The 72,089-nt window shown below is 40.1% G+C and overlaps 2 protein-coding genes across 4 annotated transcripts; both read left to right on the top strand.

Moving 5' to 3' along the window:
- Positions 1 to 9,276: 9,276 nt before the first annotated feature.
- On the top strand, positions 9,277 to 24,274 carry LOC137277152 (uncharacterized). 3 transcript variants are annotated; one of them, XM_067808824.1, is made up of 5 exons: positions 12,829 to 13,554; positions 18,473 to 18,593; positions 20,226 to 20,377; positions 20,726 to 21,053; positions 22,137 to 24,274. In XM_067808824.1, exons 3-5 carry the CDS (start codon positions 20,233 to 20,235, stop codon positions 22,375 to 22,377), a joined length of 714 nt encoding a protein of 237 aa, XP_067664925.1. In that variant the 5' UTR covers positions 12,829 to 13,554; positions 18,473 to 18,593; positions 20,226 to 20,232; the 3' UTR covers positions 22,378 to 24,274. The 3 variants fall into 3 exon arrangements, with proteins under 3 accessions (XP_067664926.1, XP_067664925.1, XP_067664927.1); XM_067808825.1 differs by lacking the exons at positions 12,829 to 13,554; positions 18,473 to 18,593 and adding an exon at positions 9,277 to 9,400; XM_067808826.1 differs by lacking the exon at positions 18,473 to 18,593 and having other exon boundaries at positions 12,845 to 13,554.
- Positions 24,275 to 26,158: 1,884 nt separating this feature from the next.
- LOC137277153 (uncharacterized) lies at positions 26,159 to 35,297 on the top strand. The gene is made up of 10 exons (XM_067808827.1): positions 26,159 to 26,316; positions 26,963 to 27,193; positions 27,664 to 27,826; positions 29,814 to 29,932; positions 30,337 to 30,487; positions 30,890 to 30,993; positions 31,263 to 31,400; positions 33,968 to 34,084; positions 34,359 to 34,449; positions 35,016 to 35,297. Exons 1-10 carry the CDS (start codon positions 26,241 to 26,243, stop codon positions 35,149 to 35,151), a joined length of 1,326 nt encoding a protein of 441 aa, XP_067664928.1. The 5' UTR covers positions 26,159 to 26,240; the 3' UTR covers positions 35,152 to 35,297.
- The last annotated feature ends 36,792 nt before the right edge of the window (positions 35,298 to 72,089 follow it).

Raw genomic sequence — 72,089 nt, forward strand, 5'->3', positions numbered from 1 at the left:
CAATGTAGTGTTATGACTGATTGAACACTGCGCGCCTCACTCAGAAGCTCTGACAAATTACATAGATTAGCATGAACGGTCTTTAATTTGGGCACATACAAATACAAATATTTACACATTTTCACGTCTGTTCTTCATAAGACATTTGACTGAAATCGATATTAAATTGTCACTTTAAATAGTAATGCATATTTTTGTCAGTCTTCTTCTACAATTTGAGCTGTTCAAACATATGGTCTGTGTAAGCAATGTCCCCGATGATGATGTGTAAAGACAAACTGTGGTAGTTGTAGTAACACATCTATAAAACTAGTATGCGAAACAGCAATTTGTTTACAAACAAAAGCCAAGTCGGAACTTTGCTAGATGTGAAAATTAGAAGTGAAGACATGTTCATCACTGTGCCAGGGTGTAGATGGTATAGCACATCTGATGACGTGCCTATGTTGAGGGCTTCAGATGCCCGGTAGATCAGGGTGTTCGGACGTTTCAGGGTACGCGCTCACAAGCTAGAGAAGCGCCCGATAAATATTACAGCGGCGCCCATATACCTGGTGTTCGAACATCGTAGGGTTTTTATAACTTGCACTCACCATCTGACATATATATGCTCTGTGCACACAAATGAAGGTATTCATTCCACACCCAAGTCATGAGTACTTTAGCTACAATGTCAACACTGACTGAGAGTAGTCGTTATCACTGAAACCATCTTGACGCCACCAATGTATGACAAATCTCTTGAAAGTCACCGATATGGGAAAGGATAATATATGGAAAGTGCCATGGCACGTTTAGCATAACCATCTATAAAAGCTGTGCAATATCTATCTATCTATCTATCTATCTATCTATCTATCTATCTATCTATCTATCTATCTATCTATCTATCTATCTAGCTAGCTAGCTATCTCTCTCTCTCTCTCTCTCTCTCTCTCTCTCTATATATATATATATATATATATGATCCCAGTATATACAATCATCAAGTGAATAATAGCACTCTACCTTTGTGACTTATACATAAATCAATGGCAATGATCAGCTCATCGATTTTCCCTCGACTTCCCTATCATCACTGAGATTATGACCCCCAAGGAGATTCAATCCGCATATTTATCAATTTCTATCGTATCGTCCATTATTTATGGCTGGGTGTGGGTGAGGGGTGAAAGAACAGTCATTTGTTGAATCTTATGCTGCAGATGTTCATTCATATCCCATTCTTATACCAACCACGCATTTTCCCAACGTAAATAAAAATAATGTGCATTGTATCTGTGAAGGAAATCAAAAAGGGTCTTCGGCGTGACGAGCGAACTCTTTAGATCACGTGGTTACCCCGCCTCCCCACTTGGTACAGGCCATGGCAAATGATCGATTTTCAGTTAATTTTCCAAGTTATCCAGTCGTAAGAACATTTTCAAGTTAGATATCTGCGTAATGACAGGAAGGTATATGGCATGTGATTCTCGCCTTTGATCGTAGCATGTCCATATCTACAATCGATTTATGCTCCAACTGATCAGACAAGCAAACAGTATTAGGATATAAATATACATAGAGTTATAAGTCAAAGGTGTTGCTACGTATATATTCTTCATGTGTATAGTTTCACTATGTTGTGTTTTGGAAGTTTAGTTTGCAGTGTTTCGGCGTTTGCGCTGCAGCCTATTCAAGACGTATGGGAAGAGTTTACGTTTTCACATTTGTATACATGTTGGTAGTCTACCATCACATGCAAATATGTGCATGCAGACTGTAACCAGAAACCTACAACTAAAGCATCATAAACGCTCATCTTTAGGCACACTATCGCGATGACTGATATAGGATCTGCTATGTGAGTTATGACGTTGCAGACCACGCGCCATGGTTAATGCATGCAGCTGCCGTGGACTGCTCCAGTATTCAGCCTGTGTAGGATATTGTTGTGTTCCTCTACGTCAATAATACTGTACGGAATTGAATCATAACGCATCTGTGAACTGTAAAATGTATCAATACTTTTCTTTTATGTTAAATCGAAGGTGGTAGATGTGTGATGAGACACACCTGTTGCCATCCCTGTGGGTATATGTATATCTGCCTTGACACACGGTCACTGCCACTATAAAGAAGCCATCACGTACACCACTTCATGCCTTCACAACGGTGAATTGCGTAGAATTTACCGGGTAACAGACATTAATTGTGACAATTCTGGTTCCCACTGGATGTTTGAATGGACGGGTTTGTTCCGATTTTGTTTGTGGATAAAAGCCCCTTAAGAAGCAATTCGGCGGGATGTCACTTTTATGCGTATGAGTCCAACCAGCAGTCAGCCAAGAGCATGTCCACTGACTCGACCGGATCAGGAGAAAGATACTACAGGATAAGTGGAACGTTGAATGAATACACAAGAGGACGCATATCATCTCGATATCGTAATTGTGTACTGTTTTTGTCGGTAGTTCCGCCAGCATTCGGAGACTACATTGTAAAAGGAGACGAGTCAACCTTTAAAGGTGATTCAAGGATGAATAAACTGGAGACTTGAATATTCCTGCTACTGCAGTCATGAAGTGCTCATCGCATTACATGGAGAAACATCAACAAAGTAGGTACTGATGTATAAACAAGCTGTCGTGAGAAGCAAGCTGTCAAACGATGAACTACCCTCTCATCTGACATTGCACGTAAACGTGTCTCCGGACATCGCTTGCATCACAAGCACGAGGTTTTTGGCAACCTGGCAGGTGCTTAGGTGTATGCTGACCATAGACCATAGGAAGCCGGAAGTAGAGTCAACAGGTTCTCTGTAGAAGGTTAATGACTACTGATGATGACACTCCTGGTGAGACGTGTGCAGCTGGTGTTGGTGATAGTGGTGGGTCTGTGGGCGCTCCACCTGGCTGTCCTGGGACTTGTGTGTGAGTCCATGCTGCAGGCTCAGTTGAAGACTCGAGGAAACCTAAGTCACATCACTAGCATGGTTGGAGGACATCACGTACACTCACAGAAACACACCTTGTTGGTTAAACAGAATCTCACAATGGTAGTGACACAGAATCGCACAATGTTAGTGTCACAGAATCTCACAATGGTAGTGGCACAGAATCGCACACTGCTGAAAACACAGGGCCAGAAAATGTTGGTGACTGGTTCTGGCTCTACTTAACTGATACCCATCGCCATCAAATATTGAGAAGTGGTTTGAATCATAAAAGCTGAACGACTGGCTTTTATTTTTTGACAAAAATATATGTTTCTTGGAGATTACTGTGTACTTCATAGCGCCAGGAAAGACGCAGCGCATGAAGTAGTGAGTACCTTTTCATGCATATCTTTATAAATATACATTCTTCATTACACCCGTTAGTTGTCAACTTTCAGATAAATTAAAACAATTCTAATCTAAACTTTACTCAATCTACAAATCATTACAAGTATCTAATGGTTGTACACAATAGCTTTGCAGTACACATTTCAGAGTCATTATACCGCTGCAGTACAAAGATACAACGTCAGTGGTAAAAGTCAAGTAATAAAATTCCCCTAGAAGCAACTATGGAAGCAAAACCTGCTCGCTAGATTAGTCCATATTTGTTCTAGAACGGTTCGACTCTAAAAGTAATGACTGCAGTTGCTTCCACATAACTATTTACATTAGCTAGAACTACATTCCTTACAACTGTTGATTAGTTTCCTCGTATTTACTGCTTGATGTGTACATTATACAAAGCTGTAGGTGTAGATTAGGTAAGGTGTCTATGTAGATTTATTTGAGCTGACAACCGACTGAATAGTATCCTACTTATCTTTTATGGAATACTATGGAACCGATTGGAAAAGATCTAGTCACCCCACACACCGAAATCCATAGCAGCTGTCCATTAAGTGTCACAAATATAGTGTTGTGCACACTTGGACAAGGTAGATACATACTTTACCAAACAATGAGTAATGCATGGTTAAAAAACAATCTAATTTTAAGCTCAGACTTGTGAAACTATAGCCTGCAGTCGATCAACAGTATCCACAACCGATGTATGACGCGTGTCCTCATTTACTTAATGAGAGGAGTTGCTTTAGAAGTTATGACTGAATCTTTTGTAGCCAACAATTATTACCAAAGTATCATAATTCACACGCATAAAGAAGAACATGGGCAACCAAGCAAATGAATAATCGTAAGTGGCAATCACAAGACAAATTGAGTACTCTAAGTTCTGTACCTTTGCTTAAAACAAACTGTATAGGTAGATGCCTTATAACACATATAACCCCCCCCCCCCCCCCCCCCACCCGCCACACACACACACACACATACACACATACAAAAGTACGTTATCTATTTCCAATTTTGAAACAATATTATCTTTTTTGGACCATCTAATATAGGTATTTGTTTTGGATACATATATATCAAGTTTCCATTGTTTACAGTATTTATCAGAGCGAACTACCATGTGTTGTAAATCATTCGGATCTGATGCTAACAGAACGGAGTCGTCGGCGTACAACAAAGCAAACAGATTTATCATAGTCTATAATCGATTGTTAAAAACATCACGATGTAATTCGACTCCTTTACAGTTGTCATTTTGTAGAATATATTCAAGATCATTCAGAAATATTCCAAATAGTATGGATGATAAATGGTCACCTTGACGACCGGCAGATGTGCCACCAAAGGATACACAAGATCTGATACTTTGATACGTGTTATGAAAATTTTTAAAGGTTGTTCCGGTTATGTTGTTTGATATCAGTTCTTGCCATGGACCCAGCCTCCAGACACCATCAGAGGCTTTTTGGAAATCAATGAAAACATCTACTGAAAGGTCGCCCTTCGGCAATTTGTATGAATCAAAAGGACATATTGACTGGAACTCGACGTATTGTCGAAATCTGTTGTAAAGTAATGCATATCAGGCAGCAGGTGGATGTTAGCGTTCAATGGGTACCTTGCAACACAATGGTCACATAACTCTGAATCAGTATCTGGCGTAACAGTCGTCACTTCACGTTCCCTGTGTGGATCGTCCTCATGTATGGTATCATAGTTGGGGCCTGCATTCTGTGTCTGTAGTGTTGTCAGATCTCAAACAGCATTGTGGAATTGTTTCCTCGTAGTCGATATGACGTCATCTCTAGTGTTACATCTGGTGTGTGAAATGAACATATTTTGCAAAAAATATGTAAGCATGTATATGATATTGTTCATTTAACTCAATCATATGGGCGTCCTTTGATATATTGGTTTCAGGGTCTGGTTTTCCACGATAGGTAATAGTTCCAATTGACATTAAAATTGACAATTTGATCTTGACATTTTCCTTCACTTTGAGGTATAATTACATAACTGATCCAATATAGAAAGAGGACGGTGGGGTAGCCTAGTGATTAAAGCGTTCGTTCGTAGAAGACCCGGGTTCTATTTCCTACATGTGTACAATGTGTGAAGCACATTTCTGCTGTCCACGCCGTGACATTGCTAGAATATTGCTAAATGCGGGAGCAAAACCACACTCACTAACTCACTATATATTCAGAAGACTTTGATGAGAGAGGTAGTATATTTGTACGCACACGCACACGCATACACTCACACACATTCGCACGCATACACACGCACATGTATGTCACAAGATCACAAGAAGTGAGACAGAGACATTTACAGACGCACAAAAAGACGTAAACTCTGAAACTCAGAAATACAAACAGCGTAGATGTCGGTGCGTATCTACTTTGTGGGTCAAGTTAGAACCTAGTTTTCATAACCCGGAGTCTTGGAGTAATCCCGATAAGGGATACTAACACAGATACATGGATAATTACTGTTTAACTTAACTCAATCATGAGTTGTAGAATTCCATGAATTAATCAGCTACCTCTTGGGCTGGAATGTGTAACACATACGATCATCACCTATATGCTAGATCTATTGATCTACTGTCGGAAGGTGAGCAGGTGTACCTGGTAAAATGTATAAGACCTTCAGTGGTTAACTTTCAGTGGATGAACACGTGAACTGAGTAGGAACGTATAAAACATCTACTGGGCACTTACATGACAAGTGTGTGTGTGTGGTAAACAGGTGATGGCCGAGTGTAAGTAAGGCACTACGCACAGGCTGGATAAGTATTTGGGTAAGCAGGTGAAATGAGTGGGGACGTACACAAAATATAGGGGATACATACATGGCATAGGTAAGTAGCAAGCAGATACACTGAGCAGTGTTGCGCAACATATGAACTTGATAGGTACATGATATGGGTAGGTAATGGGTTAGGTCGGAATGGATAAAACAATTCGATACCTACATGACATGGCCATGAAGCAGGTGTACTGAGTAGTAGAGACAGACAATACACAGGTTGGATACCTACAGTGCATAGATGGGTTAGCATATACACTGAGTAGTAGAGACAGACAATACACAGGTTGGATACCTGCAGGGCATGGATGGGTTAGCATATACACTGAGTAGTAGAGACAGACAATACACAGACTGGATACCTACAGGGCATGGGTGGGTTAGCATATACACTGAGTAGTAGAGACAGACAATACACAGGTTGGATACCTGCAGGGCATGGATGGGTTAGCATATACACTGAGTAGTAGAGACAGACAATACACAGACTGGATACCTACAGGGCATGGATGGGTTAGCATATACACTGAGTAGTAGAGACAGACAATACACAGGTTGGATACCTGCAGGGCATGGATGGGTTAGCATATACACTGAGTAGTAGAGACAGACAATACACAGACTGGATACCTACAGGGCATGGGTGGGTTAGCATATACACTGAGTAGTAGAGACAGACAATACACAGGTTGGATACCTGCAGGGCATGGATGGGTTAGCATATACACTGAGTAGTAGAGACAGACAATACACAGACTGGATACCTGCAGGGCATGGATGGGTTAGCATATACACATGAGTAGTAGAGACAGACAATACACAGACTGGATACCTACAGGGCATGGATGGGTTAGCATATACACTGAGTAGTAGAGACAGACAATACACAGACTGGATACCTGCAGGGCATGGATGGGTTAGCATATACACATGAGTAGTAGAGACAGACAATACACAGACTGGATACCTACAGGGCATGGATGGGTTAGCATATACACTGAGTAGTAGAGACAGACAATACACAGGTTGGATACCTGCAGGGCATGGATGGGTTAGCATATACACTGAGTAGGAGTGTATCATATGAACTGGATACCAACATGGCATTGGTGAGTTGGGAGCTGAGGAATACTGAGCACAACAAACTTTGAAAGTACATGATATGGGTAGGTATATAGCTTGTTGATTTTCTTGTTCATGTTCATGTCCAATCTTGACCGTTATTATTGGTGGCACTTGGTCACATTGAGACCAGGAAAAGGGTTAACAGACATCACTACAGGGCATGGGTCCACAGATAACAGCGGGCGACAAGGGCTCACCAACACCACCAACGGACAAGGAACCACAGACACCACCACAGGACAAGGAACCACAGACACCACCACAGGACAAGGGCTCACAGTCACAACACCACAGGACAAGGGCTCACAGACAACACCAACGGACAAGATCTCACAGACACCACCACAGGACAAGGGCTCACAGACACCACTACAGGGCAAGGGTTCACTGACACCACCACAGGACAAGGAACCACAGACACCACTACAGGACAAGGGCTCACAGACACCATGGATTGCTGAAGGCCTATTCTACCCCGGGGGATTCACGGGTCGCCACACACACGAGACAAAGGTACAGAGAATGACATATATATGGTTACATGATTAACAGACATCACACAAGAAATCTTCACACACGGGCTTGTTAAACTTAATCTCCACTTTATCAACGATACGTGAGATTTTATCTGACACAATGTAATTTTCTGCCAGACTAAGAACATAATCGACTGGAACTCTCAGTAAATTATTTCACAAAATTGAATTCCAAAATGTGTCATTCGAACTCGACTGCGTACGCAAGTAGCACATTTAAATTGATTTTGTGTAAGGCAAACCTACTTGATGCGACACTACTCAGAGAAATATAGGGCAGGTGCAAGCAGGGCTTGATCCGATCTCGCAAGGTGTCCGTGTTGCGTGAGACGGACCGATCTCAACTGATTGTAACGATCTGATTCGGTCGTATTTCATTAGGCTCTGTTGTACCACAAAGCAGCGTTGTGTGTAGTGAGTGAGTAAGGGGAGAGATTATGTATTGTGTAGACAAATACGGCCATTGGATCCCCAGGACTATTTTCGCTAAGTTTAATAACGCACACAACGTGAATACTATTTTGATTTAGACATGATGTTCAAACTCCTGAATCTTGGCTTGTCTTTAGAGTACGTACAAACCACACCGTCAGCGTTCATGTATGATGCACTGGGGAGTGTGGATCTGGATCATTGAGGACAATCGTACTATACAATATAACTGGTTGATAATGCTATCACCACTTCGTTTCGATAAATACTTTCTCACACTTAGTACATCTGTAATACCTCTAGGGAGCGGCTGAGTTTAGTTACATGGCACACTCGTCAATATTCCTGTATGGTGGCGGTCTGTAAATAGACGAGTGTGGCTCCAACAATCCAGTGATTAACAAAATCAGCATCGATACACTCATGTGGGATACGATAACATGTGACATCAGGGCAGCGAGTCTGACCACGCGAACAGTTAGTCGCCTCTTACTACAAGTAATGGCTATTGAAGATCACCTCTAACCCGTATCATCACGAGTCGTAATAGCTCTAATGTTCCGAGTGTATCACTGTACAACGTGCACTCACTCACCCATTCACATAGATGGGAAAAATCCCAATTTTGTCTGTGAGGTTCGTACCCTGATTTGCTCATAGTGAGCCCATTCCCCACAGTCTGTTACTATTTATGAGGCAAATATGAGAAATATTTTTATATATTCACCTTTTTAAATAAGCACAAATAGCTGTACAAATTTTGACCTTATTTTTGTGTTTTGTAAATAACTGAAGCAATGCAAGACACCAGACATTCGTCGTCCGACAGACTAATGAAATAGAGAATATCTCCAAGATTTGTCGAAGACCCCGCTAAAACTATTCAAGCATTTTGTTTGAGCCCGCCATTAAGGAGTGGGTATACAACTCTCATACCAGAACTAAATCAGTGGTCATTAATTCTAAATCCCTCCTTAGGTTGTATTCAACAGCAAACTGGGCGGTTGTCAGCGGTCCTGTCTCAGTCCAACCTGACACGGCAGTCTAAGCGAATTAACCAGTGTACCAGGACTTATCTGTCTGTTTACACAACAGCCGATTACACCATGAACGGAATGGTTTCCGAGTGCTGTCTTCCATAGCGTTCACATGTCCCACCAGTCTTGTAAGTATGAATGCTGCTGATGTAAATCAGGGTGACTGCTTTTATCAACTGCATTGATGTTCAGTGTCATTTCGCTGCAACGGGTCATTTTAAATGCGTGTAAAATATTTGTGCATGAAAACGGGGCGTGACTGGTATCGAACTGTGACTTGTGTCCACCATGTAATAGAATTATGAACCTGTGAACTTACAAACATAGCGCAGTCGCTCTAGTCTAGTGTCGAATATCAATACAATGTATGAATATAAGAAATGCTGTAAATGGTTTTGTATGATATTTAGAAATGAGTTCTCTATATAATTACCACTCAATGTGCTTGTAGTATTATTCGTCAGAAAACTCCAGACGTATATTTATCTTCTGGCATATCGTATTTATAACTCAAATTACAAATAAAGCGCGTAAACCCAAGTCATTCCCTTCATTAGGCGTGTACGTTTGATTTTGTCCACATCTTTTTTGTTCCTGTCTCTTTCTACTGAGACGTGGAATTGCTCAATAGCGTGTACATTGTAACGTAAACACATAACAGCACCATGGCTAAGTAACGCTGTCAGTAATGAGAAGGAGATTGTGTTCCGTCCTTGCAGGTCGGGTACAGAAAGCAGTCCGGTGCACCGAGCCACCTGAGCGATATGTATTTTCAGATTCGGCGATTTCCGCCATGTAGTCGACAAATAGACCCGGTGAACGGCAACAATGAAGTCTTTTATTATTCCACATGCCTCACGGGTGGTACCTTGAATGTGCATTGTTGGCTCAGTCATGTATATCATGAAGGCGCCACTGTATAAACGTTTTGCTGAAATACATTTTATCAAGATGTGAAGACGGCGGTAAGAAGTCAGAAGTCATACTGAACACTTCACTTCCTCATTCACTTCCTCCTTGACTTCCTCTTCTTTGTATATATACTACTTACACATAAGCAGTCATTAGCATACAACTACAGACATTATCTGTCAAAGTTTAGCATTTAATAATGAATTTCAATGAACATTGATGGAACTCGCTCTGTGTGTTTTATGGAACTTGGTCAAGAACTGTACTGAACGAAACTGCTTGGTGTGCACCGGAAAGTGCACACCTGTTGTGTTTTGTTGTTGTTTCCTTCTTTGTAGCTGTTGCTTCATTTTCTTTTAAACTCACTATCCTCCAATTCATTATATATTTTTTAACATAGACATTTGTAAATGTGTTCAAATTACGGGTTAGATGCTGTCAAGTAACAGCCAATGAACATTGGGCACCAACATTATATTTCACAGTCGACGGAGATTGTTAATGACATACCAGCTAAAGTGCTAAAGGTACTTCGTAGTGCCAAAATTATCAGTTGCGGGCCGCGAATGAACCATTGGAATGTCGCAGATGGGGGCCATATTGCCGAAACCTTCGGCATCACTTTGTATACACTTTGTGTACTTTCTTTTGTACGTCAGTATACAAGCGCGATGGGATATTGTAATGCCTATCTCGCATCAGTTTGTTTACGTCAGATTAGAAGTGATACGGTATGTTATAATGTCCTTCTAGCATCTGATTTGTACACCAGTTTACAGGTTTGACGATATATTATAATGTCATTCTAGCATCTGATTTGTACACCAGTTCACAGGTGGGACGATATATTATAATGTCCTTCTAGCATCTGATTTGTACACCAGTTCACAGGTGGGGCGGTATGTTATAATGTATAATGCACCTGAATTTCAAGCCGAAAATGATTTGCAACGGAGTTAAAATGAAGACAACAGTTACTATCTGAAAATGTAGTTTTGAAAAAATATAGTGCTTTAAATAGTAGTCATGCATTATTCTTGAAGTCAGTGGTATGGACGTTGCTCTTTGACCCCACACGGGGTGTCCCAAATACAATGAAGCATTTACCTGAGTGGGTAAGATGATAACAGGTCAGAGATTGTCGTCGACATATATTCACTGGTGTCGGGAGGGGTTAACCATGACTGTCAAGGTGCTCGAGCACCCATACACAGCAGCAGGTATATCGATACACATAGACAGCTCTGATTACAGGGTGTACAAGCAGGTGGTCAAATGAATATGTCTGTCATTAGGAGAGGCATGGCTTATCGTTGAGGTATTTGGAAGATATTGAGATTTGCAATATCATATGAGTATTTCATGTCATAAATAATGTTGTCTTTGTTTGGCTTGGAATATGGTGGCAATTTGCCATACTCGTGTACGTGGTTTGATAGAATATGAGATAATATTGATTCCTAATTATAATCGGACACATTCGTGATTTATATATTATGTATATATCATGCAGTGTTTCAAACAAACACATGTGCAGTGAAACGTTTATATTGTTCAGTTTGAAGAACTTGAGAGTAATGAAGTGAACACATCACAGGATCGTACACTGGGGCTGATGCATTGTTTGTGAAACAGGACATGGATATTTACAGAGATGAGCACATACTGTGAAGAGCCAAGGATTCCGTTAGACCTAAACGGCAAAACAATGATGTAAATTACAAGGGTGTCAGTGTGGATTCTTTGGCCCCCAGCAACTTATGCTGGTTGTGAATAAATAAATAAATAGATGAAGGAAGGAAGGAACGAATGAATGAATTAATAAATAATTAGTTTCTGTGGTAACTACCGACCATTTAAAGAAACAAGCCGTATTAAAATGATGAAAATAATTACACAGTCTGAACACTTTCAGGAAATTAACTGTCACAAACTCCAACATCGTGACATATTCTTATCATTGTACTCGTTCATACGAAAACAAACTGTAGCAGACAGACCAGTGAACGCTGGGCATTGAGTGGCGGGCCATATGGTAACTCTCTCCATTAATCAGGCGGGCGATACTTAAAGATTCTTAACAGATGAATTATTCAAGTTAACTGTCCAGCTAGTATTGTACAGTTAATATAACGCGCCTTAGTCGGATATGACGAACTGTTGAAGACTTGGGCTTGGCTTCGGTAACCATTCTCCTATGTCTACGATCGATGCTTTAAATAATTCCTTTGGTCAGAAATTGATTTCTCCAAATTCCCTGCATTATCACGCCATGCTTGGTGGCCTGTCTGCGTGTCTACTATCCACGTGCTGCTTTCATGAAAGTTTGAGTATATCGTCCCTAAGCACGAACTGCTCTATTAAGCATGTGCGTGATGTAATGGAGGACACCCTTGTTAAAGCCGGTTGACGACAGTGGAAGTTTATACCAGTTAAACAGTGACACCAGCAAGAGGTGTTAGAACTGTATCAGACATATTCTTATGTCGATATATGCGCACCCAATCGGGTGGACTAACAGCGAACCGATAAAGGAGTAGAGCCGGGGCTATAAGCTGTCACTGACGGATCGTTGTAATGATAGATTTATACTGTGGCGCTGAACGAGGTCTTCTGAACTCAGTGAATAGCAGTTACCGGTCTTAGTGATTAAAACAGCGCCGCTGTTCGATCACGTTGCCTAAATGGAGCGTCTTTCAACAGTTACACTATTGAAGCGTCGAGGCGTTTTGATGACTGACTGTGACATGGAGCAGTTGAAAACATCTAAACATCATAACCGGTAGACACTTAAGTGGATATAAACTTCTCACAGGAGCGAGCTGATCATTCAATTCTGCGGGTGAAGGACTGTGTAAAGTTAATTGAAAGATACAAACGTGTGGGACTATACACTGAAGTGTCTGCCAGTTCACCGTCTCAGGTGACAATCTACACATACACATCGGTAATGAAGAAATACCACTTGAAGATTCTCATACAGGAGTAAACAAAGTAGTATCATTCACTGACTAGCTACCGACTCTGTGTGGAGCTAGCCCAATGTTGTGATCGCTTCTCTATGGGAGCAGCCGTGTTGATTTTCTGTCAGTGATACAACCAAACCGAGTAGGCTAATTGACATGTATATTAACGTTCAGACTTCTCGGGATTGGATCCGTCAGACAGAAATAACATATTGCCACAGTGGCCATCTAAAAAAACACTAGGTAATCAGGTAGATTTCTGCATAGTGACAACCTGACTTCTAACAAGACGTGCAAGTGACTGTGTGGGTCGGGACGTGAAACAGATGTTCTGTGAAGACAAGTGGTAAAGTGGTAACAAGCAAATATTGGCGAAGTAACATATCGGGATACACAAGACAAAGGTATGTACAGTACAATGTCATATGTTGTATGTTTTATTTTATAGTGCATGCTTGTCGCCAGACACAACACTATTTCTCTTATATGAAATATCGAGTCTGGAAAAGACCAGCCCAGACAGCGAGACTGACCACCCGACAGTCATCCCTTATCACAGACATAGGTTACTGAAGACATATTTACGCCCGTGTTGTCAGTGTCCTGCTAAAACGCACCTGACAGTTCTATGCTAAACCACACCTGCCAATGACAGTGTAATGCTTGCTAAAACACACCTGACAATGGCAGTTTTATGTTAAAACGGAACTGACAATGACAGTTTGATGTTAAAAGAGAACTGAAAATGACGATATGCTAAAACACAACTGAAATGACAGTGTCATACTAAAACATGCTTGTCAATAATAGTTGTATGCTAAGGCAGAAATGACAATGACACTCCTGCAACGCACTTGAAAATAACAGTATTATGTTTAAACACATTTAACAATGGCAGTGTTATGCATGCATGCATACATACATATATGCGTACGTACGTACGTACGTACACACACACACACATACATACACACACACAGACAGACAAACACACACACATGCGCTGAAATCAGACAAGCACTGCTCTAAAGCGCTTTGAGTTCCACGTCTGTACAGTGAGATTCAGTAGGCTTGGCTAAACAGATGACTTTTGGTTTGGTTTTGAAGAGTGAACGTTCTTGTGAGGCCCGTATGTTGATTGGAGATGGCTCTCGGCTGACCGCAGACTGACATGGCTGGATAAGACTTGTGGAACAAGATTGTGGAGAGATTTGAAAGTTGGGAGCAGAACCTTGTAGATGGTTTGGTACCGAACAAGCAGCCAATGAAGTCTCTTCAATACAGGGGTGATGTGCTCGAATTTGCGAGGAAGAGTGACTACATGAGCCACTGCATTCTTGAATTGCTGCAGTTTCATGACAAGAGCTGGGAGACCATAGAAGCGTAAACTGCAGTAATCAAGGCGAGATGTGATGCAGGCCTGAACTAATGCTGCTGTTATCTCATCTAGACATCTTCGGATCTTTCCAGTATTCCTGATATGGCAGCAGGATCGCCTGCAGATTTGCTTTGACATGGGGCTATAAGGTCAGGTTGGAATCAAATGCCACACCAAGATCACGTGCTTCCATGGCCGGACTGACAACACAATCGCCTATGGAGACCTGAGGCAGACTCAAAGTTGGTGCAATCCGCTTGGGAGCCATGATCAACACCCAGTCTTGTCCTCATTCAACTTGAGGAAGTGATTAATACTGATCCAGTTTTTTAAATATGTTCAATGCATCCATGAGCTGAATAGAAGGTGTTTTCTACAGATAGTAGATCGAAAGGTTTAAAGGACAGGTACAGCTGTGAGCCTTCCGCAGAGAAATCGAAGGAGAAGCTGTGAGCTCTGGTTACGTCACCAAGCGGAGAAGTGTAGATAGTGAACAGAATTGGGCTAAGTACCGATCCCTGCGGAACTCCAAAACAAAGGACGTTGTTCTTGGATGTGGAGCTATCTATGCTGACTTGCTGATGTCTGTCAGTCATGTGGGAGTGGATCCACTGAAGAGCCTGACCTCTGATAACAACCCGCTGTTCCAGAGTGTTAAGCAGGATGTCATGGTCGATGGTGTCAACGCTGCAAATAGGTCTAGCAACACCAGGAAAGCTGCACCGTCTCTGTCTACTGCCTGCAGGATGTCACTCTGCACCTTGGTGAGTGTTGTCTGATGACAGAGTCATACTAAACAGAACAGACAATACCGGGTTTAGAATCGGCAACGCATTCTCCTTGTAATGGTTGACTAACCGATCAGGTGGTTCAACTCAATGACTCAATGCTGTTTTTTAGAAATATGCTCGGGTTGTCCATCATTGGAACGTCTGGACAAAATTTTATGCTATGCATAAAGGGAATTGCCATGCTAAAAGGTAACTGACATTTACAGACGGCACTGGCATTGACGGTGTACTATAGTAGACCGATGCTTCCAAGATTTGTTTCATTCATGGAATAATCGCCGGTGTGCATTGATTAAATTGTTGATGAAACAAATTCTGCGTGATTAAACAAATACCGAAGGTTCCTGAATCTGAAATATGCAGATAGGGAGACCGGTGCTTTAAACAAATACCGAATGTTCCTGAATCTGAAATATTCAGACAGGGAGACAGGTGTTTTAAACAAACAGTTTCGCAAAATGTGTCAAAATATTTCAGATGTTAGGAAATACCAATACTCTGCTTTTCCGATGCCCACACAAATTCAGCCAGATTGCCCCAGACAGGAACGTCTTGCGGAATGTCGAAATGGCAGATCACGATGTAAATTCCACCTGATGTGGCTGCTTAGACTCAATGTTTTGGTAATAAGCAGCAGGACATATGGCCAGCCAGACATACATAAAGACATTATATTCAGTAAAAGGCCACTGGCCCAAAATGTGGTCATAAATTCATACCGTGCATGTATATTTTTTACAGAAAGAAATATCAGAATCCAAACAATACCAAACTCAAATCTAAATAAATTATTCTTGATTTGAGATGTTCATGTCGTGCGTCCAGGTTCATTTAAAGACTTGACCATTAACTGTAACTGATGAGGTAATCTTAACAGAATTACACCAGCATTAATTTCCCTTGACATATAAGTAAGTTGAAGAGGGAATCTGCTATATTTGGCTAGTAAATTGGCTACTTTCAAGGAATACTTGCATCTTTTAACTGGAATTGTTCAAAGATGTGCGTGACACACCGATTTTTAAAACCGTAATAATGAATAGAATTAACCATAGCATCAAATATTTTGAAACGATGATCTACTCCTTTTGTAGAGTAACTACTGAAGAACTTAAGAAGCAAGAGTAGTTCCAGCTTCAGTTCATACAGGCCTAGGAGTGAACATGCTAAATACCCAAATACGTCTAGTATATAACAACCGCCAGCCTTTTTCATACTGCATTTTATCATATGTAACTTCTCCATTGTTGACAGCAACCTTCGTCAGATATTCAAACATGGGCCTAAGTATAATGTGCAGCCTGCAACTTTATAATCATTTGCTGTCGAAGCATACGCCAAAAATGGTCAAAAGAGACGAGAAGAGGAATCCATAGAAAGCCTCGAGTGGGTTAAGTCAGTGCGTGATGTTGTCATAGATTGAACACACACACTGAAAAACGGGAAACAGAATTGGAATAAAACCATTCTGCCCAAGCCAGCTGTCATCCAATATCTGACGTTGTTCCCACTGACAAGGTATCAAAGAGCATAACCATTATATTCCATTAAAAACATTATGTTTTTTGTGAAAAAACCCTGATCTAACAGCTAATCCTACCATGTGGATTCTAAATAGAAAATGTTTTCCCAAAGCAATAGCTTGAATAAGAGTAATCTCAGAAACGGACTGAGTTTAGTTTTGTCAAAACATTTGATCTTTCAACGTCCTGCACCACTATCCCACATGACAAACATAAGGAATACTAAATTCCTTCCTGGATCCATAGGACATTTGTAAATATACGTGGCAAACAAAAATATGCCTACATATCTACCTTCAAAGATTCAGGGCCAGCATTGTCAAACATGAATGAAAATGAATAAAGTTTAATGTGAAATTCTGGACCTTCATACTGAAAACAAAATTTGGGGTAAAGCATTTAGGCAAGACGTAGACATCCTCATGGACACAATTGTGTTCCCTATCCGTGCGGATCTGTTTCTGTAAGCATACGTTTGTGCCCGGATAGGCAATCAAAACAAGTAAATTTGGGCAAGAAGTGTAACTTACATATTCCGAGCCTTTACACAACGTTTTTGAGACTGTTATGCTACTCTTGCTCAGGCATTGTTGCTCCACGGTTACAACATTCCAATCCTCGGTGAAGCTTTTAAAACGTTTTATGGTGCACATGTTCAGGACCTTTCAAAAATTTATTTATCAATGACAAGTCTGCAAATCTCTATTCTATGTACACAGTTGACAATCATTTGGACATGTTTATGGCGAGTACGAACACCTGGTATCATCACTATTTGACAATGGTTAGTGTCATCGTATCTCATCGTCAATCACTGGATTGTCTCGTCCAGACTCAGTTGTTTACAGACTGCGTCGTACATCCCTAATACTGCTGAATGCGGAGTCAAACAAACGCACACACATAATCTAGACAGTATTGTAGCTCGACTATATACTCAACCAAAACTGAGGAACTTGACCACTACATTATTGAAACTTGTAAGGATGCTAATTCGTTTTAGTTTCTTGTATGACACAATTGTGTGGCGTATATTGTGTTTGAACATGATCTTAGCGACCCACTTGAAAAAAATATGAATGTTCGTGGACATAAAGCCTGTAACAGAACAATCGTGTGCAGCAAGTCACGTGATTACTTCAGGAAACCGCATCAAAAGTTCATAAAAAGCGAGTATGCCGTCATCTGCAAACCAGCAATGTAAGTCTGTCATGGGTAGGCGTAATCCAGGACAGTCCATTGCGTTTTTAAAATTCGGAACTTTCACATTCTGAGGACTCATATCCCCCACACGTGCTTCGTATGACTGAAATGGCGTACACAATTGTGGCATGTCAGATTCAACCAGTGGAACATGTTTGTCTCCAATGACGAGTCACGATTCACGGTGCACTTTGGTAATGTCAGACCTCGTGTTTGACGCAGGATGGGGAACGTCACGCACAATTTCGTTTTTGATTTGGAAGGGGAATCGTGATGGTTTGGCGGCCATTTTGTGTCGATGGTCGATCTCAGTTAATTGCCGTCCAATGAAATCTGACTGCCATATCATGTTGTGACCAAAGTTTGACCCCAGTCATTCCCATAAGTACATGTTCCTATGATAACGATTCAACTTCTTCTGTTCCAGCAGCTTTGTGAAGTAGGCTTTGAACAGTCAATACAGTGATGCGGCAATCTACATTTCATCGTCTGCATTGAAACACTGTGATACACATCCACTACTATTGTTAGATTCAATTTGATAAGTGGCAAGTATATTTTATTTGGAGCAATGTTTCAGTACTTACAACTACATGAAAGTGTCCAATCCTTTTCAAAGCATAAGGATGAAGATTTTATGGATATCAACTTCTTTATATGAGAACACAAGGAGTAAGCATTAACTCCGAAACGTTGTGTTCTCATATAAAGAAGTTGATATCCATAAAATCTTCATCCTTATGCATTTCACTTCTAAATGCCCTTCAAAGACTTTTCAAAGCATATGAGTATTTCTACGATTTGGGCTATTTCCTACACGTGTGTTTATGACTCACTGTCATGTGGCGAGGACACCGGGTGTTCGCGAAAATCTCATCGTATCCGTTGATAGCGTGGAATTCAAATACTTGATGAACATTTTTACTCTTTAAGTATGTTATACAAGTTAAGGCACTTTTATAGCCTCCCTAGGGCGGTGGGGCAGCCAAGTAGTTACAGCCTTCAGGTACAAGTGTGAAACCCAATTCTGATTTTCAGTGATATTGTTGGAAAATTGCTAAAAGCGGCGCAAAATCATACTCACTCACTCATAGTGTCTCTTCTCTACGAATGGCGCTTAATAAAACGAGAACCGAGTTTGTGGATGGTGCTAATTTCAACTGCCTATCCCGCAGTGCATATTTTACCTGTAGCGATTGTGTTATGTCTCCCAGCCGAGACCGTATGACGTGCCGGTGTAGGTAGTGTTGTGGCAAGCGGGGCCTAGTTACTGCCAAGTGTTGCTTGTCTATACATTATTTACAGTGTCTTACTGGTGTATGAGCCATACTCTGGAGCGGAAGTCAGCAGGGTACATTCTCAATACATTCCTTTGTTGCTGACGTAATGGTCCTCACATGTGAAGTGTGTGTAAGTGTCTGGGTGTTGTCTGTATGTCCTCCTGCTTGTTTATGTCCATTTGGACACGAATGGAAAGTGGTTGTATTGATTTGCGTTGTTCCTTTACACTGTTGAATTTTATCATGGTTTTGTATTTCATTTGAAATGGAAAGCTCTAAATACATGCAAGGAAGTCTGATTCGTCTGTACTGTTTCCATTTTCCACACGCCAGTATGATAAACTACAGTGCCCTATGAGTGTGAACAACACACACTCTTTCACTCACTTAATACTAGCTAGGAAATGATAGACTAGGCGCAGGTAGACGATATATCGTATATGCAAAATATGAAACAAACTGAGACAAAACATAGACTGTCAACCATCTATAACAAGGAATTAATAATTACACAAAAAAAGAAAACATATGTGCCAAGTTTAATCCCATTCTGAAGCGTCCGAAGAAAACGGTATTCCTGACGCGTGTTAAACGATGAAAATGAATGTTTTACAACATGAAATAGAACTGCGTGTGTTTAAGTTAAGATTCCATGCAAATATATAACCAATTGCATACACTCAGATGGACACATGCAAATAAGACTTGATTCATGATAACACACTAATACAAAATACACGATACCCACAGACATCCACCACATCTTAACATAATATACAAAATGTAGGAAGAGACCAGCAACTACATGCTGTTTCCAGCTGTCAGACCTCTGCTTAAACACGGGTGTACAACAAACATTAACTCTTCATAGTCGGTTCTGTAATATGATACGTTTTGCAGATTAGCCATGAGTGGAATAAGCGTCGTGACACAGACAATGATTACTCCCCGACGTTTCACGTGCTGGACCGGAAGAGAGCAATTGAGGCCTGCTGTACAAGACCTCAGTGGTCAGCTGAGACCTCCTACAAGGAGTCTGTCCAGTTCTTCCGGTGAGTGACGTTGGTAATAGAACAATGTTGGTAAATGTATGTACAACGGGTTGAATGGCTTATAGGTTCCCTGCAGTAGATACAGATGGAGGAAGCTGGGCACCACAGTCTAGTGGGCAGCTTGGAGGTAGGTTTAAACAATGTAACTTGTGACTGATGCAAAACTTAGAAAACCTGTATATTTTATGGCGAAGTTTATTCGTGGCTCTTCTCATTTTTGCTAAACCGTATTCTATATTTCACACTAGGCAGAACACACAGTCTCTTCATGAGCGTTGTTTTGCAGGAAGTCATGTAGAGTGTTATTTATTTTCACATTAACATGCGTGTACAACATTGTTTCCACAGATGAAGATGGGAACGGTAATTACCTCTCCTTTGGTCCTCACGGTTTTTTAAGTGAGCGACACAATGCCCTCACGTGTCGGCCTTTCCTCACACAACGTCAGACATCGGGAAGTACCGGGATGAACACTCAAAGAGGAGACAACTGTATACATCGCCAAACTGTGCAAAGAAGTGCACGTTTCAGGTCTCGTTTAAGCTATACGAGATCTCGCAGCGCAGACCAGATGCTGAACACTGTAGCCAATAAAAACTACGACAGCGAGGAATTGTTGTCACTTCAAGTGGCAAAATCAGTGGATAGGTCACGTGACTCCATGCAAGGAAATATGTATGTAGAGACTACTATGATTATATATATAACCAGTAGGCAGAGAGACGAATCTTTACCTGATACACTTCAATATATATATAACTTAGTAAAATACATTTTGAAGTGTATCCGGTAAACATTCGTCTCGCTGTATACTGATCATGGTTCTATGTTTAAGACACATGTTCACGATACCAGAATCGTTCACAAAACACAAACATGTGCTGATGAAACATTTCATAATATGTCTTACATTATTTTCACTAACCTGTTCAATAGCAGGGAATCACAACACATTGCTTACAATAGTGATAATGAAAGACAATTCTCCTTATCAAACATGGCTGTAATAAAGCTGTCGTGGATGTAGATTTATTGTTTGGGCATAGTTTTATTGTTTATTTGTTAAGATTGTCTCTTTAAAATAATACCAAGGCCCAAGACACCTTGTAAATACGCTGGAGAAAGTGTGAGTGTGGGAGTGAGTTTAGTTTCAAGCTGCTTTTGGAAATATTCTTGCAATAGTGGTTACAACGCTCGGTCTTCATGTCCACATGGGTACTATGACCCCCCAAGGATGACAAAGCCGCAGTAACTCGATGCGTCTAGTCCCTGCAATAGTTGTATGATTCCCACGGAGTTGACATTAATAATATGACGTGCCGATGAGATAGACATCCAGCGATTCTGGGAATTAAATACCAGTGCCTTGAACACGTACTTATTGTCCGGAAATGTGCGTTATATAAATATCCTATAACACAATGTGAGAAGCCCATTTCTGGTGTCCCCCGCTATGATATTGCTTGACTATTGCAATAATCGGCGTGAACCTAAACTCACTCACTCATGTCGTTCAGTGATGCCCTCACCAAGCCAGAGCTTTGGGTGTGCATGTAATAATTATAACACCTTTGCCATGGAGCTGGGTCTCCCTGTTTAACCCTACAGTTCCAGTAGCGAGATTAGATATATTTTGTGATTTATACACACCCTTAAGGTTTGTACTGCACGAAGATGGGCCTCACTATCCCAGATATTTTGTGTTAATGTTAAGAGTACGTATTTGTGCCATTCACCTGCATCATAATTTACCCCCAGGTACACCTTACCTTCCTCAAGGTTGTCCCAGCGTGATGTCGTGGTCCAGACACGACCAGCCACAACCACCGGCCGATACTTCGATTCTGCCAACGGGCTCCGCTGTCGAAACACGCACCAGAACAGGCGACCTCAGACAGCAGGGTCTTGGCTTGCTTCGGGACTCAAGATACAACGAATCAAACTTCAATCAAAAAACGATTTTGGTCTGAAATTGGAAGCCAGTGTGAAGGAAAGGTAGACGTGTGATACAGACACACTGGCCAAGTATTTGGAATTGAAAAAGAGGTTCCGGAATCCACATAGAATCCGAAGTATAAGATTAAATGTAATACATGTTGACATGACAGTCTCTGTGATCTGTGTGTGGGACCTGGAACCTGGGACCTGGAGTTCCCAGCTTTCAGTATGGCAAAGATGACCTCTAGAAGAACTATGGGATCGTATCGAGAAGGCGAAGATTCTTTTAACCAGGGCATAAGTGGTTGCTTCATTGAGTTTGTGGTTACAGAATAAATTGGAAGATGAAATGTGGTATTAGAACTTTGAACTTGGAAGGACGGGTAGGGAGAACCAGACATGTAATGCTTGGTGTGGTAGTCTTCATCCTGAATGTTAATACAAGATGTACATCGATCTCGCCACGCCAGTATTCAGTTTGTTCTAGGATGAACTGTTCTTTTCCTGTTCAGATATAGCTGAAAGGCGTGTTAGTTTTCTCCCTAGTTAGCCGTTATCTTTGAATTTTAAATCGGATCATTATTTTTCTTAGGTTTATGAATTTTCCTTTACTGTTTAACTGAGTATCGGTGTTTTGATATCTTAACTTGTGTCATTCTTTCACAATTTAAGACTTAAGTTTTGTGCATGTAGGTATCTCACACATTCACAAACTACAGTGTTGCTGATGAAACCTACCCCTAATGTATTTAATTCATTTGATAATAAGTAATCAAGCGTTTATCGTGTCACGGACTTTACCAACGAAACACTGCTACTACCAAAGAAAGAGAATATGTATGTAACTGTGACTGCAAAGGATAAATGCATTATATATTAAATCAACGGGAAAGCCGTAGGTCAAACTATCCGAAATCATATAACATTTCCACCCCCACCCCCACCCCCCTTAATCAAGACATATTTTATATCATGGCATTTCACTTGCCTCTCTTCCCATCTATGTGGTTTCTCTATGGTAAACATTTTATCAGTGAATGTCTGCATCTTCTAGAAGAACACTATTGTCATGGTTGTTTTCATTACCTGTCCACCAGTGGCCAGTATTTAAAAGGCGGATACGCCATTCATTATATATGCTATGTTCTCACTAAAGGACGTCGTTGATATTGATTTTGGCCATGTAATCCTCGAGTATCTTTCAATAGTAACAGATTAACTTCACATTGAAGCGTCCGATAGTACGGATTGTCAGAACATGGCATCATGGTTTTCCAAGGTGACCATGATCGATTGTGATAAGTAGTGATAGATGTTTCCAGTTCTTAGGAAATTAGGAATGTACCAAACTCAGTTATTTGTTTGATCCCATGCAGTTTACAATATCACCAATATTGCCTAAATATATGTCAGTGACTCTGTATTGCCAATAAAGTGTATTCTTGGAAAGAACCTCTTAACACACAACAGGTCTACTTAACATCGACTCGACATTTAATAACAATAAATCAACTGTTGTTGATACCTTAAAGTGTTCCATTAGTGCTCATCTCTATTGTTTTCGATTAACATATGGAAAACCCTACCTTCCTTCTCACTTTTGAGAGAAGGTTCCCGGAAAATATCGTGGTCTTCTGCAACATTAGAAACTTCGATCATTACAAAATACAGTTGTTGGTGTATGTCGATAGGTTAGGGCACAAAGCAGATATGTTCATTTGTTGGAGTTCCAATACGGCAATGAGGACGAGTAATTCTGACCTCGCTGATCTGCACAGGTACACTGTTGAATACACCTTTGCGAAAGGATGTGTTGTTTTTAAGGAATGTTAACTTATCAAATATTATTCATTGTTAAATAAATGTTATACATGTTATACATTTATTTTCTGTAATTAAAACATTCACGTATATTACTAACTGCAATGTATGGAAAATAAAGGAATTCAGCATCCTGAGTCTAGAATTTGGTTTCAGTTCAGTCACATCCACAGTCACATCGTTTTTTTTCAATATGTGTGTCCTTACGGTGCCAGTGAGAGTGCATAAGACAGCGCATCATGTGCCCTGGTATCACTGCCTGTTGAGAGTGAAACTAATGTTTCTAAAACATCTGAGTGTTAGTTCAGTGAATTCTCTTCCGTCATAAACAGATGCTTATGCAAGCCAACTTGCCACCTACAAACCGGTCTTGGGGACCACAAATGTACACGTCAATATATGTATAAGATACGTACTTATTTGTTACATTGTGTCATGTCCTCACAACAAATTCTCGGGAAAACATCGATTTCATGAAAATGATTGCATTCATGCGAAAACATGAATGCCACATACTAACAGATACTTGTATATACTTTGTGCGTAAATGGCTAGTGGACTGACTGTGTGTCTGTAAGTAGTTGATATATTGATCATCAGGTCTATGCAACTGCTGTACAGCTGTTTCCTCCTGCAGTATTTCCTCCTGCAGTCTAATACTGCCATTCGACGGAAGCACTGAAGATGCCAATGAGGAAACCTTTGGAAGAAATGGCATGAAACCGGGACTTCAAGCTAGTTTCATGTCCGAAACACTCATGAATTTGACAACTGAATACTTCATCACCAATTATAAGACTTAGTACTTTAACCCAACTTTAAAAGTGCTTCACGGACATATGCCGCTGTTTGTGTGATACGATACATTTAAAGTGAATTATGGAAGGAAACTACTTACATACTTCAAGGCCTACAATACAATCATTTCCTTAAACGTTCTCATGTTTGTTTCGGTTCTGTCAACAATGAATATATCCAGAATATCCATACTTTGAGCTCCCACCGTAAAATGTTCCTGACGTGAGTGTGTTTAGTAAGATGAAGATTCAAAGGGAGTGACATTATTTTGCAATCATGGATTATTCATGACTTTCAACATCCTGCAGCTTCCCTCCCAAGTCAAACCAGTGTTCACTGATACAACTGAAATATTGTTAAACCCACACCACTCCCTCCCTCCCTCCCTCCCTCCCTCACTCACTCACTCAAGGCCATACCTTAGTAACTGTGGGTACTGTGGGTGCCCTGTTTGGTGTCCGTGTACCAAGATCAAGCAGCAATGGTATGTGTACCTTCAATAACAACTCCCTAGTAACGTTACAGTTTGGGATTTCATCACTATGATCTGGTGTTCAGGTCAGCTGGCTTGTATGATTTACATCATCACATCTGGCTTTCAGTCGTCATGGTGCCAGTCACTGCATTGTCTGCTTCAGATTGAAGAAATTTCACATCTAGTTTTGATGATCACTGAAATGAACTGGCGATTCCATTGCGATGGTAGTATCACAGCTGCGTTAAGTACCTTACATTTGCAGTGTTACAGCTAATGTTCACAGCTTGGTAGCATTTTAATAGTGTCTGTAATGCCTTTAATTGTCAATACTTACTTTGGATACAAGAAAATATGTACCACCAAACCTTCTATTTACAAATATATAACCGGACGCTCACCGGACTTTCAACATCCTGCAGCTTCCCTCCCAAGTCAAACCAGTGTTCACTGACACAACTGAAATATTGTTAAACCCACACCACTCCCTCCCTCCCTCCCTCCCTCACTCACTCAAGGCCATACCTTAGTAACGAAAGAAACGCTACATTTACCATATCTTAAGTTCACTCACAAAGGCTGTATATATATCCTTCAGTGTAATAAGGAAACGGAAGGAGAAAGCTGTCAATCAGATGTAATGACTATGTCTGTGTCTATTGCAACTCACCATCAACCAGTCATGTCGCTCAGAACACTCATGAGACACAGATCACATGACCGAGTCATTGAATAACGTTGTTCCGTTATGTGTGATGATTTGCCGAGATGGTGTGACGTGTGTGATGCTCGCTGCCCTAAATACGTTGTCTTGACATTAGAGATTCGTGATGTACGCGAAGTTCGTCACATTCCTTACTGTGGGTGCCCTGTTTGGTGTCCGTGTACCAAGATCAAGCAGCAATGGTATGTGTACCTTCAATAACAACTCCCTAGTAACGTTACAGTTTGGGATTTCATCACTATGATCTGGTGTTCAGGTCAGCTGGCTTGTATGATTTACATCATCACATCTGGCTTTCAGTCGTCATGGTGCCAGCCACTGCATTGTCTGCTTCAGATTGAAGAAATTTCACATCTAGTTTTGATGATCACTGAAATGAACTGGCGATTCCATTGCGATGGTAGTATCACAGCTGCGTTAAGTACCTTACATTTGCAGTGTTACAGCTAATGTTCACAGCTTGGTAGCATTTTAATAGTGTCTGTAATGCCTTTAATTGTCAATACTTACTTTGGATACAAGAAAATATGTACCACCAAACCTTCTATTTACAAATATATAACCGGACGCTCACCTTTCATATCCCTTTCGCGAATACCTTGTGTCATGATCATTGTTAATTTTCATTGGTCCATCACTGTATTTGTGAAATGTGTTATGGACTGGTGGCTGTATGTTTAACACTTACCAAGTTTTACCTATATTTAAGTATAATCAAATTATACAGCATACAAATGGACGCATGTCCCGATGATCCAGGACACGTCAGAATTGTTACTGGATTCATGCATTAATATAATAATATGATTCAAAGCTCATTTCTTCCAGATTTGGAAATGAATATGTTTGTAGTAGAAACATCTCCCGTCGGTACCGTCCTAAGGTGCACTTTGGATATCTCCGTCAACTGTACTCGTCTACAGATCAATGCGCCGTTTGCTCGCAGTGTCGTGTATGACCCAGTAGACGACCATGTCTATTGGACCTACTCGGAATTTATAAACAGGATCAGTTCATCTGGGGAGAACTATGAACACAGATGGTTGCAATTTGACTCAAGTAAGATTTATTCAGTTGTATATTCAGATTCCTTTTTACACTGGAAGAGTGTATTAGACTTATTTCAACTTGAAAGAGCCTAGTTGCGTTTTGACTGTGTTTTTGGAGAACTATCATTGTCATCAGTTTCGTTATGATGCACTGAAGCATAAAATGACACTTACTATTGTTAATAAATTATATAGAGCCATATCATCTCAAAGCATGTCAGGTTTTAACCTGATCATTTTATCAGTGTTGTTTTGTTGCCCATACACATACCATATGAACAGCGACTGGGAGTAATAATAGAAAAATAGATGTCACAAGCCAATTGGACAATAAATGAAATCTGGATACCTCTTTCCTCATACCTCTAACAGTATAATCCAAACCTAAAAGTCTACCCTGGAAAGCTTCAAAGTTGTAGTAAACCAGATTTCGTCATGTACACAATGTCAGTAACGGTACGAACAACGGTTATTTTACAGAACCATCTGTTGTTGCCATTGACCATTCCTCGAGGCTGCTGTTTGTGCTATCCTCCAGGCGCAGTTCGTCCTTGCGGTCAGTGTCCCTGCGGACAAGACGCCAGAGGGACCTTCCTGCCCCCAGCACCCGCTTGTGGGGTCTGGCTGTCGATGCGCTCATGAAGTAAACTTATGTTTAGTTTTATACTGCTCTCTTAAAGGGGAATTACTTTTAACACCAACTGACATCGGAATGCCCTCATCACAGTCACACGACATTAAAGTACAATGAAAACATCTGTGTGTTTGAACTGTAATACCATCATTTATGTAATTCACTTGTTTAAACGGATTAATTAGTGTTTCATGAATAAAGTTTATATATCACAGTTTGGCACCTTAACAATATAACAGAACCGATAAAACCGATTATTCAACAGTTGTTTATATGACGAACTTACGAAAAGAGAAATGTTATTCAAAGATGTCCTCTTAGATAAACATTTCTAATGCATTTATCTTGTAAAAGAGGTTATACTTGTATAAATACATTTATTAGAATTGTTAGCCACCATTTCAAGCTCTCTGTACTCAACAAATATTTGTGCTATGGTAGCTGTATCATGGGCGTGTGCCCCCCTTACGAAAAAAAACCCACATTCTGACGAACTTATTAGCCTGTGTTCCCGAGTTTTCCGATGTTGACACCAAGTGGTCAAGATGTTAAAATTGTAAGGATTTACTCCATGTATGGATTATTAAGCATATTTCCTTCACAGATGAATGTAATACCAGTCAAATAAGGCCATGTTGGGCTGGTTTAGTTAGATACCTCTACTCAAAGGTGTGTTATAAAACTTTGGTTTGAAATATTAAGAATGGAATCTCACCGCCTTCCTCTCCAGTGTTATATATTCCTATAAAAACTTGATGAAAATGGAAAGCATACATGGGTTTCAGATATCAGACACATATTTTTCACAACTGTTTTTCGTATGTGTGGATAGAGCAAGATGCAGGAAAAATACAAATGTGTAACAGCACTTTTGCATGTATGTATGTATGTTTGTATGTATGTATGTATGTATGTATGTATGTATGTATGTATGTATGTGTGTGTGTGTGTGTGTGTGTGTGTGTGTGTGTCTGTATGTATGTATGTATCATAATATATTGTATGTATGTCTGTATGTCTGTATGTCTGTCTGTCTGTCTGTATGTCTGTCTGTCTGTCTGTCTGTCTCTCTGTCTGTCTGTCTGTCTGTCTGTCTGTCTGTCTGTCTGTATGTATGTATGTATGTATGCATGTATGTTGTAATAATCTACGAAGATGATTACCATGTATTATTTATATGTGAAAGGTATGCGCATCTCGGAACAAAATAATTACATAGTATCTGTTTCAAAAGTCTGTTGTCGGTACATAAAATACCCAAACCATACCTTCTGTCGCTATGAAACATGTGTTTTCCTCTTCATGTTCTTCCTGTCACGTGCTATGGCTATGTCGTCACAATCAATTGTACTTTGGGTCACATGGCCAAACTACCGAATAAATAAACTGAATTGAAATGAATCAAATTGGTGCCTCCGTTTCGATGGATTCTTTTTCTTCATCTTCACTGGAAGTTTATACTGCACGATGTAAAATCAGCTGGTATTTGGTATACAAACACGTATAAACATTCGAACTAAACTTATTAGCTAATAGGATCAGGGATCCTGCATGTCCATCGCAGCGCCAGCCTTTGGATGTTATTTATAACATATTATACAACGGCGATGGTAAGGAACTTGTACGTAGATTACTGCCAGTGGAATGGCCTTCTAGAAGTTGGTGAAGTAGAAAGAACAAAACTTAATAGATTATTAACTTCTTTACTTCTTTTTACTTTCCTTGTCGATTCTTAGACTGACTTCAAGTGTACTTTTGCTTGAATTATTGTTTTGTATTTGATGGAGTGTGTTTTCGTATTACGCCACCGGGAACAGGGTGTCAGTAATGTGGAGGTGTATGTTCGGAGATTGAACGTTTACCGCTTTGGTGGGGAAAACCACATAGACAAAAACGCTTAATCGGTTGTTACAAACATCTGACTGACAAATACCACTGTAAACGCGAACCTGTGATACCTTCGTATATGTTTGTGTACATTACGGTTGTTTTGCAGGAATATATTCCTCGCAGAGGCAACAAAAATCATCATGATGAGATATGACGGAACCGATCGTCAGAAACTCCTCGACATAAGTGCTGACTATTTCGTGACCATGGCGTATGACCCGGAAGGTATTTTACCTTAAGGTTTTAACAATCTGCTGGTAATCCCACGCTGTTTGTTTGTGTTGCTGTCAACAAGATTCATCTGTAACAGATATGCTGTAAGTTACGGTAGCCTCCTACTATGAAACGTCCAGCCACAGAACAAGACCGATTCGTATGCGATTAGTGGTTTCTCACAATAAACAGGAGGATCCAGGGTCAGAGCTCATATGGAATGCTTTCAGTTAACACCAATACACGGATTCAGATTCAGTATAATAACAGAATAGGATAGACCAGATATTCAAGACAGATTGCTGTTCCTTCCTCATAGCCCCAATTGGTACGGGAGCAAAGAGTTACATACACAGGTACAAGCAGGTACTCACTCGTTTCAACAGTTTGTTCTATATGTAAACTGTTTCTTTCAGGCCAGAGATTATACTACAACCTTTGGACGATGAGGACATTCGGATCTTTGGACGTTCACACGAAGAATAGTACTGTATACTCCTTCAACAATCAGTATCCGTCTATGACTCTCTATGAAGGCGTGTTGTATGTGACAGAATTCAATGAAAGGTTTGATTGGTATTCATCGGGAACATTACAATGTTTCTGTCTGTTCGCAATAATGGAATTTTGTATGTGACAGCTTTAAATGAAGACCTTTTGTTTTTTCTTGAGGGCATAGCGTCTATCCGGCTTAGTCTTCCTTTAAAGGACTAGTACATGACAGCATTACGTCAAAGGATTAGATCTTCATGGTTGGTTCATGTCACTGGTTGATAACAGTGTTGACGAATGTGTGTACCTTAGCAGTCTTGATGAGTCAAATCAAACCATAATATTTTTCGCCAAAAGTTACAATAATTGTTCTTTAAAACGAAAGACGTCAAACTACGGTTTGTTCATATTTGCATGCATGTTGACATGTCAAGGAGACCGTCGTAAGTTAAAGCTTTCAATCTAATATATTTGCAGGGAGAAAATCTACAAGATGTCGAGAAAAGGAAAATTAATTTCAGGCATCCCTTATGATGGATCCAAGTCAGGTTTTTCGAGAATCGTCGTTTTCAGAAAATACGGTACGTTCAATTTGTGTAGACTTACAGGTTTGTTATTAAGTGTCAGTAACACATAGTGACTGTTTTGTTCGCTTAATCAGAATGAGCAAATGCATACATCCCTGTGTCGAAGTGTCAAAAAGAATGCTTGTAAACGTATGAGAGATTGTAGGCACATATAAAGAGATAAAAGGCTTTTCATGTTCTGTTTCACTTTTATTTATGTGAAATGTTGGTTAGACGTATCTGCGTCACGTCACAAATGTAACATACTGCTGTATTATGTTCAGGGTGTTCCCCCGGTTGGTTCGGTCGTACGTGCAGTCAGGCCTGTGGACAGTGTCTTGACGGAAGTGCATGTGATCACGAGTCTGGTTACTGCACTCAAGGATGTGACATGGGATGGACGGGTCGCACCTGTAAGGCAGGTACGAATAAGTTAGGTTAAGTTACATTATACTGTAGTGTAGTAGTTCAGTCATGTGTCTCCCACAGCATGTGGTTGAAGTAATCGGGTGGTCTGACTCACTATGTATCCCGTTTTATGTATGTACCTACGAAATTCACTTGGAAGGAATGATAGCGATTCTTCCTTAAGGATTTTTTGGATCGCCTTTAGAATTCAGCACCACAATATCTCGCCGTTCTCAGCCGTAGGTCACATGTCAGTCAGACAGTCAACCAGTTCGTGAGAACCCGTCGGATGCGAACTCGCGACCTTCGGATTGACTGAGCTACGTCCACATTGTTGCAGTGCAAATTTAGCTAGTCATTCCTGTGACGTCACGGAAATGAACGGAAAGAGTCGAATTGGTTGCGGACAATTACGAAGGTTACGGATAGACTTGGTGTCTCGTTCTTTCAATCTACTGACTGTTGCCGAATGGCCCCGATATCATTTGACACAATCGTACTATTTCGTAATATACAAGATACCATGCTGTGTGGAATGTATGGTTCGAACTGAAAACGGTTAGACGTTGATTTCAAGGTGCATTCATGAACGGCGTGCTTGTATAAAAATCATTGTGTGCTTTCGTGACAGAAAAGTGTTGTAGGGAACACAGTAAGGATAATGTGGATCGCGCTAAGGAATGAGTGAGACATGGGCATGTCTGGTGACGGCACGAGGACTTCGAATCATTATTGAAAATATGTAGATCTAATGGTGAAAGTTGCTGCAGGCCATCAGTCAAAATTTTCTACATTAAAACATTTAATCGTTTATTTAACTTTCGACGTTTTTGGTCTCACGTTCCTTTTTGTATTGAAAATGGAAAAGGAAAACAATTGGTACTCATGCATCTACCTACTATACTGGATTAGGTCCCTTACCCTAACCCTAACCCTAACCCTAACGCTAACCGTTACTATGGAATACTGTAAGGGGCATTCTCGCTATGTCGCATTCTCGTTCTTTTAACATTTTAAGCTTGTTTGCAAAGGTCGAGATCGCGAGAATGCGAGATCGTGAGAATGTCCCTTACAGTATTCCATACTTAGCCCTTGAAATAATTCTAATAAATAGAATACGTTGACCGAAGCGGCACGAAAATGGCTCACGTGTCCAGTATAATGCATTCTTACCGCCACGAAAAATAATTACGAATAAACTCCATTTCAGTGTAATGGTGCAAATTACTGAATGACAAAGATATATGTATATTAGTTTACATTTATTATTCATTTGATCCGAATAGTTACGTTTGAAACCGAAATATAAAATATATTTAGATTATTATAATTGACCAAAACTGCGAAAAATAAAATATGTGACCAATATAAGTCATTCTTACTAAATTTAAAAATCCAAAATATGTAAATACACAAAATATAACACCTCAACACCTTTTAATACAAAGAAATATGAGCATATTAGTCAGAAAAAAAAAAATTTGAACCTGGTGCTCGCAAAAAATTGCTACTACTGGATACTCCCAACATCGTTGCGTTTCTGTAATGACATGACTCACAGGGATGAAACATCAGTGAGCGAGGGTTATTCGCACTCGCTGAGTTTGACGATCTTGTTGCTATGCCGGCGTCATAGGGCATTGTTTCAAGAACGTGCTTTTGAACAAAATCACTTGCAATTACGCAATATATTATCATGACGTGTCTTTAAAGTTTTTGGTGCTGTATTCTGAAGGTAGGCCGATTTTTTATGGGGCTTGCATTAATAAAACGTTCAAGATATTGTACCGTGTGCGTGTGTCATTTCCAAATTTGAGGTATCAGTGACGAAAAGCATGTATAAAATCGTTGCCGTATTTTCCCATGTGACGGGGGTCAGGTGTCGGGTGATGTGTGCCAGGTGACGAGCGTCGGGTGTCGGGTGTCGGATGACGCGTGTAGGATGGTGTCAGGTAACGTATGTCGGGTGACGGGTAACGAATGTCGGGTGTCGGGTGCCGTGTGTCGGATGACGGCTATCGGGTGTCGGATGACGGAGATAAACATCATGTGTTGGCCAATTTCCGGGTGTTATTGAGTATTTGAAGCACGGGAATGCATTTGGAACCGACGGCGTATTAGTGAGTATTTGAAGCACGGGAATGTATTTGGAACCGGCGTCAGCGGGAGGTTTCAAATGAAACATTCCCGTGCTTCGAATACTCAATAACAACCGGAAATTGGGTTTTACTGTCTACACTCGTCTACATCGAGTACGGGTACAGCAGAGAAGTGTCATCAGCAGGCCGTTTCAGCTGGTTCCCATGGTAGCGTCTGTTGCTCAATTGTGATGTCATTCTTACTTTACGTCACAATATGATTTGAATGACGTCACCACTGTTGACGACACAATAAAACAATTGTTTACGTGTCAATACGCGGTGAATAGTCCTGCAGTTTCCGGGAATCTAATACCATTTGATCATGTTTTTAAACCAATCAGATTACAGAACACAGTAACTTTTGGTTTACAATGTCGAGTGATGCTGATTACCACATGCACACCGATTGCGAGACTGATAAAGAAGCCATAACAAATTAGTTTCAGAATCTACGACCAGGTCACATGACTCTGGGACATCGTCTACACCTCGTTCTCACGATCAGCCTTGGCCGACCGGATGGATGCTGGGTTGGGTAGAGACAAGCGGGGTTCCAGGTTAACTTTTGATTTCCTTAATGAAGAGCGAGTGCATGTGAACGCCGTGTCGAAATTGTGAATTCCTGCCAGCATAAGTTTTCGTAACTGGTAAACGGCTTGTGAAAAAAATGACCAAAATCATGTTCTAAATATGTTGTGTTATGATGGTACCTGTCATATACAGTTTAAATTTACAAATTATCACTGAACAAGACTAACCGAGTTTGTCTGTGGTAGCCATCTATGTTTTCACATGTTCCCATATTAAAACACTTTTCTTAATTCAAAAAAGGTCAGTGGATTGTCTGGTTTCTGGTGGGTGGATATGGCCTTGTCGGACTACTCGTGTGTGCTCTGGTCGTGGCCGTTGTCAGATATAAGAGGTACGGCTGTATCTATGGTATGATTACACGACGCCATTTTAGAAGTCGCGGAAGTCACGGTGGCTGAGCGGGCTAGGCGGCTGATTTTGTGTGCTGGCGATTAGGTGTCTGACTCTGAGGGTGTGGGTTCGGATCCCGTATGGGACTCAACCAAAAGAAGTACTAGAATTTGTACTTCACTGAGAAAGTGAAATCCCAAAAATGACATATGCTGCATTTAGCTATGGTGTACTGCTTTCATACGTTGTTCAGTTCCAAAGATTCAACAGACAGGACGGTTTGATTTGATCATTAATTAATGGATGATATTTTAATTATCTATACTCTAAATGGCATCAGTCATCGTCTGTCATTCTGCATGACAATACTGATACCATCATGTTTATATTGAGTGTACATCACGATTCTATGCAAGATGGCCGTTCAATGTAAGGATTACCAGACGGATCAAGGGCCATTCATGTTAATAATTGCCGTCTGTAGGTGTGGCACGGTTTTATGTCATATCTGCATTGAATACTGGGAGTGTGCAATATGTCATAACTGTTCACTGCATTTCATTGTAGAGAACTGACTCGGCTGAGAGCACGTAAGAAAGAGAATACACATAGTCTGAAGGTGGGGGACAAAGCTCACCAGGAGTACCTGACGGCGCAGCATGCAGAAGGGGAAAGTAGTGACAATATGTATGAAGTGATCTGAGAGATCTAATGAAACCAATATCCAGAAACTTGGGCTTTGGTCGATCGCAGTGGCAAATGTTTATGTGTGGCATTCCTATATTAGTACAATATCAGTTAACCTTTATGTGTTTACTGATGTCAATAAATACGCAGATATCAGATAAATGTAATGTTTTGAGAGTGGATCCTAATCGCATGCATGTGATATAGTTGGAATTGTAGTATGGAATCTGTTTTTAGCAGAAATGGCTTATGGATTTGGAAATCACTCGAGCCTCTTATACATTATAAAAATTATATGACTTACCAGTTGTCAGTCTTACACTATTCCTGGGAGCTGCGGTGGCTGAATCCCGGGAGTACTTACTTTATTGCGAAAGTACAATACCATCGACCCAAACACATGCGCGCACACACACACAGACGGACAGACACACACACATACATACATACATACATACATACACACACACACACACATACATACATACATACATACATACATACATACATACATACATACATACATACATACATACATACATATACACACACATACATACATACATACATACATACATACATACATACATACATACATACATACATTATATTATGATACATACATATATACATAGATATCAGCATATGGATGTCGGAGCAAAAAGAGCCTACAATTGGGTACATGGCACCTTGTAATTCTGTTATTTTTTCAAGATTTTATGATGAGAGTTCAGGTTGTGGACAATGTTAGTTCCAGCAGGATATTGATTGGGGACTTGACATGATAAGTGGATGGAGAACCGTGCTAACTTGAAACACGTTGTTAGAACTGACAGTGACATATGCGAGATATTTGTGATGGGCGAATAATTCTGTTTTCATTTTAGCGTTTTAAAATCGAAAACTGACATGGGAACTAAGAACAATGAGCAACTCGTGGCAGGGAAATGGCAGATTATTTCCCCCTCGATATATTAATTATGCAATTCCCTCGTGAAGGCTTGAGAATTACGTAATTAATATATTTCGGAAAATAATCTGCAAACAGTGAAACATTAACATAATGGCGGTTAATCAAAATGAAACAAGATATTGATACATGCAGTCAACTAGCCTGAACATATAATCTACCTGGTCGTCCTCACTACAGCACTGAATCTTATCATCAAACATTTACAGATGTCAACGGTGAGAGTGACCACACTTGTCAACATTACTTTTTTGAAGTAGTCATTGATATTAAAGCGGCTTACTAATACACCAATAACTATTTACAGAATAATAGACTCTTACTGCATCAACGTAGATTGTTTATCGATGTTGACGACTATTTGTAATGCACCATTCATGTACGACTCTGGTGGTACGGGCGGATTTGTCGCAAAAGCAAACGCAATTCACTCTTTAGACGCGCACCATGGACGCGCCAGAAACTTACGAACGTGGGTTGGAATCGCATTTGGAATGCATGAACATGATATACTCACCAGCAAAAGAAATCCAACCCCCCAAGGTTTTAAACAGAAGACATAAACATGAGCGCTTACTTTTTTGAAATTTAATTTATTTTCGGAAACGTGCGTTCCTTTTGCTGTTTAGTAGATTTATCTTAGACGTGGATCACTGCGTTTCCTCGCACATCTGGTTGACCATAAACACAGATCAATGTTCAAAAAACCCAACTCACTCACTCTGGAACAAATAAGCATCTGATATTCAAAGTTATTTGCTTTGAGTGGACAACTCACTGTCCAGAACTTTCTTTCATCCTGCTGTCTTTTCTCCAAACGTTATTCATACAGCACAATACTAACTGAAACAAGGAAGTGTACTGTTCAACAATTATGTACTTCAAGAATCCGCTTATATTGCGAGGGCCCAGCAAGAGAACAGTTTCCTCACACAATACCATCTGCAGCATTCCTCAGGAAGGCCAGTCGATCTCATCGAGATGAAAGTACCTTCCGAGTTCACTTTCGTAATAAATGTCGTGCCTCTGTCTATGTTCCACTATCTCTAACAGGCTTTGATACGTACTTGAAGACGTTACATTGTACTGTTTGTTGTATTGACATCACCCATCTTCATGGCCAAGCTGAAGTAGTGCGGCAGTGTTGTAAGCGTGGGTACACGAATTTTCGCATATCCAGTTTGATAATGACTATTGTTTTTGATTCAACAGATGAGAGAGATTTCTTATACAAATGTGAAAGTTAGTCTCTGTAAGTAAAACCTATTTTCCCTGTCTCATCTGTTAAAATGACTATGGGCAATGATTGGGGGATGAAACATAGTATTCCTAAGTAGAGGCATTATCTTGGTGACCAGAGACAAAAGCATTGTGTTTAACCCGAGTGTAGAATAGGCATTACTGCATCTGTAAGAACACTGGTGAGGTGGTCTAAGGGATAAAGCGTCTGATTTGAACATTTCGAGGTCGGGTCTCGTCGGGGCCGTAGTTCAACTCGTTTTATACAAAATTGAAAAGTGGTAGTGTCAGTACGACATAATTTCACTGTCTTATCTATGGGCAATGTGTTTAGGATGGAAAATACCATTTCAATGGATAAGGCGTCTGACTTCGAATCAGAAAATTGCGAGTTCGGATCTCGTCGGGGTCGTAGTGCAAATTGAAAAGCGATAGTGTCAGCACAACTTTGTTTCCTTGTCTCATCTGTTGATGACAATAGGCAATGTTTTTTGGATGGAAAATAACATTTCAATGGACACTGGGCATTCCAAGGTAGGGGATTTATCTTGCTGACCATACACAAAAGGACTGTGTTATGTGTTAAAATGACAATGGGCAATGTTTTTTGGATGGAAAATAGCATCTCAATGGACACTGAACCTTCGAAAGTAGATTTTTTCTCTTGGTGACCAGAAGCAAAAGGAATGTTTTAAACCGGAATGTACAATAGGCTTTACTGCGTCTGTAAGATCGTTGGCCTCGTGGCCTAATGGATAAGGCGTCTGACTTCGAATGAGAAGATTGCGAGGTCGAGTCTCGTCGGGGTCTTAGTACAACTCTTTTTATACAAAATTGAAAAGCGGTACTGTCAGCACAGCCTTATTTCCCTGTCTCATCTATTAAAATGACAATGGGCAATGTTATTTGGATGGAAAATAACATTTCAGTGGACACTGTGCATTCCAAAGTGGAGGATCGATCTTATTGACCATATACAAAAGGACTGTGTTATCTGTTAAAATGACAATGGGCAATGTTTTTTGGATCTAAAATACCATTTCAATGGACACTGAGCATTCAAAGTAGATTTTTTTATCTTGGTGACGAGACGCAAAGGGAATGTTTTGGACCGGAATGTACAATAGGCTTTAATGCGTCTGTAAGATCGTTGGCCTCGTGGCCAAATGGATAAGGCGTCTGACTTCGAATCAGAAGATTGCGAGGTCGAGTATCGCCGGGGTCGTAGTACAACTCTTTTTATACAAAATTGAAAAGCGGTACAGTCAGCACAACTTTATTTCCCTGTCTCATCTATTACAATGACAATGGACAATGTTATTTGGATGGAAAATAACATTTCAGTGGACACTGGGCATTCCAAAGTGGAGGATCGATCTTATTGACCATATACAAAAGGACTGTGTTATCTGTTAAAATGACAATGGGCAATGTTTTTTGGATCTAAAATACCATTTCAATGGACACTGAGTATTCAAAGTAGATTTTTTATCTTGGTGACGAGACGCAAAGGGAATGTTTTGGACCGGAATGTACAATAGGCTTTAATGCGTCTGTAAGATAGTTGGCCTCGTGGCCTAATGGATAAGGCGTCTGACTTCGAATCAGAAGATTGCGAGGTCGAGTATCGCCGGGGTCGTAGTACAACTCTTTTTATACAAAATTGAAAAGCGCTACAGTCAGCACAACCTTATTTCCCTGTCTCATCTATTAAAATGACAATGGCCAATGGTTTTTGGATGGAAAATAACATTTCAGTGGACACTGTGCATTCCAAAGTGGAGGATCGATCTTATTGACCATATACAAAAGGACTGTGTTATCTGTTAAAATGACAATGGGCAATGTTTTTTGGATCTAAAATACCATTTCAATGGACACTGAGCATTCAAAGTAGATTTTTTTATCTTGGTGACGAGACGCAAAGGGAATGTTTTGGACCGGAATGTACAATAGGCTTTAATGCGTCTGTAAGATAGTTGGCCTCGTGGCCTAATGGATAAGGCGTCTGACTTCGAATCAGAAGATTGCGAGGTCGAGTATCGCCGGGGTCGTAGTACAACTCTTTTTATACAAAATTGAAAAGCGGTACAGTCAGCACAACCTTTTTTCCCTGTCTCATCTATTACAACGACAATGGGCAATGTTTTTTGGATGGAAAATAACATTTCAGTGGACACTGGACATTCCAAAGTAGAGGATCGATCTTATTGACCATATACAAAAGGACTGTGTTATCTGTTAAAATGACAATGGGCAATGTTTTTCAGATGGAAAATACCATTTCAATGGACACTGAGCATTCAAAAGTAGATTTTTTATCTTGGTGACCAGAAGCAAAAGGAATGTTTTAAACCGCAGTGTGCAATAGGCTTTACTGCGTCTGTAAGATCGTTGGCCTCGTGGCCTAATGGATAAGGCGTCTGACTTCGAATCAGAAGATTGCGAGTTCGACTCTCGTCGGGTTCGTAGTACAACTCTTTTTATACAAAATTGAAAGCGGTACTGTCAGCACAGCCTTATTTCCCTCTCTCATCTACTAAAATGACAATGGCCGATGGGAGATAACATTTCAGTGGACACTGGGCATTCAAAAGTAAGGTATTTATCTTGGTGACCAGAGAAAGAAAGAATGTTTTGATCCGCAGTGTACAATAGGCATTACTGCGTCTGTAAGATAGTTGGCCTCGTGGCCTAATGGATAAGGCGTCTGACTTCGAATCAGAAGATTGCGAGGTCGAGTATCGCCGGGGTCGTAGTACAACACTTTTTATACAAAATTGAAAAGCACTACAGTCAGCACAACCTTATTTCCCTCCCTCATCTATTAAAATGACAATGAGCAATGTGTTTGGATGGAAAATAACATTTCAGTGGACACTGGGCATTCCAAAGTGGAGGATCGATCTAATTGACCATATACAAAAGGACTGTGTTATCTGTTAAAATGACAATGGGCAATGTTTTTTGGATCTAAAATACCATTTCAATGGACACTGAGCATTCAAAGTAGATTTTTTTATCTTGGTGACGAGACGCAAAGGGAATGTTTTGGACCGGAATGTACAATAGGCTTTAATGCGTCTGTAAGATAGTTGGCCTCGTGGCCTAATGGATAAGGCGTCTGACTTCGAATCAGAAGATTGCGAGGTCGAGTATCGCCGGGGTCGTAGTACAACTCTTTTTATACAAAATTGAAAAGCGGTACAGTCAGCACAACCTTTTTTCCCTGTCTCATCTATTACAACGACAATGGGCAATGTTTTTTGGATGGAAAATAACATTTCAGTGGACACTGGACATTCCAAAGTAGAGGATCGATCTTATTGACCATATACAAAAGGACTGTGTTATCTGTTAAAATGACAATGGGCAATGTTTTTCAGATGGAAAATACCATTTCAATGGACACTGAGCATTCAAAAGTAGATTTTTTATCTTGGTGACCAGAAGCAAAAGGAATGTTTTAAACCGCAGTGTGCAATAGGCTTTACTGCGTCTGTAAGATCGTTGGCCTCGTGGCCTAATGGATAAGGCGTCTGACTTCGAATCAGAAGATTGCGAGTTCGACTCTCGTCGGGTTCGTAGTACAACTCTTTTTATACAAAATTGAAAGCGGTACTGTCAGCACAGCTTTATTTCCCTCTCTCATCTACTAAAATGACAATGGCCGATGGGAGATAACATTTCAGTGGACACTGGGCATTCAAAAGTAAGGTATTTATCTTGGTGACCAGAGAAAGAAAGAATGTTTTGATCCGCAGTGTACAATAGGCATTACTGCGTCTGTAAGATCGTTGGCCTCTTGGGCTAATGGATAAGGCGTCTGACTTCGAATCAGAAGATTGCGAGTTCGAGTCTCGTCGGGGTCGTAGTACAACACTTTTTATACAAAATTGAAAAGCACTACAGTCAGCACAGCCTTATTTCCCTCCCTCATCTATTAAAATGACAATGAGCAATGTGTTTGGATGGAAAATAACATTTCAGTGGACACTGGGCATTCCAAAGTGGAGGATCGATCTAATTGACCATATACAAAAGGACTGTGTTATCTGTTAAAATGACAATGGGCAATGTTTTTTGGATCTAAAATACCATTTCAATGGACACTGAGCATTCAAAGTAGATTTTTTTATCTTGGTGACGAGACGCAAAGGGAATGGTTTGGACCGGAATGTACAATAGGCTTTAATGCGTCTGTAAGATAGTTGGCCTCGTGGCCAAATGGATGAGGCGTCTGACTTCGAATCAGAAGATTGCGAGTTCGAGTATCGCCGGGGTCGTAGTACAACTCTTTTTATACAAAATTGAAAAGCGGTACAGTCAGCACAACCTTTTTTCCCTGTCTCATCTGTTACAACGACAATGGGCAATGTTTTTTGGATGGAAAATAACATTTCAGTGGACACTGGACATTCCAAAGTAGAGGATCGATCTTATTGACCATATACAAAAGGACTGTGTTATCTGTTAAAATGACAATGGGCAATGTTTTTCAGATGGAAAATACCATTTCAATGGACACTGAGCATTCAAAAGTAGATTTTTTATCTTGGTGACCAGAAGCAAAAGGAATGTTTTAAACCGCAGTGTGCAATAGGCTTTACTGCGTCTGTAAGATCGTTGGCCTCGTGGCCTAATGGATAAGGCGTCTGACTTCGAATCAGAAGATTGCGAGTTCGACTCTCGTCGGGTTCGTAGTACAACTCTTTTTATACAAAATTGAAAGCGGTACTGTCAGCACAGCCTTATTTCCCTCTCTCATCTACTAAAATGACAATGGCCGATGGGAGATAACATTTCAGTGGACACTGGGCATTCAAAAGTAAGGTATTTATCTTGGTGACCAGAGAAAGAAAGAATGTTTTGATCCGCAGTGTACAATAGGCATTACTGCGTCTGTAAGATCGTTGGCCTCTTGGGCTAATGGATAAGGCGTCTGACTTCGAATAAGAAGATTGCGAGTTCGAGTCTCGTCGGGGTCGTAGTACAACACTTTTTATACAAAATTGAAAAGCACTACAGTCAGCACAACCTTATTTCCCTCCCTCATCTATTAAAATGACAATGAGCAATGTGTTTGGATGGAAAATAACATTTCAGTGGACACTGGGCATTCCAAAGTGGAGGATCGATCTAATTGACCATATACAAAAGGACTGTGTTATCTGTTAAAATGACAATGGGCAATGTTTTTTGGATCTAAAATACCATTTCAATGGACACTGAGCATTCAAAGTAGATTTTTTTATCTTGGTGACGAGACGCAAAGGGAATGTTTTGGACCGGAATGTACAATAGGCTTTAATGCGTCTGTAAGATAGTTGGCCTCGTGGCCAAATGGATGAGGCGTCTGACTTCGAATCAGAAGTTTGGGAGGTCGAGTATCGCCGGGGTCGTAGTACAACTCTTTTTATACAAAATTGAAAAGCGGTACAGTCAGCACAACCTTTTTTCCCTGTCTCATCTATTACAACGACAATGGGCAATGTTTTTTGGATGGAAAATAACATTTCAGTGGACACTGGACATTCCAAAGTAGAGGATCGATCTTATTGACCATATACAAAAGGACTGTGTTATCTGTTAAAATGACAATGGGCAATGTTTTTCAGATGGAAAATACCATTTCAATGGACACTGAACCTTCGAAAGTAGATTTTTTCTCTTGGTGACCAGAAGCAAAAGGAATGTTTTAAACCAGAGTGTACAATAGGCTTTACTGCGTCTGTAAGATCGTTGGCCTCGTGGCCTAATGGATAAGGCGTCTGACTTCGAATCAGAAGATTGCGAGGTCGAGTCTCGTCGGGGTCGTAGCACAACTCTTTTTATACAAAATTGAAAAGCGGTACTGTCAGCACAGCCTTATTTCCCTGTCTCATCTATTAAAATGACAATGGGTAATGTTTTTTGGATGGAAAATAACATTTCAGTGGACACTGTGCATTCCAAAGTGGAGGATCGATCTTATTGACCATATACAAAAGGACTGTGTTATCTGTTAAAATGACAATGGGCAATGTTTTTTGGATCTAAAATACCATTTCAATGGACACTGAGCATTCAAAGTAGACTTTTTTATCTTGGTGACGAGACGCAAAGGGAATGTTTTGGACCGGAATGTACAATAGGCTTTAATGCGTCTGTAAGATCGTTGGCCTCGTGGCCAAATGGATAAGGCGTCTGACTTCGAATCAGAAGATTGCGAGGTCGAGTATCGCCGGGGTCGTAGTACAACTCTTTTTATACAAAATTGAAAAGCGGTACAGTCAGCACAGCCTTATTTCCCTGTCTCATCTATTACAATGACAATGGGCAATGTTATTTGGATGGAAAATAACATTTCAGTGGACACTGGGCATTCCAAAGTGGAGGATCGATCTTATTGACCATATACAAAAGGACTGTGTTATCTGTTAAAATGACAATGGGCAATGTTTTTTGGATCTAAAATACCATTTCATTGGACACTGAGTATTCAAAGTAGATTTTTTATCTTGGTGACGAGACGCAAAGGGAATGTTTTGGACCGGAATGTACAATAGGCTTTAATGCGTCTGTAAGATCGTTGGCCTCGTGGCCTAATGGATAAGGCGTCTGACTTCGAATCAGAAGATTCCGAGGTCGAGTATCGCCGGGGTCGTAGTACAACTCTTTTTATACAAAATTGAAAAGCGGTACAGTCAGCACAACCTTACTTCCCTGTCTCATCTATTAAAATGACAATGGCCAATGGTTTTTGGATGGAAAATAACATTTCAGTGGACACTGTGCATTCCAAAGTGGAGGATCGATCTTATTGACCATATACAAAAGGACTGTGTTATCTGTTAAAATGACAATGGGCAATGTTTTTTGGATCTAAAATACCATTTCAATGGACACTGAGCATTGAAAGTAGATTTTTTTATCTTGGTGACGAGACGCAAAGGGAATGTTTTGGACCGGAATGTACAATAGGCTTTAATGCGTCTGTAAGATCGTTGGCCTCGTGGCCAAATGGATAAGGCGTCTGACTTCGAATCAGAAGATTGCGAGGTCGAGTATCGCCGGGGTCGTAGTACAACTCTTTTTATACAAAATTGAAAAGCGGTACAGTCAGCACAACCTTATTTCCCTGTCTCATCTATTACAATGACAATGGGCAATGTTATTTGGATGGAAAATAACATTTCAGTGGACACTGGGCATTCCAAAGTGGAGGATCGATCTTATTGACCATATACAAAAGGACTGTGTTATCTGTTAAAATGACAATGGGCAATGTTTTTTGGATCTAAAATACCATTTCAATGGACACTGAGTATTCAAAGTAGATTTTTTATCTTGGTGACGAGACGCAAAGGGAATGTTTTGGACCGGAATGTACAATAGGCTTTAATGCGTCTGTAAGATCGTTGGCCTCGTGGCCTAATGGATAAGACGTCTGACTTCGAATCAGAAGATTGCGAGTTCGAGTATCGCCGGGGTCGTAGTACAACTCTTTTTATACAAAATTGAAAAGCGGTACAGTCAGCACAGCCTTTTTTCCCTGTCTCATCTATTAAAATGACAATGGCCAATGGTTTTTGGATTGAAAATAACATTTCAGTGGACACTGTGCATTCCAAAGTGGAGGATCGATCTTATTGACCATATACAAAAGGACTGTGTTATCTGTTAAAATGACAATGGGCAATGTTTTTTGGATCTAAAATACCATTTCAATGGACACTGAGCATTCAAAGTAGATTTTTTTATCTTGGTGACGAGACGCAAAGGGAATGTTTTAAACCGGAATGTACAATAGGCTTTAATGCGTCTGTAAGATAGTTGGCCTCGTGGCCAAATGGATAAGGCGTCTGACTTCGAATCAGAAGATTGCGAGGTCGAGTATCGCCGGGGTCGTAGTACAACTCTTTTTATACAAAATTGAAAAGCGGTACAATCAGCACAACCTTTTTTCCCTGTCTCATCTATTACAACGACAATGGGCAATGTTTTTTGGATGGAAAATAACATTTCAGTGGACACTGGACATTCCAAAGTGGAGGATCGATCTTATTGACCATATACAAAAGGACTGTGTTATCTGTTAAAATGACAATGGGCAATGTTTTTCAGATGGAAAATACCATTTCAATGGACACTGAGCATTCAAAAGTAGATTTTTTATCTTGGTGACCAGAAGCAAAAGGAATGTTTTAAACCGCAGTGTGCAATAGGCTTTACTGCGTCTGTAAGATCGTTGGCCTCGTGGCCTAATGGATAAGGCGTCTGACTTCGAATCAGAAGATTGCGAGTTCGACTCTCGTCGGGTTCGTAGTACAACTCTTTTTATACAAAATTGAAAGCGGTACTGTCAGCACAGCCTTATTTCCCTCTCTCATCTACTAAAATGACAATGGCCAATGGTTTTTGGATGGGAGATAACATTTCAGTGGACACTGGGCATTCAAAAGTAAGGTATTTATCTTGGTGACCAGAGAAAGAAAGAATGTTTTGATCCGCAGTGTACAATAGGCATTACTGCGTCTGTAAGATCGTTGGCCTCGTGGCCTAATGGATAAGGCGTCTGACTTCGAATCAGAAGATTGCGAGTTCGAGTCTCGTCGGGGTCGTAGTACAAGTGTTTTTATACAAAATTGAAAAGCGCTACAGTCAGCACAACCTTATTTCCCTCTCTCATCTATTAAAATGACAATGAGCAATGTTTTTTGGATTGAAAATAACATTTCAGTGGACACTGGGCATTCAAAAGTAAGGTATTTATCTTGGTGACCAGAGAAAGAAAGAATGTTTTGATCCGCAGTGTACAATAGGCATTACTGCGTCTGTAAGATCGTTGGCCTCGTGGCCTAATGGATAAGGCGTCTGACTTCGAATCAGAAGATTGCGAGTTCGAGTCTCGTCGGGGTCGTAGTACAACTCTTTTTATACAAAATTGAAAAGCGCTACAGTCAGCACAACCTTATTTCCCTCTCTCATCTATTAAAATGACAATGAGCAATGATTTTTGGATTGAAAATAACATTTCAGTGGACACTGGGCATTCAAAAGTAAGGTATTTATCTTGGTGACCAGAGAAAGAAAGAATGTTTTGATCCGCAGTGTACAATAGGCATTACTGCGTCTGTAAGATCGTTGGCCTCGTGGCCTAATGGATAAGGCGTCTGACTTCGAATCAGAAGATTGCGAGTTTGAGTCTCGTCGGGGTCGTAGTACAACTCTTTTTATACAAAATTGAAAAGCGCTACAGTCAGCACAACCGGTACCGTATTTCCCTCCCTCATCTATTAAAATGACAATGAGCAATGTTTTTGGATTGAAAATAACATTTCAGTGGACACTGGGCATTCCAAAGTAGAGGATCTATCTAATTGACCATATACAAAAGGACTGTGTTATCTGTTAAAATGACAATGGGCAATGTTTTTCAGATGGAAAATACCATTTCAATGGACACTGAGCATTCAAAAGTAGATTTTTTATCTTGGTGACCAGAAGCAAAAGGAATGTTTGAACCGCAGTGTACAATAGGCATTACTGCGTCTGTAAGATCGTTGGCCTCGTGGCCTAATGGATAAGGCGTCTGACTTCGAATCAGAAGATTGCGAGTTTGAGTCTCGTCGGGGTCGTATTACAACTCTTTTTATACAAAATTGAAAAGCGCTACAGTCAGCACAACCTTATTTCCCTCTCTCATCTATTAAAATGACAATGAGCAATGTTTTTTGGATTGAAAATAACATTTCAGTGGACACTGGGCATTCAAAAGTAAGGTATTTATCTTGGTGACCAGAGAAAGAAAGAATGTTTTGATCCGCAGTGTACAATAGGCATTACTGCGTCTGTAAGATCGTTGGCCTCGTGGCCAAATGGATAAGGCGTCTGACTTCGAATCAGAAGATTGCGAGTTCGAGTCTCGTCGGGGTCGTAGTACAACTCTTTTTATACAAAACTGAAAAGCGCTACAGTCAGCACAACCTTATTTCCCTCCCTCATCTATTAAAATGACAATGAGCAATGTTTTTTGGATTGAAAATAACATTTCAGTGGACACTGGGCATTCCAATGTAGAGGATCTATCTAATTGACCATATACAAAAGGACTGTGTTATCTGTTAAAATGACAATGGGCAATGTTTTTCAGATGGAAAATACCATTTCAATGGACACTGAGCATTCAAAAGTAGATTTTTTATCTTGGTGACCAGAAGCAAAAGGAATGTTTGAACCGGAGTGTACAATAGGCATTACTGCATCTGTAAGATCGTTGGCCTCGTGGCCTAATGGATAAGGCGTCTGACTTCGAATCAGAAGATTGCGAGTTTGAGTCTCGTCGGGGTCGTAGTACAACTCTTTTTATACAAAATTGAAAAGCGCTACAGTCAGCACAACCGGTACCGTATTTCCCTCCCTCATCTATTAAAATGACAATGAGCAATGTTTTTGGATTGAAAATAACATTTCAGTGGACACTGGGCATTCCAAAGTAGAGGATCTATCTAATTGACCATATACAAAAGGACTGTGTTATCTGTTAAAATGACAATGGGCAATGTTTTTCAGATGGAAAATACCATTTCAATGGACACTGAGCATTCAAAAGTAGATTTTTTATCTTGGTGACCAGAAGCAAAAGGAATGTTTGAACCGCAGTGTACAATAGGCATTACTGCGTCTGTAAGATAGTTGGCCTCGTGGCCTAATGGATAAGGCGTCTGACTTCGAATCAGAAGATTGCGAGTTTGAGTCTCGTCGGGGTCGTAGTACAACTCTTTTTATACAAAATTGAAAAGCGCTACAGTCAGCACAACCTTATTTCCCTCTCTCATCTATTAAAATGACAATGAGCAATGTTTTTTGGATTGAAAATAACATTTCAGTGGACACTGGGCATTCAAAAGTAAGGTATTTATCTTGGTGACCAGAGAAAGAAAGAATGTTTTGATCCGCAGTGTACAATAGGCATTACTGCGTCTGTAAGATCGTTGGCCTCGTGGCCTAATGGATAAGGCGTCTGACTTCGAATCAGAAGATTGCGAGTTCGAGTCTCGTCGGGGTCGTAGTACAACTCTTTTTATACAAAACTGAAAAGCGCTACAGTCAGCACAACCTTATTTCCCTCCCTCATCTATTAAAATGACAATGAGCAATGTTTTTTGGATTGAAAATAACATTTCAGTGGACACTGGGCATTCCAATGTAGAGGATCTATCTAATTGACCATATACAAAAGGACTGTGTTATCTGTTAAAATGACAATGGGCAATGTTTTTCAGATGGAAAATACCATTTCAATGGACACTGAGCATTCAAAAGTAGATTTTTTATCTTGGTGACCAGAAGCAAAAGGAATGTTTGAACCGGAGTGTACAATAGGCATTACTGCATCTGTAAGATCGTTGGCCTCGTGCCCTAATGGATAAGGCGTCTGACTTCGAATCAGAAGATTGCGAGTTTGAGTCTCGTCGGGGTCGTAGTACAACTCTTTTTATACAAAATTGAAAAGCGCTACAGTCAGCACAACCGGTACCGTATTTCCCTCCCTCATCTATTAAAATGACAATGAGCAATGTTTTTGGATTGAAAATAACATTTCAGTGGACACTGGGCATTCCAAAGTAGAGGATCTATCTAATTGACCATATACAAAAGGACTGTGTTATCTGTTAAAATGACAATGGGCAATGTTTTTCAGATGGAAAATACCATTTCAATGGACACTGAGCATTCAAAAGTAGATTTTTTATCTTGGTGACCAGAAGCAAAAGGAATGTTTGAACCGCAGTGTACAATAGGCATTATTGCGTCTGTAAGATCGTTGGCCTCGTGGCCTAATGGATAAGTCGTCTGACTTCGAATCAGAAGATTGCGAGTTCGAGTCTCGTCGGGGTCGTAGTACAACTCTTTTTATACAAAATTGAAAAGCGCTATAGTAAGCACAACCTTATTTCCCTCCCTCATCTATTAAAATGACAATGAGCAATGTTTTTGGATTGAAAATAACATTTCAGTGGACACTGGGCATTCCAAAGTAGAGGATCTATCTAATTGACCATATACAAAAGGACTGTGTTATCTGTTAAAATCACAATGGGCAATGTTTTTCAGATGGAAAATACCATTTCAATGGACACTGAGCATTCAAAAGTAGATTTTTTATCTTGGTGACCAGAAGGAAAAGGAATGTTTGAACCGCAGTGTACAATAGGCATTACTGCGTCTGTAAGATCGTTGGCCTCGTGGCCTAATGGATAAGGCGTCTGACTTCGAATCAGAAGATTGCGAGTTCGAGTCTCGTCGGGGTCGTAGTACAACTCTTTTTATACAAAATTGAAAAGCGCTACAGTCAGCACAACCTTATTTCCCTCTCTCATCTATTAAAATGACAATGAGCAATGTTTTTTGGATTGAAAATAACATTTCAGTGGACACTGGGCATTCAAAAGTAAGGTATTTATCTTGGTGACCAGAGAAAGAAAGAATGTTTTGATCCGCAGTGTACAATAGGCATTACTGCGTCTGTAAGATCGTTGGCCTCGTGGCCTAATGGATAAGGCGTCTGACTTCGAATCAGAAGATTGCGAGTTCGAGTCTCGTTGGGGTCGTAGTACAACTCTTTTTATACAAAATTGAAAAGCGCTACAGTCAGCACAACCTTATTTCCCTCTCACATCTATTAAAATGACAATGAGCAATGTTTTTTGGATTGAAAATAACATTTCAGTGGACACTGGGCATTCAAAAGTAAGGTATTTATCTTGGTGACCAGAGAAAGAAAGAATGTTTTGATCCGCAGTGTACAATAGGCATTACTGCGTCTGTAAGATCGTTGGCCTCGTGGCCTAATGGATAAGGCGTCTGACTTGGAATCAGAAGATTGCGAGTTCGAGTCTCGTCGGAGTCGTAGTACAACTCTTTTTATACAAAATTGAAAAGCGCTACAGTCAGCACAACCTTATTTCCCTCTCTCATCTATTAAAATGACAATGAGCAATGTTTTTTGGATTGAAAATAACATTTCAGTGGACACTGGGCATTCCAAAGTAGAGGATCTATCTAATTGACCATATACAAAAGGACTGTGTTATCTGTTAAAATGACAATGGGCAATGTTTTTCAGATGGAAAATACCATTTCAATGGACACTGAGCATTCAAAAGTAGATTTTTTATCTTGGTGACCAGAAGCAAAAGGAATGTTTGAACCGCAGTGTACAATAGGCATTACTGCGTCTGTAAGATCGTTGGCCTCGTGGCCTAATGGATAAGGCGTCTGACTTCGAATCAGAAGATTGCGAGTTCGAGTCTCGTCGGGGTCGTAGTACAACTCTTTTTATACAAAATTGAAAAGCGCTACAGTCAGCACAACCTTATTTCCCTCTCTCATCTATTAAAATGACAATGAGCAATGTTTTTTGGATTGAAAATAACATTTCAGTGGACACTGGGCATTCAAAAGTAAGGTATTTATCTTGGTGACCAGAGAAAGAAAGAATGTTTTGATCCGCAGTGTACAATAGGCATTACTGCGTCTGTAAGATCGTTGGCCTCGTGGCCTAATGGATAAGGCGTCTGACTTGGAATCAGAAGATTGCGAGTTCGAGTCTCGTCGGGGTCGTAGTACAACTCTTTTTATACAAAACTGAAAAGCGCTACAGTCAGCACAACCTTATTTCCCTCCCTCATCTATTAAAATGACAATGAGCAATGTTTTTGGATTGAAAATAACATTTCAGTGGACACTGGGCATTCCAAAGTAGAGGATCTATCTAATTGACCATATACAAAAGGACTGTGTTATCTGTTAAAATGACAATGGGCAATGTTTTTCAGATGGAAAATACCATTTCAATGGACACTGAGCATTCAAAAGTAGATTTTTTATCTTGGTGACCAGAAGCAAAAGGAATGTTTGAACCGCAGTGTACAATAGGCATTACTGCGTCTGTAAGATCGTTGGCCTCGTGGCCTAATGGATAAGGCGTCTGACTTCGAATCAGAAGATTGCGAGTTCGAGTCTCGTCGGGGTCGTAGTACAACTCTTTTTATACAAAATTGAAAAGCGCTACAGTCAGCACAACCGTATTTCCCTCCCTCATCTATTAAAATGACAATGAGCAATGTTTTTGGATAGAAAATAACATTTCAGTGGACACTGGGCATTCCAAAGTAGAGGATTTATCTAATTGACCATATACAAAAGGACTGTGTTATCTGTTAAAATGACAATGGGCAATGTTTTTCAGATGGAAAATACCATTTCAATGGACACTGAGCATTCAAAAGTAGATTTTTTATCTTGGTGACCAGAAGCAAAAGGAATGTTTGAACCGCAGTGTACAATAGGCATTATTGCGTCTGTAAGATCGTTGGCCTCGTGGCCTAATGGATAAGGCGTCTGACTTCGAATCAGAAGATTGCGAGTTCGAGTCTCGTCGGGGTCGTAGTACAACTCTTTTTATACAAAATTGAAAAGCGCTATAGTAAGCACAACCTTATTTCCCTCCCTCATCTATTAAAATGACAATGAGCAATGTTTTTTGGATTGAAAATAACATTTCAGTGGACACTGGGCATTCCAAAGTAGAGGATCTATCTAATTGACCATATACAAAAGGACTGTGTTATCTGTTAAAATGACAATGGGCAATGTTTTTCAGATGGAAAATACCATTTCAATGGACACTGAGCATTCAAAAGTAGATTTTTTATCTTGGTGACCAGAAGGAAAAGGAATGTTTGAACCGCAGTGTACAATAGGCATTACTGCGTCTGTAAGATCGTTGGCCTCGTGGCCTAATGGATAAGGTGTCTGACTTCGAATCAGAAGATTGCGAGTTCGAGTCTCGTCGGGGTCGTAGTACAAGTGTTTTTATACAAAATTGAAAAGCGCTACAGTCAGCACAACCTTATTTCCCTCTCTCATCTATTAAAATGACAATGAGCAATGTTTTTTGGATTGAAAATAACATTTCAGTGGACACTGGGCATTCAAAAGTAAGGTATTTATCTTGGTGACCAGAGAAAGAAAAAATGTTTTGATCCGCAGTGTACAATAGGCATTACTGCGTCTGTAAGATCGTTGGCCTCGTGGCCTAATGGATAAGGCGTCTGACTTCGAATCAGAAGATTGCGAGTTTGAGTCTCGTCGGGGTCGTAGTACAACTCTTTTTATACAAAACTGAAAAGCGCTACAGTCAGCACAACCTTATTTCCCTCCCTCATCTATTAAAATGACAATGAGCAATGTTTTTTGGATTGAAAATAACATTTCAGTGGACACTGGGCATTCCAAAGTAGAGGATCTATCTAATTGACCATATACAAAAGGACTGTGTTATCTGTTAAAATGACAATGGGCAATGTTTTTCAGATGGAAAATACCATTTCAATGGACACTGAGCATTCAAAAGTAGATTTTTCATCTTGGTGGCCAGAAGCAAAAGGAATGTTTGAACCGGAGTGTACAATAGGCATTACTGCGTCTGTAAGATCGTTGGCCTCGTGGCCTAATGGATAAGGCGTCTGACTTCGAATCAGAAGATTGCGAGTTCGAGTCTCGTCGGGGTCGTAGTACAACTCTTTTTATACAAAACTGAAAAGCGCTACAGTCAGCACAACCTTATTTCCCTCCCTCATCTATTAAAATGACAATGAGCAATGTTTTTTGGATTGAAAATAACATTTCAGTGGACACTGGGCATTCCAAAGTAGAGGATCTATCTAATTGACCATATACAAAAGGACTGTGTTATCTGTTAAAATGACAATGGGCAATGTTTTTCAGATGGAAAATACCATTTCAATGGACACTGAGCATTCAAAAGTAGATTTTTCATCTTGGTGGCCAGAAGCAAAAGGAATGTTTGAACCGGAGTGTACAATAGGCATTACTGCGTCTGTAAGATCGTTGGCCTCGTGGCCTAATGGATAAGGCGTCTGACTTGGAATCAGAAGATTGCGAGTTCGAGTCTCGTCGGGGTCGTAGTACAACTCTTTTTATACAAAACTGAAAAGCGCTACAGTCAGCACAACCTTATTTCCCTCCCTCATCTATTAAAATGACAATGAGCAATGTTTTTTGGATTGAAAATAACATTTCAGTGGACACTGGGCATTCCAAAGTAGAGGATCTATCTAATTGACCATATACAAAAGGACTGTGTTATCTGTTAAAATGACAATGGGCAATGTTTTTCAGATGGAAAATACCATTTCAATGGACACTGAGCATTCAAAAGTAGATTTTTTATCTTGGTGACCAGAAGCAAAAGGAATGTTTGAACCGGAGTGTACAATAGGGATTACTGCGTCTGTAAGATCGTTGGCCTCGTGGCCTAATGGATAAGGCGTCTGACTTCGAATCAGAAGATTGCGAGTTCGAGTCTCGTCGGGGTCGTAGTACAACTCTTTTTATACAAAGTTGAAAAGCGCTACAGTCAGCACAACCTTATTTCCCTCTCTCATCTATTAAAATGACAATGAGCAATGTTTTTTGGATTGAAAATAACATTTCAGTGGACACTGGGCATTCAAAAGTAAGGTATTTATCTTGGTGACCAGAGAAAGAAAGAATGTTTTGATCCGCAGTGTACAATAGGCATTACTGCGTCTGTAAGATCGTTGGCCTCGTGGCCTAATGGATAAGGCGTCTGACTTGGAATCAGAAGATTGCGAGTTCGAGTCTCGTCGGGGTCGTAGTACAACTCTTTTTATACAAAATTGAAAAGCGTTATAGTAAGCACAACCTTATTTCCCTCCCTCATCTATTAAAATGACAATGAGCAATGTTTTTTGGATTGAAAATAACATTTCAGTGGACACTGGGCATTCCAAAGTAGAGGATCTATCTAATTGACCATATACAAAAGGACTGTGTTATCTGTTAAAATGACAATGGGCAATGTTTTTCAGATGGAAAATACCATTTCAATGGACACTGAGCATTCAAAAGTAGATTTTTTATCTTGGTGACCAGAAGCAAAAGGAATGTTTGAACCGCAGTGTACAATAGGCATTACTGCGTCTGTAAGATCGTTGGCCTCGTGGCCTAATGGATAAGGCGTCTGACTTCGAATCAGAAGATTGCGAGTTCGAGTCTCGTCGGGGTCGTAGTACAACTCTTTTTATGCAAAATTGAAAAGCGCTACAGTCAGCACAACCTTATTTCCCTCTCTCATCTATTAAAATGACAATGAGCAATGTTTTTTGGATTGAAAATAACATTTCAGTGGACACTGGGCATTCAAAAGTAAGGTATTTATCTTGGTGACCAGAGAAAGAAAGAATGTTTTGATCCGCAGTGTACAATAGGCATTACTGCGTCTGTAAGATCGTTGGCCTCGTGGCCTAATGGATAAGGCGTCTGACTTGGAATCAGAAGATTGCGAGTTCGAGTCTCGTCGGGGTCGTAGTACAACTCTTTTTATACAAAATTGAAAAGCGTTATAGTAAGCACAACCTTATTTCCCTCCCTCATCTATTAAAATGACAATGAGCAATGTTTTTTGGATTGAAAATAACATTTCAGTGGACACTGGGCATTCCAAAGTAGAGGATCTATCTAATTGACCATATACAAAAGGACTGTGTTATCTGTTAAAATGACAATGGGCAATGTTTTTCAGATGGAAAATACCATTTCAATGGACACTGAGCATTCAAAAGTAGATTTTTTATCTTGGTGACCAGAAGCAAAAGGAATGTTTGAACCGCAGTGTACAATAGGCATTACTGCGTCTGTGAGATCGTTGGCCTCGTGGCCTAATGGATAAGGCGTCTGACTTCGAATCAGAAGATTGCGAGTTCGAGTCTCGTCGGGGTCGTAGTACAACTCTTTTTATACAAAATTGAAAAGCGCTACAGTCAGCACAACCTTATTTCCCTCTCTCATCTATTAAAATGACAATGAGCAATGTTTTTTGGATTGAAAATAACATTTCAGTGGACACTGGGCATTCAAAAGTAAGATATTTATCTTGGTGACCAGAGAAAGAAAGAATGTTTTGATCCGCAGTGTACAATAGGCATTACTGCGTCTGTAAGATCGTTGGCCTCGTGGCCTAATGGATAAGGCGTGTGACTTGGAATCAGAAGATTGCGAGTTCGAGTCTCGTCGGGGTCGTAGTACAACTCTTTTTATACAAAATTGAAAAGCGTTATAGTAAGCACAACCTTATTTCCCTCCCTCATCTATTAAAATGACAATGAGCAATGTTTTTTGGATTGAAAATAACATTTCAGTGGACACTGGGCATTCCAAAGTAGAGGATCTATCTAATTGACCATATACAAAAGGACTGTGTTATCTGTTAAAATGACAATGGGCAATGTTTTTCAGATGGAAAATACCATTTCAATGGACACTGAGCATTCAAAAGTAGATTTTTTATCTTGGTGACCAGAAGCAAAAGGAATGTTTGAACCGCAGTGTACAATAGGCATTACTGCGTCTGTAAGATCGTTGGCCTCGTGGCCTAATGGATAAGGCGTCTGACTTCGAATCAGAAGATTGCGAGTTCGAGTCTCGTCGGGGTCGTAGTACAACTCTTTTTATACAAAATTGAAAAGCGCTACAGTCAGCACAACCTTATTTCCCTCTCTCATCTATTAAAATGACAATGAGCAATGTTTTTTGGATTGAAAATAACATTTCAGTGGACACTGGGCATTCAAAAGTAAGGTATTTATCTTGGTGACCAGAGAAAGAAAGAATGTTTTGATCCGCAGTGTACAATAGGCATTACTGCGTCTGTAAGATCGTTGGCCTCGTGGCCTAATGGATAAGGCGTCTGACTTGGAATCAGAAGATTGCGAGTTCGAGTCTCGTCGGGGTCGTAGTACAACTCTTTTTATACAAAATTGAAAAGCGTTATAGTAAGCACAACCTTATTTCCCTCCCTCATCTATTAAAATGACAATGAGCAATGTTTTTTGGATTGAAAATAACATTTCAGTGGACACTGGGCATTCCAAAGTAGAGGATCTATCTAATTGACCATATACAAAAGGACTGTGTTATCTGTTAAAATGACAATGGGCAATGTTTTTCAGATGGAAAATACCATTTCAATGGACACTGAGCATTCAAAAGTAGATTTTTTATCTTGGTGACCAGAAGCAAAAGGAATGTTTGAACCGCAGTGTACAATAGGGATTACTGCGTCTGTAAGATCGTTGGCCTCGTGGCCTAATGGATAAGGCGTCTGACTTCGAATCAGAAGATTGCGAGTTCGAGTCTCGTCGGGGTCGTAGTACAACTCTTTTTATACAAAATTGAAAAGCGCTACAGTCAGCACAACCTTATTTCCCTCTCTCATCTATTAAAATGACAATGAGCAATGTTTTTTGGATTGAAAATAACATTTCAGTGGACACTGGGCATTCAAAAGTAAGGTATTTATCTTGGTGACCAGAGAAAGAAAGAATGTTTTGATCCGCAGTGTACAATAGGCATTACTGCGTCTGTAAGATCGTTGGCCTCGTGGCCTAATGGATAAGGCGTCTGACTTGGAATCAGAAGATTGCGAGTTCGAGTCTCGTCGGGGTCGTAGTACAACTCTTTTTATACAAAACTGAAAAGCGCTACAGTCAGCACAACCTTATTTCCCTCCCTCATCTATTAAAATGACAATGAGCAATGTTTTTGGATTGAAAATAACATTTCAGTGGACACTGGGCATTCCAAAGTAGAGGATCTATCTAATTGACCATATACAAAAGGACTGTGTTATCTGTTAAAATGACAATGGGCAATGTTTTTCAGATGGAAAATACCATTTCAATGGACACTGAGCATTCAAAAGTAGATTTTTTATCTTGGTGACCAGAAGCAAAAGGAATGTTTGAACCGCAGTGTACAATAGGCATTACTGCGTCTGTAAGATCGTTGGCCTCGTGGCCTAATGGATAAGGCGTCTGACTTCGAATCAGAAGATTGCGAGTTCGAGTCTCGTCGGGGTCGTAGTACAACTCTTTTTATACAAAACTGAAAAGCGCTACAGTCAGCACAACCGTATTTCCCTCCCTCATCTATTAAAATGACAATGAGCAATGTTTTTGGATAGAAAATAACATTTCAGTGGACACTGGGCATTCCAAAGTAGAGGATTTATCTAATTGACCATATACAAAAGGACTGTGTTATCTGTTAAAATGACAATGGGCAATGTTTTTCAGATGGAAAATACCATTTCAATGGACACTGAGCATTCAAAAGTAGATTTTTTATCTTGGTGACCAGAAGGAAAAGGAATGTTTGAACCGCAGTGTACAATAGGCATTACTGCGTCTGTAAGATCGTTGGCCTCGTGGCCTAATGGATAAGGCGTCTGACTTCGAATCAGAAGATTGCGAGTTCGAGTCTCGTCGGGGTCGTAGTACAACTCTTTTTATACAAAATTGAAAAGCGCTACAGTCAGCACAACCTTATTTCCCTCTCTCATCTATTAAAATGACAATGAGCAATGTTTTTTGGATTGAAAATAACATTTCAGTGGACACTGGGCATTCAAAAGTAAGGTATTTATCTTGGTGACCAGAGAAAGAAAGAATGTTTTGATCCGCAGTGTACAATAGGCATTACTGCGTCTGTAAGATCGTTGGCCTCGTGGCCTAATGGATAAGGCGTCTGACTTGGAATCAGAAGATTGCGAGTTCGAGTCTCGTCGGGGTCGTAGTACAACTCTTTTTATACAAAATTGAAAAGCGTTATAGTAAGCACAACCTTATTTCCCTCCCTCATCTATTAAAATGACAATGAGCAATGTTTTTTGGATTGAAAATAACATTTCAGTGGACACTGGGCATTCCAAAGTAGAGGATCTATCTAATTGACCATATACAAAAGGACTGTGTTATCTGTTAAAATGACAATGGGCAATGTTTTTCAGATGGAAAATACCATTTCAATGGACACTGAGCATTCAAAAGTAGATTTTTTATCTTGGTGACCAGAAGCAAAAGGAATGTTTGAACCGCAGTGTACAATAGGGATTACTGCGTCTGTAAGATCGTTGGCCTCGTGGCCTAATGGATAAGGCGTCTGACTTCGAATCAGAAGATTGCGAGTTCGAGTCTCGTCGGGGTCGTAGTACAACTCTTTTTATACAAAATTGAAAAGCGCTACAGTCAGCACAACCTTATTTCCCTCTCTCATCTATTAAAATGACAATGAGCAATGTTTTTTGGATTGAAAATAACATTTCAGTGGACACTGGGCATTCAAAAGTAAGGTATTTATCTTGGTGACCAGAGAAAGAAAGAATGTTTTGATCCGCAGTGTACAATAGGCATTACTGCGTCTGTAAGATCGTTGGCCTCGTGGCCTAATGGATAAGGCGTCTGACTTGGAATCAGAAGATTGCGAGTTCGAGTCTCGTCGGGGTCGTAGTACAACTCTTTTTATACAAAACTGAAAAGCGCTACAGTCAGCACAACCTTATTTCCCTCCCTCATCTATTAAAATGACAATGAGCAATGTTTTTGGATTGAAAATAACATTTCAGTGGACACTGGGCATTCCAAAGTAGAGGATCTATCTAATTGACCATATACAAAAGGACTGTGTTATCTGTTAAAATGACAATGGGCAATGTTTTTCAGATGGAAAATACCATTTCAATGGACACTGAGCATTCAAAAGTAGATTTTTTATCTTGGTGACCAGAAGCAAAAGGAATGTTTGAACCGCAGTGTACAATAGGCATTACTGCGTCTGTAAGATCGTTGGCCTCGTGGCCTAATGGATAAGGCGTCTGACTTCGAATCAGAAGATTGCGAGTTCGAGTCTCGTCGGGGTCGTAGTACAACTCTTTTTATACAAAACTGAAAAGCGCTACAGTCAGCACAACCGTATTTCCCTCCCTCATCTATTAAAATGACAATGAGCAATGTTTTTGGATAGAAAATAACATTTCAGTGGACACTGGGCATTCCAAAGTAGAGGATTTATCTAATTGACCATATACAAAAGGACTGTGTTATCTGTTAAAATGACAATGGGCAATGTTTTTCAGATGGAAAATACCATTTCAATGGACACTGAGCATTCAAAAGTAGATTTTTTATCTTGGTGACCAGAAGGAAAAGGAATGTTTGAACCGCAGTGTACAATAGGCATTACTGCGTCTGTAAGATCGTTGGCCTCGTGGCCTAATGGATAAGGCGTCTGACTTCGAATCAGAAGATTGCGAGTTCGAGTCTCGTCGGGGTCGTAGTACAACTCTTTTTATACAAAATTGAAAAGCGCTACAGTCAGCACAACCTTATTTCCCTCTCTCATCTATTAAAATGACAATGAGCAATGTTTTTTGGATTGAAAATAACATTTCAGTGGACACTGGGCATTCAAAAGTAAGGTATTTATCTTGGTGACCAGAGAAAGAAAGAATGTTTTGATCCGCAGTGTACAATAGGCATTACTGCGTCTGTAAGATCGTTGGCCTCGTGGCCTAATGGATAAGGCGTCTGACTTGGAATCAGAAGATTGCGAGTTCGAGTCTCGTCGGGGTCGTAGTACAACTCTTTTTATACAAAATTGAAAAGCGTTATAGTAAGCACAACCTTATTTCCCTCCCTCATCTATTAAAATGACAATGAGCAATGTTTTTTGGATTGAAAATAACATTTCAGTGGACACTGGGCATTCCAAAGTAGAGGATCTATCTAATTGACCATATACAAAAGGACTGTGTTATCTGTTAAAATGACAATGGGCAATGTTTTTCAGATGGAAAATACCATTTCAATGGACACTGAGCATTCAAAAGTAGATTTTTTATCTTGGTGACCAGAAGGAAAAGGAATGTTTGAACCGCAGTGTACAATAGGCATTACTGCGTCTGTAAGATCGTTGGCCTCGTGGCCTAATGGATAAGGCGTCTGACTTCGAATCAGAAGATTGCGAGTTCGAGTCTCGTCGGGGTCGTAGTACAACTCTTTTTATACAAAACTGAAAAGCGCTACAGTCAGCACAACCTTATTTCCCTCCCTCCTCTATTAAAATGACAATGAGCAATGTTTTTGGATTGAAAATAACATTTCAGTGGACACTGGGCATTCCAAAGTAGAGGATCTATCTAATTGACCATATACAAAAGGACTGTGTTATCTGTTAAAATGACAATGGGCAATGTTTTTCAGATGGAAAATACCATTTCAATGGACACTGAGCATTCAAAAGTAGATTTTTTATCTTGGTGACCAGAAGCAAAAGGAATGTTTGAACCGCAGTGTACAATAGGCATTACTGCGTCTGTAAGATCGTTGGCCTCGTGGCCTAATGGATAAGGCGTCTGACTTCGAATCAGAAGATTGCGAGTTCGAGTCTCGTCGGGGTCGTAGTACAACTCTTTTTATACAAAATTGAAAAGCGCTACAGTCAGCACAACCTTATTTCCCTCTCTCATCTATTAAAATGACAATGAGCAATGTTTTTTGGATTGAAAATAACATTTCAGTGGACACTGGGCATTCAAAAGTAAGGTATTTATCTTGGTGACCAGAGAAAGAAAGAATGTTTTGATCCGCAGTGTACAATAGGCATTACTGCGTCTGTAAGATCGTTGGCCTCGTGGCCTAATGGATAAGGCGTCTGACTTGGAATCAGAAGATTGCGAGTTCGAGTCTCGTCGGGGTCGTAGTACAACTCTTTTTATACAAAACTGAAAAGCGCTACAGTCAGCACAACCTTATTTCCCTCCCTCATCTATTAAAATGACAATGAGCAATGTGTTTGGATGGAAAATAACATTTCAGTGGACACTGGGCATTCCAAAGTAGAGGATCTATCTAATTGACCATATACAAAAGGACTGTGTTATCTGTTAAAATGACAATGGGCAATGTTTTTCAGATGGAAAATACCATTTCAATGGACACTGAGCATTCAAAAGTAGATTTTTTATCTTGGTGACCAGAAGCAAAAGGAATGTTTGAACCGCAGTGTACAATAGGCATTACTGCGTCTGTAAGATCGTTGGCCTCGTGGCCTAATGGATAAGGCGTCTGACTTCGAATCAGAAGATTGCGAGTTCGAGTCTCGTCGGTGTCGTAGTACAACTCTTTTTATACAAAATTGAAAAGCGCTACAGTCAGCACAACCGTATTTCCCTCCCTCATCTATTAAAATGACAATGAGCAATGTTTTTGGATAGAAAATAACATTTCAGTGGACACTGGGCATTCCAAAGTAGAGGATTTATCTAATTGACCATATACAAAAGGACTGTGTTATCTGTTAAAATGACAATGGGCAATGTTTTTCAGATGGAAAATACCATTTCAATGGACACTGAGCATTCAAAAGTAGATTTTTTATCTTGGTGACCAGAAGCAAAAGGAATGTTTGAACCGCAGTGTACAATAGGCATTATTGCGTCTGTAAGATCGTTGGCCTCGTGGCCTAATGGATAAGGCGTCTGACTTCGAATCAGAAGATTGCGAGTTCGAGTCTCGTCGGGGTCGTAGTACAACTCTTTTTATACAAAATTGAAAAGCGCTACAGTCAGCACAACCTTATTTCCCTCTCTCATCTATTAAAATGACAATGAGCAATGTTTTTTGGATTGAAAATAACATTTCAGTGGACACTGGGCATTCAAAAGTAAGGTATTTATCTTGGTGACCAGAGAAAGAAAGAATGTTTTGATCCGCAGTGTACAATAGGCATTACTGCGTCTGTAAGATCGTTGGCCTCGTGGCCTAATGGATAAGGCGTCTGACTTGGAATCAGAAGATTGCGAGTTCGAGTCTCGTCGGGGTCGTAGTACAACTCTTTTTATACAAAATTGAAAAGCGTTATAGTAAGCACAACCTTATTTCCCTCCCTCATCTATTAAAATGACAATGAGCAATGTTTTTTGGATTGAAAATAACATTTCAGTGGACACTGGGCATTCCAAAGTAGAGGATCTATCTAATTGACCATATACAAAAGGACTGTGTTATCTGTTAAAATGACAATGGGCAATGTTTTTCAGATGGAAAATACCATTTCAATGGACACTGAGCATTCAAAAGTAGATTTTTTATCTTGGTGACCAGAAGGAAAAGGAATGTTTGAACCGCAGTGTTCAATAGGCATTACTGCGTCTGTAAGATCGTTGGCCTCGTGGCCTAATGGATAAGGCGTCTGACTTCGAATCAGAAGATTGCGAGTTCGAGTCTCGTCGGGGTCGTAGTACAACTCTTTTTATACAAAATTGAAAAGCGCTACAGTCAGCACAACCTTATTTCCCTCTCTCATCTATTAAAATGACAATGAGCAATGTTTTTTGGATTGAAAATAACATTTCAGTGGACACTGGGCATTCAAAAGTAAGGTATTTATCTTGGTGACCAGAGAAAGAAAGAATGTTTTGATCCGCAGTGTACAATAGGCATTACTGCGTCTGTAAGATCGTTGGCCTCGTGGCCTAATGGATAAGGCGTCTGACTTCGAATCAGAAGATTGCGAGTTCGAGTCTCGTCGGGGTCGTAGTACAACTCTTTTTATACAAAACTGAAAAGCGCTACAGTCAGCACAACCTTATTTCCCTCCCTCATCTATTAAAATGACAATGAGCAATGTTTTTGGATTGAAAATAACATTTCAGTGGACACTGGGCATTCCAAAGTAGAGGATCTATCTAATTGACCATATACAAAAGGACTGTGTTATCTGTTAAAATGACAATGGGCAATGTTTTTCAGATGGAAAATACCATTTCAATGGACACTGAGCATTCAAAAGTAGATTTTTTATCTTGGTGACCAGAAGCAAAAGGAATGTTTGAACCGCAGTGTACAATAGGCATTACTGCGTCTGTAAGATCGTTGGCCTCGTGGCCTAATGGATAAGGCGTCTGACTTGGAATCAGAAGATTGCGAGTTCGAGTCTCGTCGGGGTCGTAGTACAACTCTTTTTATACAAAATTGAAAAGCGTTATAGTAAGCACAACCTTATTTCCCTCCCTCATCTATTAAAATGACAATGAGCAATGTTTTTTGGATTGAAAATAACATTTCAGTGGACACTGGGCATTCCAAAGTAGAGGATCTATCTAATTGACCATATACAAAAGGACTGTGTTATCTGTTAAAATGACAATGGGCAATGTTTTTCAGATGGAAAATACCATTTCAATGGACACTGAGCATTCAAAAGTAGATTTTTTATCTTGGTGACCAGAAGCAAAAGGAATGTTTGAACCGCAGTGTACAATAGGCATTACTGCGTCTGTAAGATCGTTGGCCTCGTGGCCTAATGGATAAGGCGTCTGACTTCGAATCAGAAGATTGCGAGTTCGAGTCTCGTCGGGGTCGTAGTACAACTCTTTTTATACAAAATTGAAAAGCGCTACAGTCAGCACAACCTTATTTCCCTCTCTCATCTATTAAAATGACAATGAGCAATGTTTTTTGGATTGAAAATAACATTTCAGTGGACACTGGGCATTCAAAAGTAAGGTATTTATCTTGGTGACCAGAGAAAGAAAGAATGTTTTGATCCGCAGTGTACAATAGGCATTACTGCGTCTGTAAGATCGTTGGCCTCGTGGCCTAATGGATAAGGCGTCTGACTTCGAATCAGAAGATTGCGAGTTCGAGTCTCGTCGGGGTCGTAGTACAACTCTTTTTATACAAAACTGAAAAGCGCTACAGTCAGCACAACCTTATTTCCCTCCCTCATCTATTAAAATGACAATGAGCAATGTTTTTGGATTGAAAATAACATTTCAGTGGACACTGGGCATTCCAAAGTAGAGGATCTATCTAATTGACCATATACAAAAGGACTGTGTTATCTGTTAAAATGACAATGGGCAATGTTTTTCAGATGGAAAATACCATTTCAATGGACACTGAGCATTCAAAAGTAGATTTTTTATCTTGGTGACCAGAAGGAAAAGGAATGTTTGAACCGCAGTGTTCAATAGGCATTACTGCGTCTGTAAGATCGTTGGCCTCGTGGCCTAATGGATAAGGCGTCTGACTTCGAATCAGAAGATTGCGAGTTCGAGTCTCGTCGGGGTCGTAGTACAACTCTTTTTATACAAAATTGAAAAGCGCTACAGTCAGCACAACCTTATTTCCCTCTCTCATCTATTAAAATGACAATGAGCAATGTTTTTTGGATTGAAAATAACATTTCAGTGGACACTGGGCATTCAAAAGTAAGGTATTTATCTTGGTGACCAGAGAAAGAAAGAATGTTTTGATCCGCAGTGTACAATAGGCATTACTGCGTCTGTAAGATCGTTGGCCTCGTGGCCTAATGGATAAGGCGTCTGACTTCGAATCAGAAGATTGCGAGTTCGAGTCTCGTCGGGGTCGTAGTACAACTCTTTTTATACAAAACTGAAAAGCGCTACAGTCAGCACAACCTTATTTCCCTCCCTCATCTATTAAAATGACAATGAGCAATGTTTTTGGATTGAAAATAACATTTCAGTGGACACTGGGCATTCCAAAGTAGAGGATCTATCTAATTGACCATATACAAAAGGACTGTGTTATCTGTTAAAATGACAATGGGCAATGTTTTTCAGATGGAAAATACCATTTCAATGGACACTGAGCATTCAAAAGTAGATTTTTTATCTTGGTGACCAGAAGCAAAAGGAATGTTTGAACCGCAGTGTACAATAGGCATTACTGCGTCTGTAAGATCGTTGGCCTCGTGGCCTAATGGATAAGGCGTCTGACTTCGAATCAGAAGATTGCGAGTTCGAGTCTCGTCGGGGTCGTAGTACAACTCTTTTTATACAAAATTGAAAAGCGTTATAGTAAGCACAACCTTATTTCCCTCCCTCATCTATTAAAATGACAATGAGCAATGTTTTTTGGATTGAAAATAACATTTCAGTGGACACTGGGCATTCCAAAGTAGAGGATCTATCTAATTGACCATATACAAAAGGACTGTGTTATCTGTTAAAATGACAATGGGCAATGTTTTTCAGATGGAAAATACCATTTCAATGGACACTGAGCATTCAAAAGTAGATTTTTTATCTTGGTGACCAGAAGGAAAAGGAATGTTTGAACCGCAGTGTACAATAGGCATTACTGCGTCTGTAAGATCGTTGGCCTCGTGGCCTAATGGATAAGGCGTCTGACTTCGAATCAGAAGATTGCGAGTTCGAGTCTCGTCGGGGTCGTAGTACAACTCTTTTTATACAAAATTGAAAAGCGCTACAGTCAGCACAACCTTATTTCCCTCTCTCATCTATTAAAATGACAATGAGCAATGTTTTTTGGATTGAAAATAACATTTCAGTGGACACTGGGCATTCAAAAGTAAGGTATTTATCTTGGTGACCAGAGAAAGAAAAAATGTTTTGATCCGCAGTGTACAATAGGCATTACTGCGTCTGTAAGATCGTTGGCCTCGTGGCCTAATGGATAAGGCGTCTGACTTCGAATCAGAAGATTGCGAGTTCGAGTCTCGTCGGGGTCGTAGTACAACTCTTTTTATACAAAACTGAAAAGCGCTACAGTCAGCACAACCTTATTTCCCTCCCTCATCTATTAAAATGACAATGAGCAATGTTTTTGGATTGAAAATAACATTTCAGTGGACACTGGGCATTCCAAAGTAGAGGATCTATCTAATTGACCATATACAAAAGGACTGTGTTATCTGTTAAAATGACAATGGGCAATGTTTTTCAGATGGAAAATACCATTTCAATGGACACTGAGCATTCAAAAGTAGATTTTTTATCTTGGTGACCAGAAGCAAAAGGAATGTTTGAACCGCAGTGTACAATAGGCATTACTGCGTCTGTAAGATCGTTGGCCTCGTGGCCTAATGGATAAGGCGTCTGACTTCGAATCAGAAGATTGCGAGTTCGAGTCTCGTCGGTGTCGTAGTACAACTCTTTTTATACAAAATTGAAAAGCGCTACAGTCAGCACAACCGTATTTCCCTCCCTCATCTATTAAAATGACAATGAGCAATGTTTTTGGATAGAAAATAACATTTCAGTGGACACTGGGCATTCCAAAGTAGAGGATTTATCTAATTGACCATATACAAAAGGACTGTGTTATCTGTTAAAATGACAATGGGCAATGTTTTTCAGATGGAAAATACCATTTCAATGGACACTGAGCATTCAAAAGTAGATTTTTTATCTTGGTGACCAGAAGCAAAAGGAATGTTTGAACCGCAGTGTACAATAGGCATTACTGCGTCTGTAAGATCGTTGGCCTCGTGGCCTAATGGATAAGGCGTCTGACTTCGAATCAGAAGATTGCGAGTTCGAGTCTCGTCGGGGTCGTAGTACAACTCTTTTTATACAAAATTGAAAAGCGCTACAGTCAGCACAACCTTATTTCCCTCTCTCATCTATTAAAATGACAATGAGCAATGTTTTTTGGATTGAAAATAACATTTCAGTGGACACTGGGCATTCAAAAGTAAGGTATTTATCTTGGTGACCAGAGAAAGAAAGAATGTTTTGATCCGCAGTGTACAATAGGCATTACTGCGTCTGTAAGATCGTTGGCCTCGTGGCCTAATGGATAAGGCGTCTGACTTGGAATCAGAAGATTGCGAGTTCGAGTCTCGTCGGGGTCGTAGTACAACTCTTTTTATACAAAATTGAAAAGCGTTATAGTAAGCACAACCTTTTTTCCCTCCCTCATCTATTAAAATGACAATGAGCAATGTTTTTTGGATTGAAAATAACATTTCAGTGGACACTGGGCATTCCAAAGTAGAGGATCTATCTAATTGACCATATACAAAAGGACTGTGTTATCTGTTAAAATGACAATGGGCAATGTTTTTCAGATGGAAAATACCATTTCAATGGACACTGAGCATTCAAAAGTAGATTTTTTATCTTGGTGACCAGAAGGAAAAGGAATGTTTGAACCGCAGTGTACAATAGGCATTACTGCGTCTGTAAGATCGTTGGCCTCGTGGCCTAATGGATAAGGCGTCTGACTTCGAATCAGAAGATTGCGAGTTCGAGTCTCGTCGGGGTCGTAGTACAACTCTTTTTATACAAAATTGAAAAGCGCTACAGTCAGCACAACCTTATTTCCCTCTCTCATCTATTAAAATGACAATGAGCAATGTTTTTTGGATTGAAAATAACATTTCAGTGGACACTGGGCATTCAAAAGTAAGGTATTTATCTTGGTGACCAGAGAAAGAAAGAATGTTTTGATCCGCAGTGTACAATAGGCATTACTGCGTCTGTAAGATCGTTGGCCTCGTGGCCTAATGGATAAGGCGTCTGACTTCGAATCAGAAGATTGCGAGTTCGAGTCTCGTCGGGGTCGTAGTACAACTCTTTTTATACAAAACTGAAAAGCGCTACAGTCAGCACAACCGTATTTCCCTCCCTCATCTATTAAAATGACAATGAGCAATGTTTTTGGATAGAAAATAACATTTCAGTGGACACTGGGCATTCCAAAGTAGAGGATTTATCTAACTGACCACATACAAAAGGACTGTGTTATCTGTTAAAATGACAATGGGCAATGTTTTTCAGATGGAAAATACCATTTCAATGGACACTGAGCATTCAAAAGTAGATTTTTTATCTTGGTGACCAGAAGCAAAAGGAATGTTTTAAACCGCAGTGTGCAATAGGCTTTACTGCGTCTGTAAGATCGTTGGCCTCGTGGCCTAATGGATAAGGCGTCTGACTTCGAATCAGAAGATTGCGAGTTCGAGTCTCGTCGGGGTCGTAGTACAACTCTTTTTATACAAAATTGAAAAGCGCTACAGTCAGCACAACCTTATTTCCCTCTCTCATCTATTAAAATGACAATGAGCAATGTTTTTTGGATTGAAAATAACATTTCAGTGGACACTGGGCATTCAAAAGTAAGGTATTTATCTTGGTGACCAGAGAAAGAAAGAATGTTTTGATCCGCAGTGTACAATAGGCATTACTGCGTCTGTAAGATCGTTGGCCTCGTGGCCTAATGGATAAGGCGTCTGACTTCGAATCAGAAGATTGCGAGTTCGAGTCTCGTCGGGGTCGTAGTACAACTCTTTTTATACAAAATTGAAAAGCGTTATAGTAAGCACAACCTTATTTCCCTCCCTCATCTATTAAAATGACAATGAGCAATGTTTTTTGGATGGAAAATAACATTTCAGTGGACACTGGGCATTCAAAATTAGAGGATCTATCTAATTGACCATATACAAAAGGACTGTGTTATCTGTTAAAATGACAATGGGCAATGTTTTTCAGATGGAAAATACCATTTCAATGGACACTGAGCATTCAAAAGTAGATTTTTTATCTTGGTGACCAGAAGGAAAAGGAATGTTTGAACCGCAGTGTACAATAGGCATTACTGCGTCTGTAAGATCGTTGGCCTCGTGGCCTAATGGATAAGGCGTCTGACTTCGAATCAGAAGATTGCGAGTTCGAGTCTCGTCGGGGTCGTAGTACAACTCTTTTTATACAAAATTGAAAAGCGCTACAGTCAGCACAACCTTATTTCCCTCTCTCATCTATTAAAATGACAATGAGCAATGTTTTTTGGATTGAAAATAACATTTCAGTGGACACTGGGCATTCAAAAGTAAGGTATTTATCTTGGTGACCAGAGAAAGAAAGAATGTTTTGATCCGCAGTGTACAATAGGCATTACTGCGTCTGTAAGATCGTTGGCCTCGTGGCCTAATGGATAAGGCGTCTGACTTCGAATCAGAAGATTGCGAGTTCGAGTCTCGTCGGGGTCGTAGTACAACTCTTTTTATACAAAACTGAAAAGCGCTACAGTCAGCACAACCGTATTTCCCTCCCTCATCTATTAAAATGACAATGAGCAATGTTTTTGGATTGAAAATAACATTTCAGTGGACACTGGGCATTCCAAAGTAGAGGATCTATCTAATTGACCATATACAAAAGGACTGTGTTATCTGTTAAAATGACAATGGGCAATGATTTTCAGATGGAAAATACCATTTCAATGGACACTGAGCATTCAAAAGTAGATTTTTTATCTTGGTGACCAGAAGAAAAAGGAATGTTTTAAACCGCAGTGTGCAATAGGCTTTACTGCGTCTGTAAGATCGTTGGCCTCGTGGCCTAATGGATAAGGCGTCTGACTTCGAATCAGAAGATTGCGAGTTCGAGTCTCGTCGGGGTCGTAGTACAACTCTTTTTATACAAAATTGAAAAGCGCTACAGTCAGCACAACCGTATTTTCCTCCCTCATCTATTAAAATGACAATGAGCAATGTTTTTTGGATGGAAAATATCATTTCAGTGGACACTGGGCATTCCAAAGTAGAGGATCTATCTAATTGACCATATACAAAAGGACTGTGTTATCTGTTAAAATGACAATGGGCAATGTTTTTCAGATGGAAAATACCATTTCAATGGACACTGAGCATTCAAAAGTAGATTTTTTATCTTGGTGACCAGAAGGAAAAGGAATGTTTGAACCGCAGTGTACAATAGGCATTACTGCGTCTGTAAGATCGTTGGCCTCGTGGCCTAATGGATAAGGCGTCTGACTTCGAATCAGAAGATTGCGAGTTCGAGTCTCGTCGGGGTCGTAGTACAAGTGTTTTTATACAAAATTGAAAAGCGCTACAGTCAGCACAACCTTATTTCCCTCTCTCATCTATTAAAATGACAATGAGCAATGTTTTTTGGATTGAAAATAACATTTCAGTGGACACTGGGCATTCAAAAGTAAGGTATTTATCTTGGTGACCAGAGAAAGAAAGAATGTTTTGATCCGCAGTGTACAATAGGCATTACTGCGTCTGTAAGATCGTTGGCCTCGTGGCCTAATGGATAAGGCGTCTGACTTCGAATCAGAAGATTGCGAGTTCGAGTCTCGTCGGGGTCGTAGTACAACTCTTTTTATACAAAACTGAAAAGCGCTACAGTCAGCACAACCTTATTTCCCTCCCTCATCTATTAAAATGACAATGAGCAATGTTTTTGGATTGAAAATAACATTTCAGTGGACACTGGGCATTCCAAAGTAGAGGATCTATCTAATTGACCATATACAAAAGGACTGTGTTATCTGTTAAAATGACAATGGGCAATGTTTTTCAGATGGAAAATACCATTTCAATGGACACTGAGCATTCAAAAGTAGATTTTTTATCTTGGTGACCAGAAGCAAAAGGAATGTTTGAACCGGAGTGTACAATAGGCATTACTGCGTCTGTAAGATCGTTGGCCTCGTGGCCTAATGGATAAGGCGTCTGACTTCGAATCAGAAGATTGCGAGTTCGAGTCTCGTCGGGGTCGTAGTACAAGTGTTTTTATACAAAATTGAAAAGCGCTACAGTCAGCACAACCTTATTTCCCTCTCTCATCTATTAAAATGACAATGAGCAATGTTTTTTGGATTGAAAATAACATTTCAGTGGACACTGGGCATTCAAAAGTAAGGTATTTATCTTGGTGACCAGAGAAAGAAAGAATGTTTTGATCCGCAGTGTACAATAGGCATTACTGCGTCTGTAAGATCGTTGGCCTCGTGGCCTAATGGATAAGGCGTCTGACTTGGAATCAGAAGATTGCGAGTCCGAGTCTCGTCGGGGTCGTAGTACAACTCTTTTTATACAAAATTGAAAAGCGTTATAGTAAGCACAACCTTATTTCCCTCCCTCATCTATTAAAATGACAATGAGCAATGTTTTTTGGATTGAAAATAACATTTCAGTGGACACTGGGCATTCCAAAGTAGAGGATCTATCTAATTGACCATATACAAAAGGACTGTGTTATCTGTTAAAATGACAATGGGCAATGTTTTTCAGATGGAAAATACCATTTCAATGGACACTGAGCATTCAAAAGTAGATTTTTTATCTTGGTGACCAGAAGGAAAAGGAATGTTTGAACCGCAGTGTACAATAGGCATTACTGCGTCTGTAAGATCGTTGGCCTCGTGGCCTAATGGATAAGGCGTCTGACTTCGAATCAGAAGATTGCGAGTTCGAGTCTCGTTGGGGTCGTAGTACAACTCTTTTTATACAAAATTGAAAAGCGCTACAGTCAGCACAACCTTATTTCCCTCTCTCATCTATTAAAATGACAATGAGCAATGTTTTTTGGATTGAAAATAACATTTCAGTGGACACTGGGCATTCAAAAGTAAGGTATTTATCTTGGTGACCAGAGAAAGAAAGAATGTTTTGATCCGCAGTGTACAATAGGCATTACTGCGTCTGTAAGATCGTTGGCCTCGTGGCCTAATGGATAAGGCGTCTGACTTGGAATCAGAAGATTGCGAGTTCGAGTCTCGTCGGGGTCGTAGTACAACTCTTTTTATACAAAATTGAAAAGCGTTATAGTAAGCACAACCTTATTTCCCTCCCTCATCTATTAAAATGACAATGAGCAATGTTTTTTGGATTGAAAATAACATTTCAGTGGACACTGGGCATTCCAAAGTAGAGGATCTATCTAATTGACCATATACAAAAGGACTGTGTTATCTGTTAAAATGACAATGGGCAATGTTTTTCAGATGGAAAATACCATTTCAATGGACACTGAGCATTCAAAAGTAGATTTTTTATCTTGGTGACCAGAAGCAAAAGGAATGTTTGAACCGGAGTGTACAATAGGCATTACTGCGTCTGTAAGATCGTTGGCCTCGTGGCCTAATGGATAAAGCGTCTGACTTCGAATCAGAAGATTGCGAGTTCGAGTCTCGTTGGGGTCGTAGTACAACTCTTTTTATACAAAATTGAAAAGCGCTACAGTCAGCACAACCTTATTTCCCTCTCTCATCTATTAAAATGACAAT

The sequence above is a fragment of the Haliotis asinina genome, chromosome 3 (assembly GCF_037392515.1).
Source record: "Haliotis asinina isolate JCU_RB_2024 chromosome 3, JCU_Hal_asi_v2, whole genome shotgun sequence".
NCBI lineage: Eukaryota > Metazoa > Mollusca > Gastropoda > Lepetellida > Haliotidae > Haliotis > Haliotis asinina.

Bases quoted from the DNA above. Each gene is read 5' to 3' on its own strand.
- LOC137277152 (XM_067808825.1), top strand. From the start codon at position 20,233: ATGAGTGGAATAAGCGTCGTGACACAGACAATGATTACTCCCCGACGT. The intron at 20,378-20,725 runs GTGAGTGACGTT...TTGTTTCCACAG, and splicing joins GAGTCTGTCCAGTTCTTCCG to ATGAAGATGGGAACGGTAAT. The intron at 21,054-22,136 runs GTATGTAGAGAC...ATTTACCCCCAG, and splicing joins GACTCCATGCAAGGAAATAT to GTACACCTTACCTTCCTCAA.
- LOC137277153 (XM_067808827.1), top strand. From the start codon at position 26,241: ATGTACGCGAAGTTCGTCACATTCCTTACTGTGGGTGCCCTGTTTGGT. The intron at 29,933-30,336 runs GTATTTTACCTT...TGTTTCTTTCAG, and splicing joins CATGGCGTATGACCCGGAAG to GCCAGAGATTATACTACAAC. The intron at 31,401-33,967 runs GTACGAATAAGT...ATAACAAATTAG, and splicing joins GGGTCGCACCTGTAAGGCAG to TTTCAGAATCTACGACCAGG.